This window comes from Centruroides sculpturatus, unplaced genomic scaffold, assembly GCF_000671375.1.
Source record: "Centruroides sculpturatus isolate CEXI.00-Female unplaced genomic scaffold, Cexi_2.0 scaffold396, whole genome shotgun sequence".
NCBI lineage: Eukaryota > Metazoa > Arthropoda > Arachnida > Scorpiones > Buthidae > Centruroides > Centruroides sculpturatus.
In genome coordinates, this window is record NW_019384590.1 from 424882 (window position 1) to 496970 (window position 72089).

The 72089-nt window shown below is 29.0% G+C and overlaps 2 protein-coding genes across 2 annotated transcripts; both read left to right on the forward strand.

Moving 5' to 3' along the window:
* The first annotated feature begins 592 nt into the window (after positions 1 to 592).
* LOC111624735 (otoferlin-like) lies at positions 593 to 4324 on the forward strand. Its single transcript, XM_023367658.1, has 12 exons — positions 593 to 748; positions 835 to 1003; positions 1084 to 1193; positions 1270 to 1413; positions 1494 to 1590; positions 1822 to 2015; positions 2078 to 2212; positions 2296 to 2561; positions 2647 to 2817; positions 2886 to 3040; positions 3619 to 3758; positions 3903 to 4324. Exons 1-12 carry the CDS (start codon positions 629 to 631, stop codon positions 3993 to 3995), a joined length of 1794 nt encoding a protein of 597 aa, XP_023223426.1. The 5' UTR covers positions 593 to 628; the 3' UTR covers positions 3996 to 4324.
* Positions 4325 to 29050: 24726 nt separating this feature from the next.
* LOC111624736 (transient receptor potential cation channel subfamily A member 1-like) lies at positions 29051 to 60580 on the forward strand. Its single transcript, XM_023367659.1, has 24 exons — positions 29051 to 29365; positions 43206 to 43362; positions 43964 to 44139; positions 44520 to 44630; positions 44708 to 44819; positions 44972 to 45069; positions 45676 to 45912; positions 46335 to 46774; positions 46849 to 47013; positions 47092 to 47206; positions 47399 to 47568; positions 50890 to 50974; positions 51068 to 51127; positions 52739 to 52831; positions 52926 to 52996; positions 53083 to 53233; positions 55343 to 55429; positions 55540 to 55715; positions 57748 to 57880; positions 57962 to 58165; positions 58934 to 59002; positions 59417 to 59527; positions 60072 to 60199; positions 60269 to 60580. The coding sequence occupies exons 1-24, from the start codon at positions 29126 to 29128 to the stop codon at positions 60477 to 60479; spliced, it is 3600 nt and encodes a 1199-aa protein (XP_023223427.1). The 5' UTR covers positions 29051 to 29125; the 3' UTR covers positions 60480 to 60580.
* Positions 60581 to 72089: the final 11509 nt, after the last annotated feature.

Below are 72089 nucleotides of genomic sequence, written 5' to 3' on the forward strand. Positions count from 1 at the left end.
ATAATAGTATATAACTAAAAACAATTGATCTTTTTTTATTTTAATTCTAGTCGGCCAGACTCGTCATTTATTTGGTTCTTGAATCCATTGAAGTCAATCCGTTACATCATATGGCACAATTATAAATGGATGATTATCAAAATACTTATAGGTGCCATGCTCGTGCTCATTTTAGCTCTGTTTGTGTATTCTATGCCCGGATACACAGTAAAAAAGATGTTGGGGGCCTAACTTATATCAACATTTAGATCCACATATTTTATGTTCGTTTGTACAGTTTTATGTATGTAAGCAATACATTTGAAAAGTGTTGTATATTTTGAAATTATTTTAGAAGATTTTTTGATTAAATTAACCAAAATATACTACATATATATATAAAATATATACACACATATATATTGATATATATTAAATTTAGCCNGGGTTTATACACGCGTATAAATATATTATAAAGCAATTAAATCCATGTTTCTATTAAACAATTGCCAGATTTTAGCTATTTTAATTGAATAAAATGGGTTATAAACGAGATTTGTGTAAGTGGAAAAAGTAAATAGAAGAGTAAAATGAAAGGTTGTTTCAGGTGCTGTTTTGGGGTCTTCGAGAGTTAAAAAGGGTTCACTTGATGACAGTGGATCGTCCTAGAGTAGATATTGAATGTGCAGGACACGTTTTGCAATCATCAGTTATCTTAAATTGCAAGAAAAATCCAAATTTCTCTGTTATGGTCAAGCATTTTGATGTGGTAAGATGTGTAACATTAAAGAATTTACATATTATGTTATTAAGAAAAAATTATATTTTGAATTGTTGCTATTTTTATTTTTATAGGAATTACCTGATCAGGAAATGTATTGCCCTCCTCTAACCATTCGGGTTATGGACTGTCGCAGTTTTGGTAGATTCACACTTGTAGGAACTCATGTTATTAGTGCTTTGCAGAAATTCATGTATAGACCTATTGTTAAAAAGGAACAAGACTCTTCGAGGCAAACATACAGTAAACATAGCAATTTTCTTGTATTTTACAATTATTTTCTTGATTTAAATAATTATAATCATATTAAATTTGTTATTTAGACTTTAACAACCGCAATATTCTATCAGTTCCTGTTGAAGAAACGGTCATACAGATTGATGCAGATACTCACGCAATTAACATGAAAGAAATTAATTTAACAATTGAAGGAGTGAGTATTTTTTACAGAAAACAAACGTAGAAATTAATGAAAAGTAAATAAAAATATGTGTTAAATTATATTTAAGCAAATGAAAAAGAGTAAAAAGGAACTAAAAAGTGAAGCAAACAGACAAAAGAAGAAGCAACAAGCAGAAGAAGCTTTGTCAGATGATGAAAGTAACAAAGATTGGTGGAGTGGATATTTCGCATCCTACGAAACTATGATAAAGGTCAAAGAATATATTTATATATACAGTGTATATAAGAATAATTAAAAATAGTGGTTTAATTGAAGCATAATGTTATTTAGGACAGCAAAGACGGTACAGAAAATCAAAATAATACAAACTGCGTAAGCCCACAACCTTCAGTAACCATGAATGGGGAAGTGCAATGCAATGGAGAGGGTAAGTTTGAAGCTATTTTCCTTTTATAATTTATGAGTAAATCACATTTTAAACTTTCATTTATCCATCTAAACAGTTAATATTTGTATACAGAAAATAAATTTCATTTAAATATTAAGATGGTAGATTTAATTTATTGTTTTAGTTTTTTATTTTATAAACTTTGAGATGAATTCGTGAAAATAGAGCATTAAAGTGCAAATACTTTCTTGTTTATTTCTTTTAATTCAGTTGATCCTGATCAACTAAGTGCAAAGGATACAAAAAAGATGGAGAAGGAGCTCCAGAGGTTAGAATATCAGCATCTTCCTGAAGCTGAGAGGAAGAGGAGAACCTTTAAAGGAACTTCTACCGCCGTCCGATTAGCTGCTAGATTATCACCAAAATCACAGAGAAAAGAAGCAATGAATGAATCACAAATAAAGGTAAATATTTTTTGAATTGATCAATCTGGGTTATGTGTAGATATTTTAATATTTTCCTATAGATTTATCCTTGCGAGTTAGAGAGCGTTACGGATTTTAATGGCTTTAAAGAATGGCTCCACTCCTTTGAGTTATTCCGTGGCAAACGAACGGGAGATGAACTTGAAGACCAAAACAGAATCGTTGGAATATTTAAGGTAAATGAATCTGTAAATTTAGTTAATTTTTCGTTTTATTGTGAGTAAAAACAGTAAAACTTATACATTTTAATTGATTTAAGGGCTCTTTGCAAGTATACAAATACCCTCTACCGAAATCTTTACAAGAAGTTCCTGGTGCTGAACTTCAAAATGGAATGTTCCATGGCATTCCCAGTAATGATCCTATCCACGTCTTAATCCGAATTTATATAGTTAAGGCAACAGACTTGCATCCAGCCGATCTGAATGGTAAAGCTGATCCATATATAGTTATCAATTTAGGCAATAAACGCACAAGTGACAAAGAAAATTACATTTCCAAGCAGTTAAATCCAGTTTTTGGAAAGTTAGTTTTGATGTTCTTATTGAAAAGACGTTGAAATTTCAGTAAAAACTGAAATTAACTCAGGGAATATATTTTTTTAATGTAGATGTTTCGAATTTGAAGCAACTTTTCCACAAGATTCCTTGCTCACAGTTCAGATATTTGATTGGGATCTTCTTGGAAGTGATGATCTCATCGGAGAAACTAAACTGGATTTAGAGAATAGATTCTATAGTAAACATAGGGCAACGTGTGGTATTGCTCAAAAATATGAAACGTAATTTATTTAATTTTATTTAAATCATTTCAACCTGAATCTGTATAATCAAACATGATTATTTATAGTTCTGGGCCGAGTCAATGGAGAGATCCAATGAAACCTGTACAGATTCTTGCCAAATTATGTAAAGATAATAAACTTGAAGGGCCAGTTTTTATGTACAATCGAGTCCGAATTGGTACCAAAGTATTTAATTTTCAATCTGAATATGAAGAAGAAGGTCAGTTTAGTATTCTAAATTCAATATTTTAACAATTTACTAAGAATTTATTATAAATTAAGTATTTTTCTTAAATTTATTTATTAATATTTATGTAATTATAAAAAATATTGAATTTTTTTATTTTGTTAGATATCTTTTATGTAAAATTTAAGTGCGAATTGCAGTTATTTTAAGTTAGAATTATATTTTTGAAATACAAGAAAATAAAAATTAAAAACATTATTTTAAAAATATATTTGAGCAAATCATTTTCTTAAATTAAGCATAAAATGTAAGTAGTCCTCTGCTTAATATAAAAGATAGCGCGCCAAATAAATTTCAATGACGTTAGATTAGGATATGAATTTAATAAAGATGATTGGTTGAAGAATAGATTATCGATTACGCCTATATTTTCCCTTAACCAATCATCACTTAATTTCGTTGAAATCTTTTTAGTGTTGTTTCAATTATATTTAACGACTTATATTAATTACCTTAAGAACTTTTAAATATATTTTTAGCCATAAAATTATTTATTTTTAACAAATAATTCTAATCGAAGAAAATATAAATAATTGTTACTCTTATTTTAGGTACAAAATTAAATGAAGAATATTTAGCATTGGCAATTTTACATCGTTGGCACGAAATACCTTATGTGGGTTGTAAATTAGTACCGGAACATGTAGAAACCAGACCTCTCTATCATCCAGATAAACCAGGAATTGAACAGGTTAACAGACATCTATATTAAATAATATCTATCTAAATAATCTAGAAATAATATTAAATAATGTATGTAGATATTATTTTCAACTAAATGTTGAAACCAATAAATTTACATATATTATTTATCTCTTCTACTTCATTCATTTAGGGAAAGTTAGAAATGTGGGTAGATATGTTTCCTATGGATATGCCATTACCGAAATTACCAACAGATATTTCTCCAAGAAAACCTAAAAGGTAAAAATTAATATTTTACATAATATATATATTTCATATTTTACAATTAATTCATACAGAATGGTTAATGAATTCTTATACATTGTAGTTCTCAGCAGTGGCTGAGTAGATAATACCACTAAACACTGGTAGTTTGGTCGTGGGTTTACACTTTACTAACGGGCTGGCTACGTGAAATTTCAAGGTTTTCTTCACGTATTTAACACTTCAGTAAGAGCCAGTTTCCGATTGAAAATTCTCTCAGCAGGAACATCTTGAAGATCGCTAATGTGTTGGATTGCCTTATCTTTAATGAAATTCTTTGTACAGAGCGATTCAGAAATCACTGTACTGTATATAAGCAAAGGCAGAAGCTACACTTTATTATATAGTCACATATAACCCACAACATACAATATGTATATATATATATAAACAATACTTAACTGAATGCATGTTTAAGTGCATGTTAACGTGTCTGATATGTGTACACACACACATGACAAAGGTTTCTTCAGACGGTCTGTGTTTTGTATAGAAACTTTTGAATTACCTTAGAGTTAGATATAGTAAGCTACAATCTTACGTTCTGTTATTGAAATGTATGATTTTCTTATTCTATCTATCCAGTGGCATCCTCTCTACAGAGGGTTGCATTTGATGAACTATTCCTCTCTATGTTTCTCTATTCCAGGCTTCTCTTAAATCCTTTCCAGTCCAGTCTTTGATGTTATCTCTCCAAGTCTTTCGAGGTCTTCCTCTANATCTGGTTTAAACTTGTTGAGGCTCTAGGGAGAAGCCCTAGAGCCTCCCCTACGAAATTTATATGAGAAGCCCTTTTTTTCATAAAATTGATGGTATGAAAGGCCTTTTCCCATAAAATTTATAATACATTTATAAGCGTAAAGTCATAAACTCTGGCCTCATAGCGTGAAACACTAAGATGTAATTTTTTAACTTGGGAGTTCTTTGTAAACGTAAGGCCTTATCATTTGAATATCGTGATCCTTAAGATTAAAACTTTGTGTAAGTTTGGTCCTGAGCGTTGAATTAAATCAGAAGAGTTAAGTGTATTAAAAAGACTTGTATTAATTAATTGAAATGATTAACTTTAGATAATTTCGAGTAAAACATCTTCAAAATTAAACTGAAATTATTAAATTTTGCAGAGCCGTCTTAAAAAAATTGTACAAATCCAAAGAAATCATCATAATGTAAACGAACTAATTGAATGAAAACGTCCTAGCGATAAGGCTTTAGCTAATTTCTGTAGTGCATAAAGGTGCAGTTACGAAACATTGAGCATAGTTGAGAAACAATAACTTCGAGGAAGCACCCTTTCAGATATCCACACTTCTATCCATAACTTTCAGATATGGATGTGATTTTTGGGGGTTGATCGCTTTGGTGGGATACTGCAACGCAACACATGGGAGATTTATCAACAGAAGATGCCTCCAGGGAGGACTTTTATAGAAAACTGACCCATATTTAGGTGTTAGGTAGGTGAAAAACCCTGAAAACTCCACATAATATGCCCATTGGTGAGGCCTGATCCCGCGACAAACTACAAGTATTCAATGGTTTTATCCTCTCAGTCTTTGGTGGGCGCGACTCTGGAGGATGAATGTAAATCTAAGGTAATGTGAATAACTAAAAGTAAAAAAAATGGACAATATGTGTAATTAAACGTATTAGTGTTTCTTTTAGATTAGGCTGTTTTAAAATTTTGTACCTTTCTTCGATGTATAATTTCTTGCATAATATATAGGGGTGACCCAAAAGTCGATTAACCGTGTTATTTTCAAGGGTCAGTAATTTAAAGATTCTAACTTATATATGCTTATATACAGGCGTATGATTGTTCAAAAGTCAGTTAACTGAATAGTTTGGGAGTAGTGAAAGTATTAGAGCTTTGTAATTTGAGTATATATTTAAAAATATATTCTTGAATAAAATATAGGATGACCTAAAAGTTAGTTAACTGATTTTGAGACACTCTGTGTATAATATATGTATTTATATGTATAGAAAATTATTATACATAATAACATGTAAAGAAAAATAAATAACTTATTGCTTTATTTCAATTTTCTTCTATGGTTTAGAGTGGCTCAAAAGTCGGTTAACGATGCCATTTACAAAATATTTAGCAATTTCTGTAAAATTTGTAGATACTTTGCATCACTTAAAGTTTAGTTTAGTTTCCAAAGAGAATCTTTTTTTGGAAATTAAACTAAACTAAACTCAAAAGAAATCCCATTTTGTTATAAAAATGGTAGCACTAAAACAATATTCTCTATATTTAAAAACCTTTTTTATATAATGTTTCTCTATGCACCAGTCTTTCTCAAATTCAAAAACTCTCTTCAAATAAAGCAACTGATAACCATAACCAGAGCCGGATTTACACTTTGTTGTGGCCCAAAACTATATTATATAAGAGGTACTGTACTTTCTCCTCTATCAAATAATTACAAATTCAAAAAATTGTAAAAATCCTAAATTATATTCTTGGTAGTGTGAGAGGCTCTTAAGCTGCAGATGTTTAGCTTAATGTGTAAATCCTGCTCTGAATCTAATACATATCTTTTTACACCTAAATAATAAAAATGAATGTTTTTATTTTAATTTTAAATTAAAATTTGTAATTTTCCACTANTGTTGTTTCAGTTGTAAATTTTTATAATTCTTAAAACCTGAAAAGAATTAAACTTTATTTGTGCAGCAGTCTATGTATTAATGTGAATATTAATGGCATCATTAAAAACAAAGAATACAAATCAAAATACTAAGAATATTTAGAATTGATAATGAATTATTCAGTATCTTTAATTCTTTCCACCCAAAAGCACTAACATGAACTGCTTTTTAAATTACATCAATTATGGGTTTCGAAATTTTAATTATACCTATCATATGGATCAGGCTCACAAATACATAATGGAAGTTGCCAAGTAGTCAGAGACATGGTTGAATGTCCATGGGTTCAACACTGGATCTCTAAAGCGCCAGGCTGATTTCTTTACCGTCTTAGCCATCCGATTCCTTAAATCCTCCTTAATCTTTAGTACCAAATTTCAATTCTTCGATGCTAAGAAAACTTTTTTCATATGTATTATGAGTCTAGTCATGCTCACAATAGGATCAGATGTGTGGCATTGATGTGAAACAACATCCGACATATTCGGATCAATTCACATTAAAATTTTTGAGTTCACTGTCACGAACCCGAGCCTTCAAATGGCTGATGCCTTTACCAATATGCTCATCTAGTTATCACATAAAAGAGTTCAAAGCAATATAGATTACGAAGAATTTTCTCTTAATTTGTCAAGCATAACAAATTTACAAGTAATAACTGCAAATAAATGAAAACAGTCAATAATAGTAGAAAATGACCTAAAAAAAGAAGTTAGAAATGGTTGAGGACAAGGGTTTGATTGATGGAAGAAGAAATCCAACACATGGGAGATCTGTATACCTCCCAGGAGGACTTTTTTTTTTTAATGACAAACTGATCCCGATTTATACGTTAGAAACGTGAAGAAAACCCGGAAAACCCTACGCGGCCAACCTGTTGGTTAGGCGAGTTCAGTGTTCAGTGGTTTCATCTACTTGGCCCCTGGTTGGCCAAGTAGATGAAATCACTGTTTAATCTGTTTAATCAAAGGAGAGAGCATTTTTACTTATCGTCTATGTTTCACATTAGGTTATCGGCTAGACAAAATACCATGGCATATTTCTCTGGTATTATTTGAAGAATAGAAAGTGGACGGAGGCCAATTGGTGATGTGTGGTTCCTCTGTAATGCGGTGTAAAGGGTCCACGGATCGAATAACTTTCTAAATTACTATTCTAGAAAATTTTAAACATTTATGCACATTCATAATTAAATAGTAATAATGGTTTGGAAATAAATAATTGTTGGAGAGATATTTTGTGAAACACACGTCTTTGCAAGTACAGTAGAGCATCGATTATCCGACTCAATTGGGGACTGGGGTTGATCGGATAATTGAAAAGTCGGATAACAGAAAAGTATGAAAAAAATCCATTATTAGTGTAGTATATTATTATATCCCATGTAATTAGTATATCGCTATTAACCTACTTCGCGTTGAATTTTCATCTATGTTAAACCTAACAAATTTTTTAAAAATAATAATCGTCGCTATTGTATCCTTAAAAATTATTTTATTGATCACAAAACAAACAACCACTCATAATTAGAAAATTAAGCCTCGTTTAAATACTGGCCTCCCTTTCATGGTCGAGCCAGTGTTGCCAGCTAACACACGCAAAAATTTAACAAAAATAATATTAAAGTAGCCAAGACATAACCAAATATTGTAGCGCCACATCACTAGCGGACATTTGAATTTGCCGACTAGAACGCGGTCGGTTAACCGAGGCGACGGTTAATCGGGCGGTCGGATAATCGATGCTCTACTGTAGAATATTATGAAATTCAAAAGGATTTTAATGGAAATTGTGTAAAAATGAGGTGCCATCGATTGGAAAAAATTGAAGATAAATAATGAATTTCTTGCTTCCAAATCGGGTATTAAATGTTTAATCAGTTTTTTAAANGAATCTCTAGATTATAAGAATTAGATACATTTAGATTTCCATCACGTCTTTTAAAATAAAAATTCTGACAATAAAATTAATGTAAATTTTATTTAAATTGAATTAAGTATAAATTACTATTAAACTAAATTTTTTGCAATGTTTTATTAATAAATATTGAGAGTATAAGTCAATACCATCATCATAATTTTATTTTTAAATACAATATGGTCATATTAAAACAATTACATGCTTAATTATTTTATCACCAGATAGAAAAATGAAAAAATTACATTTGTTTTATATCTGGATTGCCAATATCTTTTATAAATTTCCATGTATAGTTCGTTCATAAACACGAAGAGTATCTACTCGTTTAGACCACTTGTTACAAACTTTAAACATATAAACTCTTTGAACTGCATCATGAACCATCAGTTGATGCCTACGCTACATTTTGCTTTCCTCCGCTTATCTGCAGGAAATCTGAACAATCGAACGTCGGTAGACTTACTTTTACAATTAGGTGCAACACAATAACCCATTGCTTAACGTTTTAAGTACTTATATAAGTAATAATAGTCGACTCATGCAAGAACCACGTGTGGTGAGCTCTATCGATGAGTCCCAAAATGGCCGCTGCCGCATAGAATCACGGGAGTGTGTCCTGACCTTCTTATACAGATCTTGGGAATGCCCTAATTCAAGTGGCGCCCTCTAATGAGACGAGAGTAAAACTAATTTGAAATTATGTTTTTCGTTTTAATAATAAATAAAATCCTATTTTTTTTAATTAATTAATTAATTAATTAAAAACTTAATTAATAATTTTTTTTGTAAATGAAATAAACTGGTTTTTTGGTTGTTTTTAAATTGTGTTAAAGATATTTAAAAATTAATTAAAGAAATTTATTATATCAACTGATAATTTACTTTTGAGTCATTTTTAATTTGTGATAAAAATTAACTGTTTGAAATTATCATTAACTGCATTGATTTGATTTTTTTATAGAGTTTAATTTGAATTTCATTTTCATTAATTAATTATTTTATGTAAATTATTGTTTTTATATAGAAGAAATACTAATTTTATCAATAATTCCATCAATATTTTTTTAATAAAAATATCTTACTTTTACAATTTCGAATTTTTCCTAATTAAATTTAATTTAAGATAAATATTTATTTTATATAACATACAAATCTAGAAAGAAGGTAAACCCATTCAGATTAATTTTTTTAATCTAAAATTTAAAAATTAATACAAATTAAAATTTTACTAAAGATTTTCATTTGTTTCATTGATTTCTTCATATACTTTTATGGCATTTTCCTGACTTTTGTGTCACCTGTACAGAACTCTACATATTATTTTCAAACTCCTAATTATATAAGATAACCCAAAAGTCATTTTACCATAATTATTAAGACCATATGACAGTTAACTGACTTTTGGATTACCCTATATATTAATTATATCTTTAATTTTACTGATAAGTAATATTTCATCCACTTCTAATGAAGATAAAAGGATGAAACTTTGAAGACATATCTAAATTTTAATAATGTTTTAGGGAGTGGCCCACCCTTACCCATCTCCCCACCCAGAAACCCAGTAAACATAGCTAAATATAGAATTTAATCATTATGTGTGAGTATGTAAATGCATATACCTCACTTTAATGAGGTATATAGTGGTGATGAGGTCACACTACCCCCTCTCTACTCCATTACCAATTTCTAAAACGTAACTAATAAGAAATATTAAAAATTAGAAATTTTTAAATATAAAACTGGGGTGTGACTGGGTTTTAATCAATTTTATCAAATTGAATATACGTGCCAATAAAATGGATTATTAATATGAGAAAGTTTTTATGATTGCTTATTATAAAGACGTCTCCTCTAAACTAATCTGGACAATGCAAAATTCCACACTGAAAAGGGGATAAATAATACTGAAACACTATTTCATCTTTATATATTTCAGTTAACTAATATTTAGGCTATCTCGTATGTCAAAAATAAAACAATTATTTATTTAAATATTTTCAAAGTTCAATTCAGCATATAACAAGTAACACATATAATTCGGAATTTTTTTATAGTTACTAATTGGACAATAGATGCTGACTAAATCATTTTTTAAATTTCTGATCGGATAACATTTTATTGGCGCAAAAATACAAACTTTACTACATTATATTAACAATTTTCATGCTAGAGGGCGCTACCTGGAATGCCCAAGGTCTATATAAGAAGGTCAGGACACGTGTGACCTANTTATAAAAATTTATTTAAAATTCATAATATCTCTGCCAATAATACCTAACCTAACACTTATAGCAGTCAGCCCACTAATGGAATGTAACGTCACTGATCAATTATAGTTTGTCGCGGGTTCGCACCTCATCAACAGTTGATCACGTGTTTTCCATGCGCTTTTCACGTAATTAACACCTAAATAGAGACATGTTCTCCCGAGAGATACCCCTTTGGAGGATCATCAAAGTGTTTCCTTGCCTTATTCCATCAGTTTAATCCTTTAGTGAGAAATTTGAAATAAAAATAATAATTATCATTACTGTATTTTAAAACAAAATCATATATAAAAAATTTATTAGAATTAATACCAGTACTGTATTTGTTAGTATTAAGTACCAGTACAATACTGGTATTTAATACTTTACGTTGATGTACGGTACGTATTGTAATACAGCGTAAATTTATTGTAGCTACAGTCTAAGCATGCTACTTGTATGCCTTCCCTTTCATTCTTTGCTCAAATTTTAATTTTTCCTCGGATTCTTCTTCTAAGTTATTCAGTATTTGTAGTTGGAAGCCATTATAGTAGTCCACGAAAGCAATTTGGAAAATTTCAGTGTTGTAATGCAGATTTTAAGAATTTTCTCTTTGACAATGCTCCAAAGAAAGTTCTCTTTTGGGACATCGTGAAAGATAAAGTTGTCAATCACGTATTGAGTCGTGGCCTTATTGAAGCCACACCATTTCAGATCCACTTTCAATTTATTGTTCATTGAGTCTGTGGTCCAGACTTTCTATAACTGTAAGAATGGAGATACAATCTTATGCTTAGTGATTTTGTATCTAACTTTTGTACAATAAAAAATACATTTTCAATATTTCCATTTTGTAAGTTTCCTAATCCTTTCAAAACTGATGCATAATTCTTTGTCCCCGTCAGTGGCTGAGCTGATAATACCACCGAATACTAGTTGTTGGTCGTGGGTTTGCGCCTGACCAACGGGTTGGCCACGTAGAATTTACTGGCTTTTCTTTACATGGCTTACAGAAAAATGGGACCAGTTTATTATAGAAAATCCACCGTAGAGGAATCCTCCTTGACAGATCGCCCAACCCACCAGTGGCTGAATGAATAAAACCACTGAACACTGGTAGTTGGTCGTGGATTCGCCCTTCGCCAACGGCTGGCCACGTGTAGTTTTCCAGGTATAAATAAACCAAGCCAAAATTTCTTCGAGCCAAATTTCGAATTTCATAAATATAAATTTTATTGCCAATAACTTTTCAAGAAGGTAAAATGGCATTAAATTGGGGGATGTTCTGGAGAACCCTAGATTAAATGTATGCAACCCTAGGAATTTTTCACGATGGCAAGCATCATCCCTCAGCATCCAGATGCCCTCTTTGTGAGCCTGGCCCACAACGGGTAAGATTTAAAAAGCCCTCTTACTGCCCACAAAGCGATAAAAGTAAAAGAAGAAAATATAATGTAATTTCTAAATTTCAATATTTTGCTTTTGCTATTTTCAATCTAGAAATATTAAATCCGTAAAGATGTTGTATTTCCTGATGAGACGATTGCGAATAAAAGAATTCAATTGTCATCTACATAATTTTAACTAGGTAATTCAATTTATATGAAAGAAAAGATAATAAAATTATTGTGAGCAAACACGAAACTAAATCATTTTGCAGTTTTTTTTTCCTCCTCTTTTTCTTTTATTATTTAAATTATCATTCCAGATGTTACTGATTGCTGAATAAAATGCAAATCAGGTAAAATTGATTAAAGACTGATGATACACGTTCACTCGAGAATATGATTAATTTACATTCAGTCGTAAATTTTTTAGTGTTCTATGAGATTAACTTGCAAAACAGCATCGAGATAAAGTGATATCTGCAGCGTGGATATCAATAAATAACTCCAAACTTTGCAATTATTACTGTAATTTCTTCAAGGTTTATGCCTCTAGTGACGAGTCATAAACGTATTTTAAAACTTGAACAAGTTGCCATTTTGTAGCCATAAATTCATGTTACAATAAATAATTTAATATCATTTTCATAACCTCGAAAACTTCTACGCACGCATATTTTATTAAATATTAACGTTTAAGAAATTCAAATTTAAATTAGCCAATTACTTTCGTCCTAGTTGCACGTGCGTGTTTTAAATGGCGCGATTCATTCTAGTTTTGTAAGGGGTGAAACGAAAACGAATGAGGTTACAAATTGAGTGTAAATCAAATAGTGTTTCATTGGGCAAGGTAACACGTCCAAAATTTTAAGATTTATTTATTATTTAAATTTATATTTCTACTATTTTCACATATTTATTTTTAAAAATATCGTTGTTATTTTATGTGTAATAAAGTATAATTTTGATTTTTTCTGCAGTTCAAGTGAAAACAGCGCATAATTTTCTTATATAAAAGTTTAATTTATGAATTATTGGATAATACTTTATTGTTATTTACAATATATGTACAGCCCTCCAGTAGCCAAGTGGATAAAATTACTGGAGTTAGTCATGGATTCGTGCCTAGCCGCGTGGAGTTTCCTGGATTTTTTTGTGTCTAACACTTAAATAAGGGCCAGTTCAGCATAAAATTCATCCCAGGAGGTATCCTCCTTTGACAGATCGCCCATGTTGCTTTCCCGTAATAAAAAATAACCAAACTTATTTAATTAAAGTCATGAAACATACGTTATAATATTTATTTTTATTTTAAAGTAACAAAACTAATTGGTATTTTGTATCAAAAGGGTGTTGCAGTACCATAAGCACCTCCCATGGATACATTCCTGTGTTGCATTGTCTTATCCCACAAAGCCAACCAATCAATATGTGGTATACAAAACTATATTTACATATAAATCTGCTGTATAATTGCCCTAAATTTTTAAGTAGGGTATATAAAATTTAACAAAATAACAAGCAAGAATAGCAGGTATGTCAATGTGCTCCGAATAAAATATTCATTTATATTGGAAGTAGCGTGTTAAAATATTCATATCATGTTCATTAATTTACATTAATTAATATGTTTTCTCTTTAACTTTCGATTTTTAATGGTTAGTTAGTAAAGATAACAGAATTTAAATTGTCTTGGCATCTTAACATTTACAGTTTTTGTTCTTTCACTAGAATGTCTTGAATCTAATTAAAGTTCCCCTGTACAATGCTGTTTAGAGAGATTTAGTATGTGTAACCAAATTTTGATAATGTGACATCTCGAGACATGCAAAACACATTTCCGTAAAACAAAAAATAGCACCAATACTTGCCATCGTAGTATTTTCGGCACTTTGAATTTTAATCTGTGTGATTTTTGGTTATGAGCACACACTTAAAAAGTGTGGTTTATCGAAGACACGTTGCGAATTTGGTAGCCTTGAAAAACACTGCATACGAAAAGCAAAACACAGGATTAATTACGATCGGTCGTTGTAACAAACACCTTTAAGTTTCACACCCTCAGAATGGACACCACGTTCAGTAGCCTCTCCTGCATCGCTAAAATTTCTATATAGCTTAAGTACTGTATACAGAAATACACTCATGCTATACAGTATAGTATTCTTGTACAAATGTTTGTTGATTGCAGCGCCAAAAATGCCATAGTGACGAGTTTCAGTTCTAATCCTTTTATGAAAATATCTTCAGCATGCCCTGAAATGACACCAAACCGGATTTGGTTGCTTTTGGACTGCTAAATATCTCTAAACAGCGTTGAACAGTAGTATTCTGGTTACTTTTATTTATGTTCAGAAACCGGTACTTTGATGTAGTTATATTAATATTTGTTACTGATGGAAAAACCATTGAACGCTGTTGTTCGTGAGTTCGGGCCTGGTCAACGAGCTGGACATGTGAAATTTTCGGATTTTCTTGACATTAGTAACACCTAAATAGGAACCAGTTTCCCTTAAAAGACCTTCTCGGAGGCATCTCCTCTTAACAGATCGCCTACTTGTTGTATTGCCTAAACCAAACCAGAAGAAGACGTGTTTATTTTAAAATTTTCTTTGTTGGTAGGTTTGAAAGTTAGAGTCGATAGGAAAGTTTCTCTATTAACCACAGGAGGAATTTAACTTTAACGTATAATTATGGCAACTCGCATTATCCCTACAGTGCTAGATAATATGACATTTGATGAGCTAGAAACGGCTATTGGTTTTAACTAACTCTTCCTTAAGGCATAATATCCCAACTTTCTGGTACATAAATGTTTAACGAAACGATGTTTATTTCACTGATTCTGGGTCGTTGAATTCAGTCGTAACATTCACTTCAATGTCATGTTACGTCTCTAGAACTGATCATCCAACTAACTCTTCACTTTCCCTCCGTTTAATTATTTCTATCGTGCATGCGAGTGAACATTCAATAGAACCAACTGAACAACACTTTTCCCCTCTCAGAACCCAATAAATTAACAGGTTTTGTTTATTTGGTTTCGATAACGCGACACGTGGGCCGAGGAGAATGCCACCGAAGAGGGCACTCCTCGGACTTTTATAGGAAGTTGGCCCCTATTTAGCTGTTACTAACGTGAAGAAAACCCAGAAGACGCCACATGACCAGCCCTTTGGCCGGCTGCGAACCCAAGACCAAGACTGTTCAGTGGTTTTATCCACTCGGCCACTGGTGGGTAACATCTAAATATTGATACAGTAGTATGAAAATTAAACATTTCATCATCTTCTTCAAGAGCAATTTGATGTCTTCGATTTCTCTTCTTGTTTAAACACAAAACAATTAACTAATCGTTTCAATTTACGGTAAAGTTAATTATAAAGTAATTGATAGATAAACATATTATACATACTAACTTACTTATATAACGTAATCTGGTTCATCGCTAAGAATCAGCATGGCCATTGGACTAGGGCCCAGTAACGTAATTAATTTAAGGAGATACTTGGAGATGGCGGCAGGCTTCCTTAGTTTATTTTCCCACCAGTGTCTGAGTGGAAATCACTAAACAGTGGTAGTTGGTTCCGGATTTGCACCCGATCAACGAGCTAACCACGTGATGTTTCTGAGTTTTCTTTCGTGTCTAACACCTAAATAGGAGCCATTTTTCCATAGAAAGTCCCTCCGGAAGACAGGCCTCAGTAAATCGCTTTCGTTTTTTCTTATCTTATCCCAAAAAACACCAAACAATAAAAGTTTACTCTACATGCCACGGCGCTAGTGGCTACATCTTACAGTGTCGGTTTGTTTGATGTGATGAGGCAACACAACGAAGATGATCCGCCAAAGGGAGGGTGTTTTATGAGAAACTGGCTAGGCACGTGAAGAAAACCCGTAAAACTCCACGTGGACAGCTCGTTGGTCAGATTTTCTGGACTTCTGAGTAGCCCTGACCCGAGTTAGTATATATAATGCCATAGATATAAATCATTATATGTAATGATAGAAAATTGTTGAAGTAACTTCCAATGTAATATAAACAACATTCCATCAAAGAATAAAGTTTGAATTGTTTACATTTCAAACTTTCCTGAAGTACTTTGCTGAATAAATTGCATAAATAAAGATACAATTTCAAGCCAGCGACTACCTCATCTCAATAAACATATTTAAATTGGATACTTAAAGTACGCTTCGTTGGAATTCTTTCAGTAAAATAAATATATAAATTGTAAAAGGAAATGCTTTTATATTTTATAAAAATGTTAAAATGTCTTTTATAGCCGGCCGACGACGAATTTATATAAATGACATTCTAAATACTTTCCAATATACATTTTCATCACGTTTTTGTAATTTACACTTTTTAAAATAAAATAGAAATTTGTAGGGGGTTTAAATGTTAGATAGGTTGATGGAATAAAGCATTGTAAACATGGGCGATCTGTCAAGGGGTGCCATCAAGAAAGACTTTGTATGGGAAAACTGGCCCCTGTTTATATGTTAGACACGCGAAGAAAATAAGGAAAACTCCACGTGACCAGGTCCCGTTGGTCACGAACGAACTCACGACTAATAGATAGCACGTTGGTCAGGTACGAATATACGACTAGTGGACAGTCCATTGGCCATGCACCCATGACTGTGTTTAGTGTTTTTATCCATTCGGAAGGCATTTAAAATTAGAAAACAAAACCTTTTTGAAATTTTTTAAATTTTACGTCCTATTTATTTATAAGACAATCTAAAATAGAAGGAAAGAAATATCATTGTAATTTAATTCCATTATTTTCAGTTGAGGTACATGTAGATTATTTTATTCTTTTTTATTTTTAAATTGCAAAAAAAAAACAAATGTTTTTAGAATTTGAGTCGATGATTATATCTTTAAACTTATTATTTTTAAACTGTTTTCATATTTTTCTTTTCTTTTCAATTTTTTTCTATTTGATTGATATTACTACTTTAGATACTAATTTCGATTTTCTAATTCATTACCAATTTCTTCTAGTTTATCGTCTTCAACTTTCATTTATTATTCATTGCGTTACTTAATTTATCTATAAATATACTGTATATAAAATTTTATAATATTTTCTATTTTTAATTAATTTTTGAATGTGTCTAGTGGATAAAACACTAAAAACTAGTAGTTGGTTGCGGATTCGTATTTCAAGGTTGGTTTAATTTGGTTTATTTGTATACGATAACGCGACACATGGGCGATCTGCCGAGGAGGATGCCTCTCGAAAGGTCTTTTATGGGAAACTACCTCTATTTAGGTGTTACTGACGTGAAGAAAACCCGAAAAACTCTACATGGCCAGCTCATCGGCGAAGTCCGAACCCACAACCAGTGTTCGGCGGTTTTATCCACTCGGTTACTGATGAGCGTTTGCATCCCAGAAAACTTCACGTGATCAGCAACGGGCTGACTACTTGAAGTTTTCTATGATTTCTTCATGTGTATTTTATACCTAAATAGTGGCCAGTTTTCCATAGAAAGTCTTCCAGGAGACAGATAGCTCTCCCATATGTAGCGTTGACTTAACCCATTAAAACTAAAGCCACTGGATACCGAAATTAATTAGGGCTAGGATCCAGAATTTTGGTGGCTTGATAGTCATGGCGGATAAGACTTCATACTATATAACTCTGGGGATCCAAAATCAAAAATGGGCAAGTAACTCCCTAGTATTTTTTTATGTCCGTCCTGATTGTAGGTCTGGCCAAAGCCATCATGGTTTTGAAGAAAAGTTCTCTTAGTCCCCCAAAGTGGAAAAAGCAAAGAGCATCTTCAGCCTAATAGAGCGATTTTATTGGGCACGTTGCCTGGCACGGTTTTATTACAGCTGAATAGCCAATAATATAGCTTGTTTTATTTGAAAAGCTTCCGTTTTATACAGAGTTATGTTTACATTAATTAATTATTCTAGAGTTGAAGAGAATGATATTATACTTTCACAGCAATTTTCAAGATCGCAGATCCCACTGTCGTCCGAATGTCCGTCCGTCTGTCCATCCTGAATCTCGAGAATGGTGTTAGATACATGAAAATCGAGATCAGATATAGAAATACCTTAGGGACCGGAGACCTCGATTAATACATATATGAACTTTCGGTCTGGACTGGAAGTTACATGATTTTTAAATTAAAATATGTTTAAAAATTGTAGCCGGAAATGGGAGGTTAGAATAATAAACATTCAATTTTTATACTCGTATTTAGATTTTAGCTATTATTAATCAGGATTATGATAAGCAATTGGCATCTTCAAAACAATTTTACATTGCCGCATTAGACAAGTTTTTAGCAGTACTTTGCATAGAAAATACTTTCGTTTTGAGTTTTGCTTTCCAATTTTGTCCGTTTTAGACAGATTTTTATTAGCTAGTTATTACTAATAAAAACATATTGTAGAAAATTTTCATCGAAAATAATGGTTTACATCCATTTAGGAATTTTTTCTATAATTCTAAATTATTTTATTTACTTTTATTTTAAAATCAAACGTTTAAAATTGAATTTCTACAAACAAATTAGTTTGAAATTGGTGACGTTTCAGTAAACAACCAGTCATTGTTAGTACTTTTCATAACGATTTTTAATTTAACCAATCTCTTGTTAATATTATAGGAACGTGCAACTTTTTAAATTTCAAATTTATTAAAGAAGTAATCAATTATAACGATGTTATAAATACTGTTATGAATAATGAATAAAATGAAGTTTTTCGGATACTTAAAAATATTTTTTAATTTTCTAAATGGAATTTACTATTTTTCTTCATCAATAATAAATAAAGTTTTTGTACAGTTTCATGTTAATAATGAGATTATATACTGTACTGTACATAGANATATTGATCTGAAGAAAGACAAAAATATACAAGTACATATAAATAATCTGCTATAAAAGGCTCATAATTTAATTTTAATTGTACTCCAACACTTATATATCTTATAACTATTTATATAATCACTATATAGATAATAGTGCCAAGGTAAATTAGCTTAGTCATATTAGTAATGCTTATATCTTATCAGATAATTCATTGTTAATGGATATAAACAATATAATTTTCAGCGATCTGACAAATACTTTCATTCATAATTACATAAATTTAATTAAACTTAATACAAGAAATAGTGTTTTTTTATTATAAACAAGAAATTTTCAGTATAATATAATTTTTTTATTTAAAAAAATTAATACTAAATTATCATTTTATATGGGAAAACCATTTAGTTAATACCATAAAATTTGTAGATAAAAGATTCTTTGAATATAGATCTGGTTTAAACTTGTTGAGGCTCTAGGGAGAAGCCCTAGAGCCTCCCCTACGAAATTTATATGAGAAGCCCTTTTTTTCATAAAATTGATGGTATGAAAGGCCTTTTCCCATAAAATTTATAATACATTTATAAGCGTAAAGTCATAAACTCTGGCCTCATAGCGTGAAACACTAAGATGTAATTTTTTAACTTGGGAGTTCTTTGTAAACGTAAGGCCTTATCATTTGAATATCGTGATCCTTAAGATTAAAACTTTGTGTAAGTTTGGTCCTGAGCGTTGAATTAAATCAGAAGAGTTAAGTGTATTAAAAAGACTTGTATTAATTAATTGAAATGATTAACTTTAGATAATTTCGAGTAAAACATCTTCAAAATTAAACTGAAATTATTAAATTTTGCAGAGCCGTCTTAAAAAAATTGTACAAATCCAAAGAAATCATCATAATGTAAACGAACTAATTGAATGAAAACGTCCTAGCGATAAGGCTTTAGCTAATTTCTGTAGTGCATAAAGGTGCAGTTACGAAACATTGAGCATAGTTGAGAAACAATAACTTCGAGGAAGCACCCTTTCAGATATCCACACTTCTATCCATAACTTTCAGATATGGATGTGATTTTTGGGGGTTGATTGCTTTGGTGGGATACTGCAACGCAACACATGGGAGATTTATCAACAGAAGATGCCTCCAGGGAGGACTTTTATAGAAAACTGACCCATATTTAGGTGTTAGGTAGGTGAAAAACCCTGAAAACTCCACATAATATGCCCATTGGTGAGGCCTGATCCCGCGACAAACTACAAGTATTCAATGGTTTTATCCTCTCAGTCTTTGGTGGGCGCGACTCTGGAGGATGAATGTAAATCTAAGGTAATGTGAATAACTAAAAGTAAAAAAAATGGACAATATGTGAATCAAGCAATTAAATTAATAAATAAAAATGTATTGAACAATCAGATTGTTGTGCCTAAAGAGTATAGTATTCCAAAAACCGTTCGAACGAGCACTTCAAGGAATTTTCCTGAGGTTGCTCGCTCGAACGGTTTTAGGGATAGTTGCCCCGCATTTGTGGCACCCATTCCTTTCCCTTGTATTCCTGCCAAACCTATTTTAGATATGGAAAAGACCCTCTGAGTATCTGTCATTTTGGTATCTGCCAGGACGCAAAGTGCAATAAAAGTGTTAGTATTTTCTTAATATATTATTAAATGCAACTGATTATTTTTGTTATTATTATCTGCAATAAATATTAATACTTTAATGCAATCTGTCGATCTAATGGCACATTACTTAAAGTATGAAATAGGTGTGAATCTAAATTACTTGAATACATGAGAGTTTAAAAAGTAGGAGGATGTTAATAAATATAAATCATAGTGTTAAGTTTAGATTAATCCCACATATCTACTTCCTCAATTATTCAAGAAGCAAAAGAATTATCACAATTTATTGATATTTGAACATTAATATTTATTTATTTTAAAATTGATTTTTCTTCGTGTTTCTGTGCGAAATTTACACCAGAAAGGTAACTTATGTATATATTTTTTTCCTTCTTTAATTCTCCTCGAAAGGGTGATAAGAATTTGGGGGCATTTTCACGCCTGAACACCACCTAATGATTTCTGTCAGTCGGACGATTAACCCAAACACAACCCACTACTTCACATTACAAAAGCCTAGCATAAGAGATAAACCGGTAGTGGACACTAATTACCTCTCATTACAGCTGACCACTCTTGGGATAGGAAAGTATCATCTATCAGCTGCTTCTAGTAATTAGATTGCTAGTTCTGAAGTCATTAAAAGATGCCCTCTTAAGTGTTTCGCTGATGGAAGAGATCCTGTTCCCGTCTTCAAGACATCATTCTCATGTCAAATTCATAGTTTTCGGGGTCTAAGAATCATTCTCCTCTTCCGAACTTTAAACATGCTTTTCTCTTTTGCAATTTTAATGAATTTGTAAATTTACATGTCTAGAATTATTTTCTATGCGTACGACTCGTAACACAATAAACCAAAAGCATTTTATCAAGTTTACAAGGGCACAAGTAGAGAAGTAATTTGACAGAAACGTGAATTATAAACCAATTTATCTCACCTTTAAAGATCCTCTATTTTAAAATACTCCAAGATTATCTTATAACGGTCCTAACCATACATAAATCTGCAGCTATATGCTTATAACTTTATAGGTAAGTGTCGAAGACGTAAGCGCATTATAAGTTCCTGTATCTAAAATAGAAACCACATCAGGGTTATAATTTTGAGTAATTGTAATGTACGGAAATTACTTAAATTAAGTAAGTAAGTAAATTTGAAATGCATAGTTTGTAAAATTCTAAAAAGTGGTATTTTGTAAGTAGAGTTCTTGAGTCACGCCGCAGACATCTCTGTTTTTTTTCTTACCATATATGTCGCTGTTGCCCAATTGACTTAATGTCCCCCTAAGGTATTGAATGCATTTGTGCCAAAGAGAAGAATTGGCTCAGAGAGTCTCAAGTGCATTGAATTCTCAGCGACTTCCAGATTAACTCTCTTATCATTCAAACTTGGAGATAGATTTTCAATCTCTCGAGGATACTTAGAAAAGTATTACCCGTTCGAAAATATAATCTTACTATTTTTTTTCTCTTTTATTTCTCAATACACTTGATACTAATCAAGTATCTATATATTGATTTTAAATTGGCCATTCGATTTAGCGTTGTATAATTTATTCCTCTATTGATCTTAATTGATTTTTCTCTTCTCCTCCTGCATTTCAATCGTGTTACCTTTACCTTGATGTCCGGAATACCTGGAATTCTATCTTCTAATATATAAAATATAGATTATAAATCATTAACCTGTTTAATCCAATTGTAATAATTAGGTGCAGCTGCCCACACTTGCGGTGAATACATGGAAAGATCGTAAGGTGTATTAGAATTGTTTGGAGGTGGAGTAGAAAGGACGGATTGCAATTGAGAAATATATTTTATAGCTAATCTGTAATAATTAATATTTCAAAATGAAGTTTAATTATGTATGAAGATAATTTAAAATCTATCTATTCTAATTGTAAATTTAAGAAAATATATTGTAGTTANGAAAAACCATTGAACGCTGTTGTTCGTGAGTTCGGGCCTGGTCAACGAGCTGGACATGTGAAATTTTCGGATTTTCTTGACATTAGTAACACCTAAATAGGAACCAGTTTCCCTTAAAAGACCTTCTCGGAGGCATCTCCTCTTAACAGATCGCCTACTTGTTGTATTGCCTAAACCAAACCAGAAGAAGACGTGTTTATTTTAAAATTTTCTTTGTTGGTAGGTTTGAAAGTTAGAGTCGATAGGAAAGTTTCTCTATTAACCACAGGAGGAATTTAACTTTAACGTATAATTATGGCAACTCGCATTATCCCTACAGTGCTAGATAATATGACATTTGATGAGCTAGAAACGGCTATTGGTTTTAACTAACTCTTCCTTAAGGCATAATATCCCAACTTTCTGGTACATAAATGTTTAACGAAACGATGTTTATTTCACTGATTCTGGGTCGTTGAATTCAGTCGTAACATTCACTTCAATGTCATGTTACGTCTCTAGAACTGATCATCCAACTAACTCTTCACTTTCCCTCCGTTTAATTATTTCTATCGTGCATGCGAGTGAACATTCAATAGAACCAACTGAACAACACTTTTCCCCTCTCAGAACCCAATAAATTAACAGGTTTTGTTTATTTGGTTTCGATAACGCGACACGTGGGCCGAGGAGAATGCCACCGAAGAGGGCACTCCTCGGACTTTTATAGGAAGTTGGCCCCTATTTAGCTGTTACTAACGTGAAGAAAACCCAGAAGACGCCACATGACCAGCCCTTTGGCCGGCTGCGAACCCAAGACCAAGACTGTTCAGTGGTTTTATCCACTCGGCCACTGGTGGGTAACATCTAAATATTGATACAGTAGTATGAAAATTAAACATTTCATCATCTTCTTCAAGAGCAATTTGATGTCTTCGATTTCTCTTCTTGTTTAAACACAAAACAATTAACTAATCGTTTCAATTTACGGTAAAGTTAATTATAAAGTAATTGATAGATAAACATATTATACATACTAACTTACTTATATAACGTAATCTGGTTCATCGCTAAGAATCAGCATGGCCATTTGACTAGGGCCCAGTAACGTAATTAATTTAAGGAGATACTTGGAGATGGCGGCAGGCTTCCTTAGTTTATTTTCCCACCAGTGTCTGAGTGGAAATCACTAAACAGTGGTAGTTGGTTCCGGATTTGCACCCGATCAACGAGCTAACCACGTGATGTTTCTGAGTTTTCTTTCGTGTCTAACACCTAAATAGGAGCCATTTTTCCATAGAAAGTCCCTCCGGAAGACAGGCCTCAGNTATTATATAAGTAAATAATTTACTTTAAGGAAAAGAAATATGAATTAATTTTTGTATAATAAGAGGACGTTGATCTAGTAATCAGAACTAATTATCATTAGATCAGTGATGCTAAATTAACATAAAATTTTAAATATCGCCACGTTATATAAGTCAAATTAATGATAAACATATAGATTTATGGTTAATTTTTCTGATTTAACTTAAGATCGCACGTTATGAAAGACTTGCTAAAGAACATAATGAAATTGCTCATAAATATCGATAAAATTGCACTTATTTTAATTAATGAAAAATTCATAAAAATTTTTGCATTTTATTAATTCTTTTAGAAGAGTTTTCTACAGAATGGATAGAAAGTAACTAGGCATTGAGAAATCTCTGCAATTTCTATACTTCTTAAGCAAAGATGATGAAAATTATTTGATCTATACTTTATTAAATGGAAATATCGATGCATATCTTAAAATTCAAAGTAGACACCGGTGGCATCCATCAATTTCCTCAAACAACTGGAAATGGTAATGTGGATAAATGGCCATTTCTCTATGCGTGTGCGACCAAACCTGTGGAAATTTTAGCTTCGAATAATAATTTTTGATTGTTTCCAGATTGATTGTAGTATGACATCTCTTCACCGTACACTACCCTCTCTGCACAGCAATTACTGATTTCAACACCTCATAGAGTGCTGAACAGACAAGCTGTAGCCATCGATTATTCACTGCAGGTGTTGTATCTCTCCTTCATTGTCTACACTACTAATGCAGGAATTATAAATTTCCATTGAGTATTGTATATTCATATATAAACTCTGTTATTATTACTTTAAGATTACAAAAGTTATAGTAATTTTTCAATACCTAGTTATTTTTTAACTCATCCTGTATATTGATAATTCATCAGGATCCTCATTAATTTCATAATTTAAATCAGTGACTTTTAATCTGGGGTTGCACACACCCACAGAGATGCGACACATTTTTACAACGGCAGTATGTAAACGTTAATGTTGAAAACTGTACATACAATATAGTAAAACCTCGATATAGCGCTATCCTAAACAGTACTATCTTCGTAAAGTAACAATGAATACCTGTGAATTAAAAAACCCTCCATTATGAAGTGATTTTCTTTCTTTATCGTCATATTTATTAACACTTAAGATAAATGAATTTTTCAGCAATTTTTTTTAATGTTAATATATATTTTTATACAAGAAAAAAAGAAAATAATGCATAAATCTCTGGAAATTTTAGAAAATTTCACGAAATTTTACTTAATTTCTCCCAATTAAATAGTTTTGGTTCGGTATTTATCGTTAAACTAGGACGATTTATAAAATAACAAAATTACGAAACGTGATTGGTTGAAGACGAAAAGAAAGGTTCATAGACATGATACAAATCGTGCGATGATTGGTTGGATCTCGTTAAACGTAATTATTATCAATGTCAATCATTTTTTTGAATATTTTATAACGAACACCAGTTTAATTAAAGTATTTTATAAGCAGAATTTTAAATTTAAAAATTTTATGTTATCGAAAATTTAATCTATAGAATTCTTTATCTAAATGTAAAATCTTTGATAATTATTTAACTTTTTTTTTTTAATTTAGAAACTAGATAAGACATAATTGTTAGCTATAGCTCTAACACATTAGCTAGCATTATAATTGATAAGAATCAGTGATAAGTTATCAGTTTTGTATTGAAGTTCATTAATAAATGCAAATCTTTTTTCTATACTTTCGTTATAAATAGTACAAGTTGAGAAAAGGCTGCACACGTCGCATCGTTCGCATCCAACGTGATACAAATCATCAAAATAAAAGGATATTAAAGAATTAAAGTAATACATTTATAAAATGGAACCTTTATGATAGATTTAAGGACATTTTAGGAAATTAAAACTTTAACTTAAGCATTAGGGGGCTTTTAATTTGGAATGATGTAGCACGATAACGCGAATCGCGCTGCGTAGCGCCAATGAGCGCTTCCTTTGCTCGAAAGAATTATAGAGTTATAAAGACTCCAATTGACAGGTTTAAAAGATTTAAGGCATTTTAGAGAATTACAATACTCATAAAAACCTAAATAGGGCTATAATATTGAGAATTATTAAATATTTAGCATGAAGTCGCTACTTTGTTGTACGAAGCGCTTGGTCGCATAAGACTTATAAATCTGTTCAATGAAAATTTAATGAGAAATTTATAAGACTTTCTTTGATTATAGTATTTGTATTAATAATACCTTAATCAGGAGATATCAGTATATATATTTTATTGGAAGAATAGAATTTAATAGGCTTAATTAAAATTATTTATCATTTTTAGTACTAAACTGACAATTCTCTAATTCGTGTTCAGAAATAAGACGATTCATTAATAAGTCACAAAAGTAAACATTTTAGTAAATTAATACCTTTAAATTGTTTAAATTATTTTCAGTTTTATCGACATTTTTCGACAATGAAAACCCACAACTTGACGATTGCAGTAGAACCGTTTTATTTCGAAAGAACCTTTTTTAATCCTGATTTTGTCAGATATTTCTTTGGAAATTATTGGCATTATTCCATCTACATCTCCATCGTCTACTTGATGACCATCAAAATCCTTCAGCATCACATGAATGATCGACCTCCTTATAACTTNATGCACCAAATCGAGAAAATGGTGACGATTACGGCAAGTTACGTGACATTAAATTAAGTGTCAAGTTACTGGATGTAGATATAGACAAGAATCGAGAAATTTCCAAAATTCAAAGGTCAAAACAGGTTCAAACTCATAGGAACGTTCATGGAGACGTTTGCGAAATGAGACACAGTCCTTTGAGGATTATAAAGGTAATTTATTTTAATTATTTTGATAAATTAATTATAAATAAAAAATGTAGGAAACTGTATAGAAAATTGCAAAAATGTATATAAAAATATATAGTAAAGGTATAGATGAATGTATAGAAAAATATATAAAAGGAAAGTATTTTAATAATTAACTCTTGTAATATAACTATGTAAACTTTAATTTAAAGATACCATTCATTTGTGAATTTTTACGCGAAAAATTAATTTAGAAATTAATTAAAATTAAAAAATATAATAGGCCCTATATATATAAATTTCTAAGCACGTTCTTTTCTTACAATGGATATAAACAGGTTTCTAGACGACCTTGTAATGGAGAAAAATGAAATTATGTAATATATAATGGATATAAAATTTTAAAAAAATTGACAGAATATCAGCAAAATTTTCAAAAAATTAGATACGTTTTTCATAACATGTATCAACATTTAATTATTTTCTTTCTAGAATCTATAAAATTGTTTACAAAACACTAAAAAAGAAAAAAGAAATATCCAGCAACGAGTTGCGTAACTTTCCCGGAAAACACTTAAAATTGCGTTTGGCGCCATCTGTTATAACGTTATTGAAAGATTTTTATATTATTAATTATTACAAAATAGCAAAAAGCCTAATTTTGAGGGTAGAGACGAGTTTAAAAAATTTTTTAAATGCTAATAACGAGTAAAATCGTCATTAAGCTCGACTCTACTCGAGATATGACACACGACCTCCTCTATCTCCCTATCCCCTTGACCTTTAACCACCAAAATTTAACAGCATTAATCCATCTAATACACAAACATTCCTGCAAAATTTCAGATAATTTTGGTAAAAGACACTGGAGTTATTAAGCTTCAAATTGAGTGAACAAAATTGTGCCCCTCATACAATCACTAACTTTCATATGCACAGAAACCCCCAACTTTATTTGTATTTCTGGATGTTTCACGCTCCTCTGAGTCCAAAAATGTAAAAATTTTTTGATCACTCGCCATACTTTCCTTCTGTTAAGTACTGTATAATATAACAATCGGAAAGTAAAAGACATTTTTAAAGATAATTTTAAAGCAATTTATATAAATTCGAGTGAAATTTTTTTGATAAAATATATAAATTAAAAGCTTTATTAGCTTTTTTTGGTACTTCTTGTAATTAATTGATGGTTTTTCTAGTGTCAACGACACTAGAAAATGCATCAATTAATGAGTAAGTAAATTAAATATGTCATTTTCATGGTATTTAGCTTTAATTTAATTCCTTTTTTGAAAAAAGTCATAAATTATGTGATTAAACATCCCTCTTGAATCGATTTCAGACAATTTATTGTATAAATTATATGCATTTCTTTGAAAACTTCATCAATATTTTACTTATGTTAAAGTAGAGAAAGTCATTCAGAATTTATTAGAAGTCCTTTTTTTAGATTTAATTATAAAATATTTTTAAAATATTTATGATTTTCTAGCTTCTATAATATTTTTTAAATTAATATTTTAAATTTTAGAATAAATTAAAGCATAAATTCCATTGTAAATACGAAAATTTGCATTGACAACTCCACAATTTCTATATAAAATTAAAGCATAATGGCGCATTAAAAAATGCAAAATTGTAAAAAAATTCAATATATAATAAAACAAAATTTGAGAAAATGCAAAATTTTGTATGTTCTAAATTATAATTTTGCTGAAATTTTGACGTTATGAGAAACTTAAGAAAATAGTCGGTTAGACACACAGTCTGACGAATGGAAGATGTGATGATAATATATAGAACAAAAAAAAATCTGTAATAATACGTGATTTCGAAAGTCAGACGGGGTGTCTGTCTGTCTAATTTTCCACAATATTTCATACCTTCTAAGTCTATATTCAGGATAAATATATCGATTGGACGAGATTTTGGATTGAAAATAATAAAATTTAAACTTTATAACGGATTCAATATTAGTTTTAATTAAATTTTATAAATATTATTAATAAAATTAAATAATATTTTAACGAAAAATCATTATATTTTTATTGAAATATGATATAGTTTTATGTACTGTCTTCGATAGAACGTGTAGAGTAAAGAGAAAAAAATCTTANATAAAGTATTCAAAACTTTAAATTTTGAAGCAAACCAATTAGAGATTATTATCATTAGTAACATACAATTGGTAGGTGTTTTAATTACGATCACGTGACGGAAGTATCGTACATATTCAATAAGATAGCGTGCTTCAAAGAGGGTGGTTACAAAATAAGCTTTTGTGTAGTGTTGACATTACGATCGTAACACTCGACTTTTATAGATTGACAAAGTTAAGTCGACAAGCGTTATTTATTCGTAACGATAATGGAGAAATTGGTGAATGTAACGAGGATATTGAGAAGAGGGTTTAATGCACCAAATCGAGAAAATGGTGACGATTACGGCAAGTTACGTGACATTAAATTAAGTGTCAAGTTACTGGATGTAGATATAGACAAGAATCGAGAAATTTCCAAAATTCAAAGGTCAAAACAGGTTCAAACTCATAGGAACGTTCAAGGAGACGTTTGCGAAATGAGACACAGTCCTTTGAGGATTATAAAGGTAATTTATTTTAATTATTTTGATAAATTAATTATAAATAAAAAATGTAGGAAACTGTATAGAAAATTGCAAAAATGTATATAAAAATATATAGTAAAGGTATAGATGAATGTATAGAAAAATATATAAAAGGAAAGTATTTTAATAATTAACTCTTGTAATATAACTATGTAAACTTTAATTTAAAGATACCATTCATTTGTGAAATAATAATAATAAATTTCATAATGTAAAACGAACTAATTGAATAATATTCCTAATTATCATTAACATTATTATATAAGTAAATAATTTACTTTAAGGAAAAGAAATATGAATTAATTTTTGTATAATAAGAGGACGTTGATCTAGTAATCAGAACTAATTATCATTAGATCAGTGATGCTAAATTAACATAAAATTTTAAATATCGCCACGTTATATAAGTCAAATTAATGATAAACATATAGATTTATGGTTAATTTTTCTGATTTAACTTAAGATCGCACGTTATGAAAGACTTGCTAAAGAACATAATGAAATTGCTCATAAATATCGATAAAATTGCACTTATTTTAATTAATGAAAAATTCATAAAAATTTTTGCATTTTATTAATTCTTTTAGAAGAGTTTTCTACAGAATGGATAGAAAGTAACTAGGCATTGAGAAATCTCTGCAATTTCTATACTTCTTAAGCAAAGATGATGAAAATTATTTGATCTATACTTTATTAAATGGAAATATCGATGCATATCTTAAAATTCAAAGTAGACACCGGTGGCATCCATCAATTTCCTCAAACAACTGGAAATGGTAATGTGGATAAATGGCCATTTCTCTATGCGTGTGCGACCAAACCTGTGGAAATTTTAGCTTCGAATAATAATTTTTGATTGTTTCCAGATTGATTGTAGTATGACATCTCTTCACCGTACACTACCCTCTCTGCACAGCAATTACTGATTTCAACACCTCATAGAGTGCTGAACAGACAAGCTGTAGCCATCGATTATTCACTGCAGGTGTTGTATCTCTCCTTCATTGTCTACACTACTAATGCAGGAATTATAAATTTCCATTGAGTATTGTATATTCATATATAAACTCTGTTATTATTACTTTAAGATTACAAAAGTTATAGTAATTTTTCAATACCTAGTTATTTTTTAACTCATCCTGTATATTGATAATTCATCAGGATCCTCATTAATTTCATAATTTAAATCAGTGACTTTTAATCTGGGGTTGCACACACCCACAGAGATGCGACACATTTTTACAACGGCAGTATGTAAACGTTAATGTTGAAAACTGTACATACAATATAGTAAAACCTCGATATAGCGCTATCCTAAACAGTACTATCTTCGTAAAGTAACAATGAATACCTGTGAATTAAAAAACCCTCCATTATGAAGTGATTTTCTTTCTTTATCGTCATATTTATTAACACTTAAGATAAATGAATTTTTCAGCAATTTTTTTTAATGTTAATATATATTTTTATACAAGAAAAAAAGAAAATAATGCATAAATCTCTGGAAATTTTAGAAAATTTCACGAAATTTTACTTAATTTCTCCCAATTAAATAGTTTTGGTTCGGTATTTATCGTTAAACTAGGACGATTTATAAAATAACAAAATTACGAAACGTGATTGGTTGAAGACGAAAAGAAAGGTTCATAGACATGATACAAATCGTGCGATGATTGGTTGGATCTCGTTAAACGTAATTATTATCAATGTCAATCATTTTTTTGAATATTTTATAACGAACACCAGTTTAATTAAAGTATTTTATAAGCAGAATTTTAAATTTAAAAATTTTATGTTATCGAAAATTTAATCTATAGAATTCTTTATCTAAATGTAAAATCTTTGATAATTATTTAACTTTTTTTTTTTTAATTTAGAAACTAGATAAGACATAATTGTTAGCTATAGCTCTAACACATTAGCTAGCATTATAATTGATAAGAATCAGTGATAAGTTATCAGTTTTGTATTGAAGTTCATTAATAAATGCAAATCTTTTTTCTATACTTTCGTTATAAATAGNATAATATTTTAACGAAAAATCATTATATTTTTATTGAAATATGATATAGTTTTATGTACTGTCTTCGATAGAACGTGTAGAGTAAAGAGAAAAAAATCTTAGTAAAAAGTAAAAATAAAAATATAATTTTTTTGATTTTTAATAAATCTTTGACTTTTTAAAAGATTTTTCATGTTATTAAATCAAAAAATTCTGCAATTTTTAGATATAAAAAGCATTTTTTTGAGGCTTCTAAAATGATGCAAGTTTGTTGAAATACTGCTCATAAATAAAGAAAATTTTTTTTGCTCTAAAATGGTTAAATTTTTGACTCATATTAAGACTTTCTAAAATGATTTTGATGTATATTTTCTGAAATGATTCATAAAATTAATCAGTTTAGATAAATTGGGAAATTCTCTGAAGTCCTTCAAAGTGGGAAGATTACGATGGAACTAAGAGATAAAAGTGAAGCATTCGTGTTTAAACCACAGAAAAAAAATTAAAATTAAAAATTTTGTATAAATTTTGACTAATTTTAATTCAAATGTTATAAAATAATTTATAAAATCGATCAGTGTAAAGAAATTAAAAAATGCTGTGAAGTCCTTCAACATGGGAGGATTACGTTAATCTAAAGGCTAGAAATGAAGCATTTCTGCTGAATTTATTTAAAAGTAAGTTAAAAGTAACTTTTAACTTACTTTTTGAAAGTCTAGGACTTTATTTTGAGTATTTTTGATGACTTTTTAAAGAAAGTATGTATAATATGTAAATACATAACGCTTAAGCAAACATGTCAGGTCATCTTAAATCAGAGAACGTTATACACTTTATATCATAAAAAAATTAAATTTTATTATTCCTTTTGATAAAATCACAAAGATAACGGCATTTTAATGTAATTTTTCTAATTAAAAATGTCATAATTAATAGTAAAATTGAAAATTTTATTTCTAAACGGAAGCGTTAATAAAGAGCACTAGTAACAATCTTCAAAATTAAGATAATAATAAATTGGTAAATATTTACAGTTCTTTTATTTAAAAAAATATAAAATCAGAGTGATTTCATTATTAAAATGTTAAAAATTCATTAAAATTTACAAAATTTTCACTCGAAATTCTTTAATTCTTCAACACCTGAAACATGTCAGAGGAATTGGTGGAAGGGAGTTAAAGATAGAACTTTTTTTTATAGAAAATTCATTATTTTTGAAATTTACCATTTGTTTTAAAAACTTAGCATTCTGAATTACTTATTTTTATATGAATTTTCTTATACATACATCAAATAAAAGCGTGGATGACTGGAATGAGTACTTCAACATGAAGCTCTTCGACGAAGAAACTCATCATCGAACACATAAAAAGTACTACATAATTTATCTAATTTTAAGTATTTATTGCAATTTTAAGTCAAAGAGAGTGAAATAAATTTAATTCTGTACACAAATCTAAAAAAATACATCAATTAAAATGAGATTTTTTTTATTCATAAAACTGGATAAAAATTGTATAGTGCTCATTATTTTTCTACTTTTTCTTGTAACTAAATTTGTCATCATTACTTCTTGAAGTAATGCACGTCGTTAATTCTCTACTCCTTTCTAACTGAAAAAAAACTAAGTTTTTAAGTACTTGGTATCCAAAAAATTCAGCAAAAAATAATTCTAAATTTAAAATATTTATTTAATGCTGCTTAAAAATGGCTCCAAGTGAATCAATAAAACTCATTTTTAAACAAATATAATCAGTTAATTTCCTATGAAATTTGAGAATTACATGCTCCTGTACATTAAAAACACAGGGCAATTTCTAAAAAAGATACCATAAAGTGTTTTCAATTAAAAAAAATTAATTTTTGGTTGAAAATTTTGCCATAATATAGCATTAAATCCATCATAATCACTTACAGAATCATATAGAAATTAAGTATATGAAAATGAATTTTACTTTCGGTCGGTCAAAAAAATGACTCAACTTTCCAATATTTATACATTTTTGGACTCAGAGAAGCTTTAAACGTTCAGAAATACAAATAAAGTTGGGGGTTTCTGTATGTATGGAAGTTAGTGTGTGTACGAGGAGCACAATTTTGTTTACCCAATTTAAAGCTTAATAACTCCAATGCCTTTTGTCAAAATTTTCTGAAATTTTACAGGAAGGTTTGTGTATTAGATAGATTAATGCTGTTAAATTTTGGTGGTTAAAGGTCAAGGGGATAGGAAGATAGAGGAGGTCGTGTGTCATATCTCGATTAGAGTCGAGCTTAATGACGATTTTACTCGTTATTAGCATTTATGATTTTTTTTTAAACTCGTCTCTACCTTCAAAATTAGGCTTTTTGCTATTTTGTAATGATTAATAATATATAAAAAAAGCTTTTAATAACGTCATAACACATGGCGCCATACGCAATTATAAAGGTTTTTGCCGGAAATGTTACGCAACTCGTTGCTGGATTTTTTTTCCAATATAGAAACGAAATTTTTCATATTGGAAAATACAATTACAGTTATATTTATCTAATAATATTGTTAAATAGTACGATAATCTATAAAAATGTCAGCCGAGTATTATATTGTCATACTAAAACACGTCTTTTATTGCTTTCTTCAAAAGTGATAAATCTATTGACATTCAGGATCGATACAGCACCATTTTTACTTATTTATTTATTTATTTTCTGATATAACAACGTGTTTTTCTAATATTTAGAGGTCAAAAAGTTCATTTTCCTTCTAAGAAGTAAACAATTATATTGTTTCTTCCATTATCTTGAACTTCACTTACCTACTCTAAACCTATTTATACGCCTAACTATCTTGAACTTATTTAAATGTTTCATCTGCTTTAAAGCCTTCTTTTTAATAAATAATAATTAAAATATTAATGAAATTTAATGCTTAAATTGATTTTTAAGGGTATTTTGAAGATTTTTAGAATATTTTTCTTATTTTCTGCTAATTAAAATCTTCTTATTTCCGCCAATTAAGTTATGAAAATGAGACATTACGTTACTGCTTTTATCGGTTTCTTAGAGATTTTTATGTATTTTTACTGTAAGTTTATATAATTTTTAGAAGAATATATGTTTAATTTTAATTAAAAAATATAATTTTCTTTCTAAAATATACAAAAATTTGTGTTTTATTTGAATTTTTTGACTAGTTTAAGTTGATGACGAATGATCGACATTGCAGCAGTTTAGAGGTTTTCTGTGCTTTCTTTTAATTACAGACGTTCGGACCCTTATTATATCTAAATATATTAATAATTAGCCAATAGATGAAGGTTTTGAAAAGCAAGTTTTAAAATTAATTTTGAAAATTAATGAAAACTATTGAGACTCTCCATTATTTGCAGTGTATATTGAAATGGAAGAATGTCTATGAAGGGTGCCCGTTCAATGATCAAATATATCATGTCTATGGATGATATTTTTCTAATAATCAAATGATTAAATGAAAGGCTTTTTAATAAAGATATTCATTTATTGATCGAATAAATGCGTGGAAGCATATATCCAATAATAAAATGGAAACAAACCAATAGAGGCTTCCATTGGTGCCTCCATTTTATTATTGGATTTTCTATTCCACAGCATATCTATGGGGGGTATTTACGCAATAATTAAAGTTTCCAGTAATAACAGAAGATGAATGTGTCCAATTTGAATTCGAACCCATTAAATGGTTCCTAGTTTTTGACATTTCGCGACAAAAGCTTTCAAGTGACGACTTTATGATAAACTTTTCAAGTCTTTGTCAACAATTGTTTCTTCTTACAAATGAAATATTATTCTTCATTTGTCAAACTCTTAATTATTGTCTGTCACTCTACCAATCGTAAATTCTAAAATGAAGTAAATAAACTTTAATCTCAACATAAACTTATTAGATTGTAATTTATAAAAAGATGTGATTTATACTGTAATGCTTATTATCTATTGCTATTACAGGCATTACAAATAGTACAGGTATTAGATGTGCATAAAGGTAATGAAAACAACGAGCGATAAAAGCATTATAGGTATTACAAACAATACAGGAATTACAAATAATTTACAGGCAATACAATTATTACAGAGAATACACTCATTATAAGTACTGTACTTCAGACAATATATGCAATACAGTAATTACAGATATTGTAGGTAATGCAAGCAGGTAATTTTCAGGCAATTTATATAATGCAGGCAATACATGCAATACAGGCATTACAAGCAATGAAGGCAATACATTCATTATAGTCACTTCAGGCAATATAGTTATTTCAGGTACAGTAAGTCATGCAATACGGGCAATACAGGCATTGCAGGCATTAAAATTATAATTACTAAAGCTGTATTCCTGTTCAATTTAATGATTAAAAAAAAGTTTCGATACCACGCGATGCCACATCGCCACACGTCACGTCGAAATTGCATGTTTTACGCGTGCTTTATTTTAAAATTTTAACCGTTAAAATCTATATAACTTAATTAACATTACGTAAAACGGTAAATATATATTATGTAACTGTCATTTTTTGTATTTTTCCCCATTTAAAATAAAATTTTGAATAAAAACAAGGCGAATGTTTGAATTAGTTAAAGTAAATTTGAATGATTTGAGCAAGTTCTAAAGGTATCAATTATCAGAAAATCGATAGAATTGGTCAATTTCCGGTTGATAAATGTTGACTCAAGTCATTTTGACCGTTTATTGACTCATCGAAGTCAATTGTCTCATCCGATAGATCATAAAATTATTTTAAACCTTACTTCCTTTACAAATTCATTATTTATCTCTTTGTTTTTGATATTTTTTAAATGATTTTTTGAAAATTTTAATTGTTAATTATTAATTAAATTCTTAAATTGTTTAAACCTTAAATTCTGTTTGTTTTACCTTTTTCTTCTGTGTTTTTTTTGTCATATTTTTGCTTTAAATATTGTTTCTAGTCTTGTTTACGGTTATTTTGTATCTTTTAAACCTCTACTTCATTTTCTCATTAGTTTATTTTTAAAAATAATTGTTCGTTTGTTTTGATTCAAATTGTTTTGTTCATTTATTTCTTGTATTGTTTTTTTTCTTTTGTTCATTACTATTTTGCTTATTCTCTTGTTTTTTTTTTCATTTTTTATATGTTACTCTCTTATTTTGTTTACATATTTTATTCGCTGGATTTACATCATTTTCTGCTCTGTTCACACGTAAAGCTCATTTAGCTTGAGTTGCTCATTTGATTTGTCTCATGCTCACTTATGTTGTTTCTCACTTTGTTTGCTGTTCCTCGTTTGTTTTCGTGTTCCTCGTTTGTTTTCATGTTGCTCACTTGGCTTTTATGTTGCTCACTTGATTTGTATGCTGCTCCTTGGTTTGTATGTCGCTCACTTGGTTTGTTGTATGTTGCTCCTTGGTTTGTATGTTGCTCTCTTGGTTTGTATATTGCTCCTTGGTTTGTATGTTGCTCCTTGGTTTGTATGTCGCCCACTTTGATTTGTATGTTGCTCACTTGGTTTGTATGTCGCTCACACTTGGTTTGTATGTTGCTCTCTTGGTTTGTATGTTGCTACTTGGTTTGTATGTTGCTCACATAGTTTGTGTTGCTCACTTAGTTTATGTATTGTTTCTTTCTCTGTTTATGTATTATGTTTACTTTTTAATGTTTTATTTTTTGTTCTCTTTGTTAATTCTGTTCTTTGGCTTTCTAACGTTTTTCTGTTCACGTATTTTGTTGTCTTGTTTATTGTTTAGTCAATCTATTTTGTTTATTTGTTTTAATATGTTATTTTCTTGTTCTGTTTACTCCATTCATGTGTTGTTCAGTGGCGTGCGGTGATATTTAATGATAGGGAAGCTGTGTTTCTATAAAAATAAACAAATACTGAAAATGACAAAAATAAACAGTTTATTTATTTTAATTCTAAAATAGACACGTTGACATAAAAGAAAGTTAGGCTATAAGAACTTGTTTATGAAAATAATGGCACAATATCTATTTATATTTTAGAAAATACAAAGGAAACGGCACTTCCACAGCTTCCATGGACTGCACGCCACTGGTTCAACTGTTCCTTATTGTTTAATTGCTATTCAACTTTGTTTTCTTTTTCAATTAGTTTAACTTTCTTCATAATTTTAGCTAAAATTCATCTAAATATCAACTTTTTTTCTCTCTCTCTCTTAATTCAAATCAAAAGCTTTTCCTTGTATTCTTTTCTTGTATTCATGAATAAAATTGAGCAAAATCATAAATAAAAATAAATTAATTTAAATAAATAATAATTAAATAATTCCTTTAAAATATATTTAATTATTCTAAAAAACAAGTAAAAATTGTATCTAACTTTTTGGATCATAGTGATAAATTATCTGATCCAGATTTAATAATTCAATATTGTGATGATGATCACGAACATCACTTCATATATACAACTATAACAATATATCTAAGTCATTTAGAGTCAAGAAACGTTTATGATCACCTCTATTAAAGATAAAACCATCTTCTATGAATTGTGCCACTTTCGGAAAGTCATGACCTTTAATTTAAATTCTACATTTTTAAGATATATATATATATAAATCCTAGATTACACGCAGATTTCTTTTAAATGTAAAACAAATAAAAACCCTAAAATTTCGCAAAAAAATTGTAAAAATCTCTAAACTTTTTGCATTTTAATACACGAAAAAACTATTATTAACACACATTAACCCCTGTAGATAACGAAATTTAATTAATAATCTTGCAATTTTGAAGAGAAATATATGGAAAACCGTATATTACACGCAGGTATTTTTATTTAAATTTCTTTAAAATCTACAAAAATCTCTACATATTTGTATTTTTATATACAAGATAACATTCTCAACATAAAAATTTCGATAATTTTCAATAAAAAGTACTCGAAATAGACAAAAAAAAGTAACTTTCTTCGAACGTTATATCGATTGTTATCACGCGTGTAGTAGCAATCAATGTATAGAGAAAGTTAATTCATTTTTTTTAAAGTAAATAATTATAAAAATCGATAAAAAAAATATACAATTAACACTTTCCAAAGAGTTAAATGAAGTGAAAATTTTCGATATTTTATAAATAAAAGTGAATAATTTTTAGTCAGACCGCATCAAAAGTATACATAATACGTTCACCAATAGGGCGAGTTGGTGATAATGTTAAGAGTGTGCGCACATAAAAGGTAAGTGAAGTTGCCTGATCAACAGGCTGATTCGTGTTTGAAGTAAGAGAAGTGTCCTGCATTTATTGAAGTATGTTGAATGAAGTAAGCAATAAGTTGAAGCAGAATAGGAATTTAGGATCTCGCGTATCACCAGTATTCTCCATTTCTCCTATCATCAAACAAGAGAAAAAGATTGATTTTGCTTTGATGGTCAATGAAGATGATGAAGAAAAGTTGATTTATGTAAGAATTTCTTTTTTTTTTTTTCATATTTTGAATGAATTTCTATCCAAAATTCGGTCAAATATTCATATATATTTATCACTTTTATTTGTTTTTTTGCTTATTTAAGAATGTGGAGAAGTGCAGTAATTGTATTTTGGGCGAATATTTTGAGGTTTATTCGCTCAAAAAAAGTAAATAAATGCTGTTAAATTAATGTTATTTTAGGGATGATCTTTAAATATACGAAAGTTACACAAAAAATACATTAAAATATTAAGTTTTAATAGAAATTTTATTTAAAGTATGGGTTTTATTAAGCTTAAAATGCTAAATTATTTAATATTTAAAATTAAAAATGATAAAATTGAGTTATGGATGTAAAGAAATGGTTTTAATATAATTTTCTGTACGTTGAATTTTAGATTATCATATCAATAAGCATAATTTTAATTAAAACAATCAAATACATATAAAATTTTGTACATGTCTATAAAAGATTATAATTTCAAATTATTATTTAAAACTTTTACTTTAGTTTTCATATAACTATTATATTAATATAAAGAATTGTCATTTTTTATATCAACCTGTAGATCGCGAGCTATTAATATCAGTTATATAGTATTATTTTGCATTATATTATAAAACATTTTATAATTATTTTAATAAAATAAAAGTTATCACTTTATTTAATAAATGATTTAACAGAAACGTAAGCTTTTTGACGTTTAATTAAAGAAATTTCCTTGAATTCCTTCTTACTAATCACTAGCATCCCATTAAAATTAAGACAATCGTTTAATTAACTATTAAATATAATTAGGCCTATATATTAGGAAATTTAAATGATTTTATATATTTTATGTTAAATATTTTACATAATTTTATAATTATTTAAATTAATTTTCTACAGTTTTTTTCTATATAATAAAGTTATTCCTATATTTAAAGTATATAATGTTGCAGCATCCTAAGCAAGAAATTCTGATACTTTACATGCAAATTGTAACAAATTTTAAAGTTTATTTATATACTTTTACATTAAATTAGTTAAATATATGTTAAAAATCTTTAAGTGTTTAAAATTTACATGTTTATAAGCGTTTTAATTTGAACAAAATCAACCTTTCTAAGATGATACTTGCAGAAGAATGTGGATTTATCCTGGATTTTAGCTTAATTTTCTTATTTATGATCTCATTTATATGCCTATATTATTATAATATTTCTTTCTATGCTTGTTTTCTAAGAGAATTTTATCTATATCATTTAATCAAAAGAATTACATTCTTTGTTATTAGTTTAATAGTAAATACAATTATAGAATAAGATTAATATATAGATTCAATGATTAAAATATTCAAAGTAATCAAGTAAGTAAGTAAATAAATTTTTATAATTCTTCTAAAAGTTATTTTATGATTTAATAGATTTAATTTAGTAAACAAAGCTCTATTTTGATAAGTATAGCAATTTCTATAATCAGATTATCACTACTTCTATCTTCATCTGTTAATCCTATAAGCCTTGATAGATGCATATATTTATTTGTAAAAATATATGTAAATTTACATTTGTAAAATCAATTTTTAGACATTAAAACAAAGATAATTATTTATTTTAAAAGATTTAAATATGCTGAGAAGTTCTAGAAATTAATTTGGGTTTAATGTTACATTATGAAAACTATCTGAAAAATTGTCACTTTATATTAACTTTTCATCCTCTTCATTGATCTTATAAGTGTTGATAGTTAAATAAAATTAAGGAAAATAAATTTTAAAGGATTAAAACAAAGATAATTATGCATTTTTGAAGACTTTTCAACATAAAACATCTAAGAATTTCTTTAAATAAATCATAGTTTTTGTATAGAGTAGTATCAAATCATATGAGAAATTGTGACATTATATGGTATTTTCATTAGAAATTTTTATCTTCTTAGAACTATTATAAAAATCAATGGATAAAAAATCATAAATCAACGCCAGTACTTAAAAGCAAACATCATTTTTCATCAAGTTTTCTCGATAATTGCATATCATACAAAAGCTTGGTCAAATTTCTTTGTTAATTGACTTCTTTTCAATCATTAAAACGAAATTTTTATATTAAAAGTACCTTTACCATATTTAGTAATACATAATTAGAGATAAATATTGTTTATCTTTAACATATTTGGTTAAAATATAACTTTTTTATTTATAAATTTAAATTATTCATCGTTAATATGTATGGAAAGAATAAGAAGACGATGAAATTTGAATATGAATATCATGTTTGCTCTTATCTTATATAAAATAATTTTAAAGGTGAATACACAGTTCGTAAGACGTATAATTTACTAGAAATAATAAATTTAGTGTAATCTCTATTTAAAGGAAGAAATGTAATGTAAAATTTATTTTCAGTGAGATTATTCTGGCATTAGTTTAATGTTTATAACTTTATTACCATAACAATTCTTTAAATATATGTTTAATACTGTTATCAATGATACACATAAAAACGTGAAAATGTTTAAAAACTGTATTAATATGTAATTATTTATTTATTTTCCTATTATTTAATTAAGATATCAATTAAATGTTCTGAAAATCTAAATGCTTTATAAATAAAGATTTTTGAGCGTAAATATTAACTATATACTGCTGAAAATAAACTTATTTAAATCTTATTTTAGTCATAAATTATTTTAAAATTTATTTTTGTTAATATTTTTTACCTTATTTATGAAAATTCTTAATGAAATGCAACTCTCCATAATATTAATCGGTATATTATTATGCAGTTTATTATTATATAAATAAAATTTACTTAGTTTAATGGATATTTTATTTTACTGTTATAAATTTAAACAATTATTAATATAATTACTAATTTAAGTTTAATATTAAACGAAATGTTGAGTCAAAATTGATATATTATATTCGTATGCTTTGCAGGCAAAGCACGCTTTAAAGGGGCAAAAACACAATGTATCAGTTAAAATAAACAGAATAATTTACAGTTTTAAAAATAAATTATTTATTTCACTACAAAAATGTTTTGTTTTTTTCACATAAAAATATGTAAATATTTCATTAAATAAATAATAAATTATGTATAAAATAACTGAAATGTACAGCGCTTGAGTTTATTTCTGTAAGTATAAAGGATAAAAACTAAATTTTACATTGATAAACTGTATATTACTAAGAGAAATTTATAAGATGTATGCTGCTGATTGGCTTAAATAAACTTTAAACCAGTTTATTAGCGAATTATAAAGATGTTTAATAAACACGAAGATGAACAATTCGACACGATTTAGATCATAAATTTCTTATTTATTTTTAGCTGCACATTTTTATTAAATAATTAAAATTCTACAGAATATATTTAAATTTAAGAATTAAAAAATACGAAAAAATTAATAAATTTTAAATGATAAATTGTATAAAAAATCTCTAGTAAATTTTTCGAAATTACATAATTTATGTTTGAATTTTTAATAATATTAAAATAATAACAACAACAACAGNAACAAACATTTTATATTTATATATATATATTTATAAATTACATTAGTAGAAACGAAGAAAAATTTAACTTATCAACAAAGATAATATATACATTACAGTTAATAGCATCAAAATAACGTATAAGAACACATTAAAGATATCAAAAATAGTACTTTTATCTTACATCAGAAGGATTAAGGTTAGTAATACAGTTACATAAATATACCGCCAAGAGTTAGAATTTTATATTCTCTTCCAGAATGTGGAGTAGATTTATAGTCAATTTTTAATTTACTAATTACATTTTGGTTCACCATCTTTCAACGTAACATTACATGCATTGTCTTCTTATCTTTAAAAGGTTAAATAAGAATATTTCATAACATTTTTTTTATTTATATTTTTATATTTTTCATATATAAGAATATCAAGTTTGATGTGTACATCAGCATCCTATCCATTTTCATCTATCACTATGGTATTATTCATAGCCTGTTTCTTTTTTTTTTTTCAATTATCATTTTCGTTTTATTATGCTCTTCGTATTGTGATTATTTAATTCGTATGAAGGAAGAATTAACGCTCTCGGTAATAGAATTGAATTTCTTTCGTACATTTCTTTTATACAGCTTCTTTATATTCTGTTACTCCTTCAGTTCCTATCTCTCTTTCTTCATATTATGGTCCTGTACTTCTTTAGCTTCTCTCCTATTTTCTCTGTTCTTCGGATCCTTTTCTTGCTCTTTTCCACACAATTTTTTCTGTTTTTTTCCTCCTATCCCATTTTTACTCCTTTTTCATGTGTCCTTTCTTCGGTTTTTCACTTCATTTCGAATTTAAAATATTACTGTTTAATTAAGAAATTTTTTTCTTATAAAATAACGTATCAAAATTATATTGTGAATTTTTATTGTAGTTAGCAGAAAGTGGGTCGATACGAGAATTCCAAAAATTTTATTTTGAAGACGTAAGCAGAATAGAATTTAAGGACAAACACGGCCAAACGGCTTTACATCATGCTGCCGCTAAAAATCATGTTGGCATCGTGGAATTCATCGTAGAACGTCATGGAGGTGAGTGATCTGAGTTACTTCTTCACATTTGATTATGTTTATTAGTTGCATGTATTTTAGCATCTCACCATTTAAATTTACGGTTTATTCCATCTTATCTTTTTTTTTTCAGTCCCTTTCCTTTTCTTTGCATTCTGTCCTTCTTCAATCCTTTCCCTCATCTTTATTCGTATCCTATTTTTCCTTTTTTCACTTTCTTTTCTCCATATTTCGTATTTTATTATTTCTTCTTTAATAATCCTTCTCGTTACATTCAAATCCTGTCCTTTTCTTCTTCAGTATAGAATAGACAGAATTTCGATAAGTTAAAGCCAAAAATTTTATCTAACATATTACAACACCCCTTTCAACGGTGCTTCTTTTCGCCAATTTCTTAATTCTTCTCTTGTTCTTTAATATTTTAACTATCAATATTTTAGAAAATACTAAGAATTCTGATGCTCTCTTGGATAAAATAGAAGGATTCTTAGATGCAACTTTCCTCTTCGATCATTTGCATCGTTAAACTCTCCGGCATCCAATCATTGATCTTCTTTATTATAAATTTCAATATATACGAATTTATATGATTCAATTTACGTATATTTTGTGTTATTTGCAGGTATTGACATGAAAGACAGTCAAGGAAATACTGCACTACACGTAGCAGTTTTGAATGATTCTTACGAGACCTTGAAATGTCTTCTTAAATACGATGCAGATTCAACTCTCCTCAACAATGATTTGAAAGCACCAATTCATCTCGCTACAGAGTATAATAAAGTGAGGATACTTGAGGTAAGTGTTTTCACTAGTTAATAATAAGAAGTTTCAAAAATCTTAAATTATCATAGATATATCTTCAATATCTATATGGATATGCTAAGTATAACAAATAGACTCGATTATGTATTGAAAATTTACATTAAAAAACTAATATTCTGCATAAATATAAATATACAAATCTATATTTATACATCTGAAACCTAATGTAATGGGACTTTTCAGTTAGATCTGAAGGATTTATAAGATATAAAGAAAAATAATAGAATTTAAGACCTACTATTTTTACTTTATATCTTCCACAGTTACTTTTATTAATTAAAAACAGAAATTATTTTTTAAATATTTAGAATTTATTTTGCGTTTTTTTTTTTAAATAAAATTTTATATTTTAGGAGTTAGTTAAGCATAAAGAAGGGATAGGAACCACAGTTCGTGGTAGACATGGACGAACAGCGCTTCATATAGCCGCAATTTTTGATAGAGCCGAATGTATACGAATATTGGTAAATATATTATTTAAAATTTTATATTTTAAACTTAAATTATTTTTAATTTTTTTTTAAATTCATTTATTTAAAAGCTGAGCCAAACAGCTTGTTGCCCCAGAATTGCATGTGATAATGGTTATTATCCAATACACGAAGCTGCTAAGAATGCATCTGCTAATGCACTAAAAGCCCTTTTGGATTGGGGTAAGACAATTATTAAATTATAAGTTATTCTTAGTAACACTTATCTATCTGTAATGGTTTTTAATTAGTAACATTCTTGTAATGGCTCAATTATATTGATAATTGTTATCTGTATCACGTTTAATTATATAATTTAATACACACTTTTTAAGGTCAGTCAAGAGGTTATGCTAAGGAAGACATGATGAAGTGTTATGATGCTGATGGAAACGTACCTTTACATTCTGCTGTACATGCTGGAGACATTAAAGTACATTTTTCTAGTTTTCATATGCATATACGAGCAGTATATATTGTATATAGTTAGTGCTAAATGGATATTCAAATACTGGTTTCACAAAGAAGCATCTTTCCCAATCAATTAAATTTTTGGTTGTTATTCTGCTGGCAGGACGAGTCTTTGTGAAACCATTATTTGTGCATTCTCGTGTGAATATTTGTGTTTGGGAAAGAAACTTCTTTTGTGAAATCAAGAGTGTAGTTGTAGAACTCGATTAACAATACATATATAAATTTTTCTACACTCAAAAGCATATTTTATCTCTGTAAATTATTAATATTTATATATTTGTTTTATGTTATAATACTTATAATTTAAAATTTGCTTTTTATATTTATTAAAAGTATCCAATTTTACTAGTTATACACACACACAGACACACAGTACATATATGCTTTTCTCTTAACTAAGGTGATTACTGAGTTGTCTCTTATAACACAATAAAAATAGTGGTTATATTTTACTATATAATCTTATATAGTTCGTGCTATATCGTAAATAAAGTTAATAAAATGAATTTTTATAAATTTATTCTGACATAAATTGTATTCGTTAGTTGAAAATTGTACATTCTAGGCAGTAAAACTTTGTTTGGAAAGTGGAGCTGTTATAAGTACTCAACAGCATGACCTTTCGACTCCTGTGCATTTAGCATGTGCACAAGGTGCTATGGAGATCGTTAAATTAATGTTTGAATCACAAAACGAGCAAAAATCATCTTGTTTATCGATCTCTGATGCACAGAAGATGACACCTTTACACTGTGCTGCTATGTTTGATCATCAAGATTTAGTGGAATATTTAATTACTGAGGTATAACGCTGTTTTGTTTTAATAATAAATATGCAAAGTGAACCGCAGAGAGTTGGAAAAATTATATAAAAAACAAACGTATGTGAAAAATTCTTTAATAAATATATGTCGTCCTTTATGAAATTTATAATATACGAAGTATGAAAGACTTGTTGAGGAAATTGATATCACAACGCTAATTGGTCCGGAAAGTGTCAGTTAACTTGAGTAGGCGTGTTTATGCTTAATTTTTGGACAAATAGGCATATTTTTCCAAATTTTTTTTGTTCTAACCATATAATACGGTTCTAAAATTTCGTACACTCTAACTCGTAAGTTCATATTCGTATGATATGAATTTTTCAAGCGTCATTATATCAAACTGCGGTTCACCTTGTACGTTATTAAGAATTTTCAACGATTTATGTAACTGAATTTTACAGGGAGCCGATATTACTGCACCAGATAAAGAAGGCAGATCTGTATTACTGTTAGCTGCTGCTAGAGGAGCTTGGAATACAGTTAAAATATTACTAAAAATGGGTGCTAATATCAGCGATCACGATAATGGAAACAGAAATTTGTTACACCATGTTGTACTCAGTGGAGGATGTTTGAGTGACATTTGTAATGACATAATAAAGGTATACAGTCTAATATTTAATATTTTTAAATTTATGAATATGAAAACATTTCACTTGATCTTTCAGAATACTTCTGAGTTGCTGGATTTACTGAACGAAAAGGACTTTTCGGGGTGTACTCCTATGCATTATGCATCTTTAAATGGTCATTTGAAGACTATACAGAGTCTTCTCTATCTGGGAGCTATTATAAATTTAAAAAACAATGAAAATCAATCACCTTTACACTTTGCTGCAAGGTATAAATTAACTTTTTGCATCAAGTACATGTAATTTATTTGTTAATTTTTTTTTGTTTTGTAAATATTGGTAGATACGGTCGTTACAATACTGTTCGTCACCTACTCGAAACGAAGAAAGGTCACATGATTATTAACGAGATGGACGGCGAAGGTATGACACCACTTCATATTGCATCTCAGAATGGTCATATAAGAGTTGTACAATTGCTCTTGGTTAAGGGCGCTTTATTGCATAGGTATGCAACCGTAAATACACCATCTTTATGACAAAAATTGAATATTTTTAAGATAATTTCTTATATTTTTTTTTTTAGAGATCATAAAGGTAGAACCCCTCTACATTATGCTGCTTACAATGGATACACGCAAACGATGGAGCAACTCTTAGCTGTGCACTCACATCTCTTAGATCAAACAGACAGAGATGGTGTAAATTTTAATTTATTTTTCTTATAATAATTTTAAATGCAAGATAACAAAGTTATAGTTTATAAAAGACATAAATAGTAATTTCTTATATTTAATTTTTTTTTTATTAAAAATACTTTTTCCTTTCCGTATAAGAACCAAGTTACTTTGATATCATATAGAGCACTATATAATTTTAAATATTTATTCTAGAATACCGCACTTCACATGGCGTCTTCTAACAATAAAAGCAATGCTGTTAGTTTGTTACTGAGCTTAAATTGCAAGATCATAACTAATAGTCAAGATATGACTGCGATAGATTGTGCTCTCAACTATAAACACAACGAAGTGACTATGGCTATGGTGACTCATGTGACTAGGTGAGTATTTTTATAATTTAATTATTGCTTAATTAATTAATTACATAAATTACAATAGATTTTTAAGAAAAATATATCTAGAATTCGTTCCATTCAGCCAATGTAATCGATGTATTAATACAAAGTAATGGATTTTTGTCTTGTCATAATTTACATGCAAGAATTCTTAATATACTTTTTATCAATTTTTTTATATGACGTATTACTGAGCAATTATTGAGAAACTGAATAATTCATCAATTGTTGAACAATTTGGAATAAAATATATCGATTGCTCTGCAATTGTTATATAGTAATATTCATCATCAAGAATTACTCTTGAACAATTGCAGAACGAATAGGTTTCAAGAGCAATTTGTAGAGAAACTGAAAAAGTTTAAATCATTCTACGAAATCATGAAAACCGTGAAAAGTTTAAAAAAAACCTGTGTAAGAAATGTGAGATTAATAAAAGTTTTTCAAAAATTGCTTGAAGTTATTCACAGTTTTTGCAAAGCGATAAGTTTTCAAATCTTTTAGAAACGTATTTCAAGAAATACAACATTGAATTTTGACTATAATTTCAAAAGATAATGGTAATCAATTTCTTAATATCGTAACAATTAACCGTTTCCTAAAAAATATTCAATTTCGTTAATGAAATAGCAATTTTCTTATAAATTTTGCAGAGAACCACCTATATGTACAGTGCATGTAATTTTTAAAAAGTTACACTTCAGTATTTTAAAAAATTGATTGTGGTTTTACACAAACGTGTATTTTCTGTATTTCTTACTTTATACAGTCATGACATGTCTCAAATCGGAAATGCAAGTGTTATGCACGTATCTGTACTCTTTAGTGAATACCCTGTAGTACCTTCACTAGAATTTTGATTAAATAAAATAATATACAGGATGGCTCCAATGCCAGTTAACACCGAGATATATGTTTAAGATTACTTTACGAATGGTTAAAAGTGGTTTGAAACAGCCTTAAAAGATATTTCAGTTAACTAACTTTCGGGTCACCCTATATATTATATTAAAGTTTGCTTAATTATTAACATTTCTTTTAAAATCTACGCTTATTTTATATTTTCTAATCTTCTGATCTTATTATACGAGGTGATCATAATTAAAAAGTAAGTGTTAAAAGCTCTTCGTAGAAAGAACTATCGTGCAAATCACAACCAAATGATTTAAACACTTTCCTGAGTATGTTGCTTCGATTTTCGAGAAATAATTTAACTCAAAATTCAGCCATTTGGGAGGAAAAAATTATTTATTTATTTGGTAATAAATGTTAATATCACTTAGTTAAATTTTTATATCATTTATGAAGCTTTAAAACGAAGATATTGTCGCTGTAATTCTCTATCGATATATTCAAGTTATAGACTACTTTATACAGAGATGATTTTGGGAAAAGTAGATCAATAAATTCGACTTTTCTTTTTTTTTCTATAATTACAGAAGTTAAGGTTATATTGATAGCCTTCGTTTTCTTCCGAAATTGTTAACTCAGCTTCTAAAAATGCCTCCAAAATCCAATTCAGAATTGATTTTTTCACTTAAGTACCTACCAAACTATACTAAATTCACTATCGTAAATGGTGATAAAATTTTTTATAAATCCCTAGTCACCGAGAGATGTAAACAAGTGTAGAATGTCAGATAATTGTAAACATTTAAGTGAAAACATGAAGATTTTTTATTAGCATTTTTAGGAGGTCTGAGTAATTTTAAAAGGAGATCAAGGTCATCAATGTGTTTATAAAGTTTCTTGTAAATATTATAAATTAATTTTAGTTTTATTACGTACAAATATACTTGAAAAAGAAATTTTTCAAAGTATTTTATACAATTTTTTTTTTTATTTACAGAATGTCTTAATTTAATGAACTTTATTGTATTATATTCAGCAGGACGTATGAAAGATCTATGTAAATTTAATAATCTTTTAAAAATTAAAAAAATTATATTAGATTTTAAAATATAAAATTGTAAAACAATTTTAAACTTTTCCAGAAACATTGATAACTTATATTAAGAATAATATCTCATAGTGAATATCGAATCTATTCTTATAATCAACGTTAGTTTTAATGCTGAAACATTCTAGGATAAGTTTATTCTTTATATTGAGAGACAATTTTTAGTGACACTTTTATTGAAACTAATGGATAATTAAGAACGGGTTTAGAACAGAGTTTTTGTCTTTGAAAATTCATTTTCTTAAATACAATAATTCAAAACAATCTTTACCTGTTTATATTTACTTTAACGTAATTATATTATTTTTAATATTTATAATTCACATGGAAGCTACGGACACTCCTCTTGTTCTCCGAATATCATTAACCGAAGTTATTCGAGTAAAAGAGCTGGCTCTTGTTAAATAATAATAATGATAATAATAATGTTTCATGAGCTTCCGTGCTCACCCTGCAAAGTTACAAAACAGCACAAAGACACCAGTACCACACTGAACTATTGCTTCTAACATCAACCACAAACTACAACACATTCTTTTAGACTTCAGTTACCGTTTCCATGCTGTCGATTATCATGTTTTTCCTGTTCTCGAATCATTCCTCTGTCTTCACACTCCTTTCTTGCTTATATCCTCTGTTGTTTTTTCTTGCTTTTGCACTTCCTTTCCTGTAGGCTTCCTCAGTTCAGCCAAGGTGATCGACATTCCACTCTCCTGTCAGTGGCAGGAGGTTTTCAACGAAAACTTCGTCCCCTATCTTTCAGGAAATAGTTCACCCAAAAACCCTAGTTTCAGTCTCTGAACTAGGGTTGATCGACTTTTCCCTATTCAAAATATTCCCTGTCTGGACAGTTTAGTAATAAATGTCCTGATTTGAAACATGCTAGGTAACTCTGATATACTGTAGTCCACCTTTACAATCGTATCCGCTATCTTCACAAGTTCGAAGTATTTTGTACATGTACTGTACATACCAAGAGTTTGGAATGTATTAATACTTATCTCCTCAGATATCTCCATCTCACGTCCTTCATTAATCTATATTCTTTCGGTTCCTCTGGCACCACCCGTTCTGTCACTTCTGGGACATAATACATATAGACCCGTTTTAATTTTGGATTTAGTATAACCACCGGCACAGCATACTTCCAATACTTCAAACCCTTTTAAAAACTTTGTTTTTGCCGCTACAAACTAAAATTCTCGTTATAACAGTATTCGTTAAATTGAAACGGTTTTTTGCATTGAGTTTAATAGGAAATTGGCGGGTATTCGTTATACTGAAAATTTCATTAAACTGGCTTTCGTTATACCGACATTTAACTGTATATGATTTTATTTTAACAGAAGCGAAGAAATAATGTGCTGCAAGACAAAGAAATATTCTTGTTTATTAGAAGGTTTGACAGCTGTTATGCCCGATATTATGATGGTAAGACATGTAACAGTATATAGCCTACGTAAATTGTAATATATATAAAATAATATCTTTAACAATTATTTACATTAATAATACTTTTGGCAGGCAGTTCTTGATAGAGGAATTGTTAAATCAAAGTTCAGTGAAGATTCTAAATCATATTATGTAAGTACAGCGATTAATAGTAATATTTTCTTGTGAATAAAATTCCTTTATTCTGGATAAAAGCAAATGAATAACAGAAAAAAAAACTAAAATAAAATAACTTTTCAGATAGCTGAAATAATATAAAAACTCTTATGAACATAAGTTGTTTGAATGCCACCAGTAACCGCTTGGAGGAAACCACTGAACACTGGTTACAGATTTCCGCCTCACCATTGGCTAGCCACGTAGAGTTTTCTTCGGTATTTAACACTTAAATAGGCCCATTTCCTATATAAAGTTTTACTGGAAGCCATTCTTTCCTTAGCAGATCGCCTCCATATATGTCCTTACGTGACATTAATTAATGAACCTACTAAATGTGGCCTTATCTCATAAATGCTATTGCAAGTGGGCAATTTCAATTACTTTGATTCCAACATAGGGTACTACAGAAAAATATATAAAAATGCCTATATTGTTTCTCTACTTTTTAATATTATTTATATATTTTTATATAAAAATACTACAGGTTTTCAACGTCACTTTTGACCATCTCTGGTAAGTGACTGACTCCTCAGTGTGCATACATAGGACAAGTCTACTATCACTGTACAGCATAAGACTTAATTCTTCATCTTATGCTGTACACTTTGTTTAAGAGTCAAGCTTGCTGGTAATGAGTAAAACTGTGATTGGCAATGCTGATGTTTCACGTTAAGAAGTCAAGAAATGTTTTGTTGTATTGATAATTTCTTTATTGAAGAAATATAAGGAATTGTGTAATGTGAACATCATTGATAAATGAAAAGTTTTGGAACCATGTGTTCCAGTTATTTATCTGAAAATGGCGAATTTGTATAATTTCCTTACCTTATTTTTTAACATTTCGAATATAAATATGCCATACAGATACGTTATGTTTTCCTCCAAGCGTCATCCAGAAATATTTTAAGTATCTATTCTAAATACTGTACTTTAAATAATAATGTAAGCCACTTTTACATTTTACTCAGACATTGTAAATTCATTTGCAATGAGTGTGTTACATGATAAATCCGGATACGGTGGGACCTCTTCCCCCACCACACATGACCGTCTTCTGGCTGAATCCATAGGGTTAAAAAAGGCCCTCTTATATTTCAAGTTTAAAAAATTTGTTGAGTTAGGTTAATGTATGGCTCTTATTACAATTTAATCTTGCAATTTTATTAATCGATAACGAATAATTTTTATATATTCTGATGCTCCTGTATCTCAGGATTATATTACAGGATCAGGATGAATTTATATTACAAAAATTTCAAGTTATATACATATTAAGACCGATGCACACAAGTAGTAAAATTCAAAAATAAGTTGAACCAATCATCTCTTTTGATTTCAAGGTCGAAATAGACAATTGGTCAAACTTGTGTGACGTTCATTGTCGTCTTAATTTCATCGCTCGTGTGAATCGACCTTTACTCTTTACGATAGCAACATTGTTTTTACGATGATTAGCTGACTTTTGGGCCATTCATATTTTAAATATTTATATTTATTAAATAATTAAATGTTAATTAACCATATTTAATTAGTAATATAATCATAAACAATATAATTATGTAATTTTTTCGTTTTTTTTCTTAGATAAAGTATAATTTTCAATATCTTCAAGATACTGGCAAGATATCAACTATTGTTCCAACTAGAACAATACCGATGCCTTTACCAGTGATGAATGTAATATAATTATACAAAATACTTTAAAATTTGTATTTAAATTTTTAATAAAAATAATAGGAATAATTTTTACAGAAGTACAATTTTCTTTCAGATTATGGTAAGATATGGCAGAGAGGAATTAATGTCTCATCCTCTATGTGTTAAATACCTTGAAACTAAATGGTATCTTGGCTTAAAGTTCTTAAGTAAATAAAGAAAATAATTGTTTAGATATAAATTTAAAGACATTTTCTATATTATTTTTATAGGAATTCGTATGGCATGTACTTCCATTTAATTAATTTGGCTGTTTATACTGTGTTTCTCATATTCATTACTGTAAATGCTATTCAGTTAATGAATGATGCCGATTCTATTAAAGAAAATAATTATATTGATAGAGGAAGTAATTCCATTCAGGTAAATAATAAAATCTATTATATTGTATTTTTAATGAATTTTTTTTTTTATATAGANGTATTTTTAGCTTGGTTTAACTATCTTTTGTACCTACAAAGGTAAAAAATTTTATTCTCTATTCATGCATTCTTTTAAATTTTACGCCTATTCCAATTTATACTTTCCACACGCCTAACGTCATTCACGTTGAATTGAGATGGAAAATCCTTTGAAGATAGCTTTCTACTTCTTCATTTCTGATGATTTTCATTCCGTGAGTACTTTTCGTGCCCACATGGGCTCGGCCATTTTTTCTTGATCATCATGGGTTCTGCCAGGCCCACAATAAAGGCAATGAGGAATGGGATTCGACTATATTCAGGACAAACTATCCATGAAAAACTCCCGGATCGCCCCAAAATAGCAGCTAACGCCTTAATTAACCATAAAATAAGAAGAAAATAATAATAATTTTGGATGATATACAATAAGTTACAGATTATAGTTTTTAAAAGAAATAATTGTTTGTTATAAAATGATTTAAATAAAGTTTCCAGAAATATAATTAATTGTTTGTTTGTTTTCTTGAATTGTTTTCATAGCAAATTCGTTAATTGTTATATTAATTGTCTTCTTCTCTGATTCATTAATTGCCAATAATTGTCTTCTTTATCAATTCATTAATTTCAGTTAATTCTTTTTGATTAATTAACTCGTTAATTGATATTAATTTTTAGAAATGAAAAATAGTGAAGAAAGTAATTAATTAATTATTAATTGTTTTCTTCACTATTTTCAGTTTCTTTATTATTCATACATACTCGTTCTTTTTGTTTATGTCCATCTTTTCATGCCATCTTCTCGTAAGCAAATGAAGTTGTAAATTAATTATTTAAACATAAAAATGAGAATGGAAGTTTATATATTATGAAATAAGATCATCTGTGATTTGATGAATATGACAGAAGATAGTAGTTTGCAATATAGTAAATATTGCAGAACTATGTCTGATTCAGGGACATATTCAGGGATGTTTAAAGTGTTAAAGTATCCATTGGCGAGATACCAAGTAATCAATTGGTAACTAAAGTAAGCAATTAAAGTAATTCTAATGTAATTGAATAATATTTTTTTAAAAAATAAACAATAGGGGCACATGCCAAAAGTGTCACAGTCATGTATGAATGGCCTCTGGTGGAAACTGTGGCCTAATGCAGTTTCCACCAGATATAGTTTCACAAGATTGCGATATAGCCGATAATGTATGTGGAATGGCCAAAATGCTAGAAACTCTTGGACTCTCCAAGAGTTTCTAGCATTTTGCTAGCTTTACAATGATTTAGAAGAGCTGGCAGCACAGCTTACTAAAGAAAATATTGAAGAGGACAAAAAGTTTAGGAAATGGTACCACTCAGGATTCCCATAACAAAGATGTTTAAAGAACTTTTAACATAGATACAAACTGCCTGTGAATTCCCTGACTGGGATAATGACTGGGCACAGTTCTTCCCTCCAAGTTGTAACAAATTCTCTCGAACGATATTACATGTTGGAGGAGAGAAGGGAAAAGGTCCACAAGAAGATCTTTCTTTAGTTCTTAGCCAGAGAAACCATGGAGCTTATCGATCCAAATGACCCCAGTTATGCTCATTACATTAAGATTTCTTCATTATGCCACTGCTAATACTTCAATTTTAATAAATAATTATTAATTTTTTGTAGTGAGTTTTATACTTTAGGAATTAGGACCAATTTCATTTCAATATATTAGTTTTTTTTTCTCAATTTATGAACGATTTACTTTATGAAACTAACCACGTCGTAAAACGAGGTCTTACAAATGCCTATATCTGTGTACTTGTGATGGAAGTACGAGTACGTACAGTACATCTGTCTGTTTATAATTTATCTGTATATGTATATATAGCTATAGATGGATATTGATGTATATAAAGACATATTTATATGAGTAGATACGAGTTCATGTGTGTAATTGGGATGTGTTGGTGTGTCTCTAAGCACATGAAGTTTAAAAATATTAAAATAAAAATGTCACATAAGAATTACAAATGCAATATTTAATAATTGATAATTTAAAATATATAAATTTCAATTTATTTTGAATTTCAGAAACCGTTTTGTACTGTAACATCTATAGTAGTATTAATTTTTGTCGCTTTAAATATCATCAAGGAATTTTATCAGATGATCCAACAGGTAAGAAGAAAACTTTTTGAAGAAAGAATAGTTCTTATTTAAAATAATTTTTATTTAAATATTTATTTTAAATAACTGTTATTATTATTATTATTATTTTATTTTAACAGAAAAAGAAGTACTTTCACGATGTAATTAATTTGCTTGAATGGTTACTTTACATATCTGCTGGAATAATGGCCACTGGGCATATTTTTCCTGAAATTATTTATTTAAGTACAGAATACATCCTTGCAGCTATCGCCGTATTTTTAGCTTGGTTTAACTATCTTTTGTACCTACAAAGGTAAAAAATTTTATTCTCTATTCATGCATTCTTTTAAATTTTACGCCTATTCCAATTTATACTTTCCACACGCCTAACGTCATTCACGTTGAATTGAGATGGAAAATCCTTTGAAGATAGCTTTCTACTTCTTCATTTCTGATGATTTTCATTCCGTGAGTACTTTTCGTGCCCACATGGGCTCGGCCATTTTTTCTTGATCATCATGGGTTCTGCCAGGCCCACAATAAAGGCAATGAGGAATGGGATTCGACTATATTCAGGACAAACTATCCATGAAAAACTCCCGGATCGCCCCAAAATAGCAGCTAACGCCTTAATTAACCACTTCAACCACCACTTTCTTAATCAGTCCTGGCCAATTGATATTGTCAAAAGTGCCGATGATCTACTACTATATTTTTCATTTCTTTGTGAAAGTTTATTAGGTTGACACGCTTATAAAATAGAATTATACTGAAAACATTGTCATATTACAGTGCAATAAATTAATATAATCTTTAGGCTATTTTTTATTACTTTATTTTCGATTTCAAATATTACTTCAATGGAAATTAATGCAAATAAAATCATGGATATAGAGGCTAAATGACATCAAATCTCTATGGCATTGTAGTATAGTATTGTACTATTTTTTTTAACATTGACATTCCTAATATTAGTATATTGTTCTATCAGGGAGATATTTAGATAGGAACAATAGGAATGATGTCCACACCATATTCACTTGACATTTTAATTATTATAAAAATTATATATCGAGATTTGGTCCTATATGCTCTTATGTTCTAATGGGATGAAAGAGTGTTAAATATATTACTATTTAATGTTGAAAAATACTACATATAAAGAATTATACTGCAATTATGTGAGTAGTTCTCATAGCAAGCATTACGTCCCCTCCATCTATAATTTGGCTGTGAGTGAAAGATAGTTTTAGTCTTGAACCTTGCCTTTTCTCTATAACTATCCTAAGTCGCCTTTCCAAAATACGGGGTAATGTTATCCAGACAATATTATGGTTGCGTATGTCATGTGAATAATGAATTCATAATTAATACAAACAATGTTTTTTTAGGCCATGTACTTATGCATATTACAGAACGTTCAATTACTACTACTAATAACAATAATATAATAATAGCACTTCTGTCAGTAGAAGAATATTAAATTTTAAGTCCCCTAGGTTTTATTTTATTCATAATTCCATCTCATAATCTTACAGTATTATTTTTTTAATGGAAAAATTCATTTGTAAGCAATCTGTATCCATAAATTTAATTTATTTTCATTTATAACTAATATAAATTACAAATAAAGTAGAGCAATCAGTTTCCGTCATTGGCGCTGTTCACCGTAGCGGCATAATTTAAAACTAATTTGGGAGCTAGACTCTTGTATATACTGTACAAGAGTCTAGTACAATACCAGGAAGGTAACCATCAAATTAAAATATTATTTGTTATAGTCGAAACGTAAATAACGTAGAAGTTCGTTAGTCCGGCATACTGTAATCTATTCCATCATCTTGCATCCCTGAAAAGTAACCGATAATCCAGAATTTTCCGATAATAATTCGGCATTCTAATATTCCGCGAATCTGAATTTATTTAAACATGAGGTAAGCAAAATGCCCTGGGTAGGAGTGCACTGTTGCACGGTAATGTGCACAGCGCACTCCTCATCTTTGCTTCAATTTTCGCCGAATAGTACACACGCTGTACAAAATACGTCAATGCAGACTGGCACATAATGTACAGAAATATCTGCAACGTTTGGAACGTTTTAAGAATACACACACACATACAAAAAAAAATGTTTGATAATCTGAAATTTTTGATAATTCGGCACCACTGTGATCCGTAAGTACAGATTAACGAGCTTCTACTGTTAACGGTTTTAAACGCATGTAAATATTTAAAATTAACAGAAAAACGTTAAAGTTTCTAGACTATTTAGAGTTGGATACAGATTTATAAAACAAGAGAACCCTGTTATTGTGAATTAATGTAAAAATTAATTATTGTTTTAGATTCAATCAAATAGGGATTTACGTAGTGATGTTCCTAGAAATATTATCTACTTTACTCAAAGTGATGTTCGTCTTTTCTGTTCTCATAATTGCTTTTGGGTTGAGTTTCTACATCCTGATGGCCACTGTTCAAGTAAGCAAAACAATTTTCTTAAACGTTAATAAAATGATAATTTTGATATTAGTAATTTTAATTTATTATTTTTAAATCAAGGGATCGAAAGAGAAAGGCTTTTATAATCCAGCAATATCTCTATTAAGAGTGAGCACCATGATGTTGGGAGAAATAGATTTTCTTGGAACTTTTCTGAAACCTTTACACCAGGATACTTTGCCAACCTGGCACCAGATGGCGGCAGCATCGTGGTTCCTGGTAGCATTTGCTATATTGATGCCAATCCTTCTTATGAATCTTCTTGTAAGTAGAAAAATAAAATTTTAACAAGACTAGTAATTAAATTAACTAAAAACGAAAGTAATAATATTAGTTTGTGAAAATTATATTTTGTCTATAATTATAAATTGAGTAATAGAAAATTTAAGTTATTTAAGTTAGTCAAATTATTACTCAAAATCAGAAGGCCAGATGACCAAGACGATGGACTTGGCCATCTCTGTGGAAAATCTGAGATCGACTGTTGATCAGTTCAAAAACTTCTATGGTAATTGAGCCGAATCTGTTGGACTGTCTTTTATTACCAGGCCTACCTTATTGTGAATCTGGTAGTGAGGCCTTCTTTTTTTTCATGTCCATCATGCAATCATGATGGGCATGAAAAAAAATCCTCAGATTTTAAAATTTGACCTAATTTAGGATCTCTTCAGCAAACACTAACAATACACGCACTAGACATTAATACAACACTTATGCACACATGTACAGTACTGTACAGTATATACTTAGTAATTTGTTGGAATTTGTAGAAAATAATAAGCCTAAGTAAATAGGTTATTTAAAATAGAATAGATTGATGGAATAGATATGTCACAGGAGAGATGTGAAGGAGAGATAGGCTTATCTCCCTGAAGGAATCACTATGGGAAATTATTCCCTATTTTAGTAAACTCAAAAAACTCTATAATGCGTTAGTGTGGTGCAAACCCACGACCTTTGTTTTTTACCTAGTGTTTTCTAGTGTTATTACAATAGTCAACATAAAATTAATTATTTACTGTATTTTTATAGATTGGTTTAGCTGTTGGAGATATCGAAACTGTAAGAAGAAATGCTCAAATGAAAAGATTAACAATGCAGGTAGGTAATAATAAACTTCTAAAAAGTACTAAAAATAATTTATTTAAAAATTTTTTGTTACTCTGATCATCGTAGATAAATTGCCCATTGATTTCTTAGTTATAAGAATGTAAAATAATACTTTAGTATGCAATTTTATTCGATTTAAAAATTTATTTAAAATATATTTTAAGATCTTTTAAGATAAATATTTTTATTTTAAAAAAATATATAATTTTTAAATATGTATTTTACGAAATTTCCATATGTCCTCTTGTAAGTGGCGCCATCTAATGTTATATAAGTTTATTAAAATTAATATAAGTAAGAATTTTCATTGATAATTTTTAACTCGAAGCATAAAATTCTGAATTATATATTATAGAATTCTTTTATACTTTTAATTTTATGATAATATAACCAATTTAATTACAGGTAGAATTACATACAGATTTGGAAAGAAAATTACCAAATAAATTATTGAAATTAGTAGATAAAATGGAAATATTTGAATATCCAAATAAAAAATGTACTTCATCATATATGGTAAATGATTTAATACTTACCTTTTAATAAAATAAATATATTACTTACAGCTTTTTTTCTATGCTTATATAACTATTATTTATTTCTTCACGAAAATTATTTTATATTCATTAATAATTTCTGAATATAAATCATTATAAATTCAAAAAATGCAAACAAAAGAAATTAAATTAAATAAAGAAGTTTCGAATGAAGTGGGTCTTTGTACTTTTTGCAAGATTTGTTGATAGATATGAAATGATTGGTTATTAATGTGGTTTTCTTAACGACGATTAGTTGGGAATGTGAATGCTTTAACAGCGATTGGTTGAAGATATGGATTTCTTAACGCTGATTGGTTTAAAGAGAAATTCGAAAATATAGACACATTTCAGACGATTTCTAACTCTTTTTATTGAATTATTTAATTTTCTTAAATTCTCTTTGATGATATATAACTTTTACTGCGGAAGATCATCTATAGCATCTCATTTGCATAACTCTATCTTAAAGTTATCTAATATTAATATATTAATTAACAGTTCGTTCTATACAATTTCTTTAGTGGAACACTTTACATAAGTGGTTCGCATGTTCCAGAGAAGAAGGAGTAGAAACTCAAGAACGATATTTTACATCCATTGAGAATGTTCCTGATGATATATCCGGAGAACTCAATCGCCAAAAGAAAAAGTAATTTTCAAATAAACACAGAATTTTTACAACTTTATCGATGAAACATTCAAAATATTATTTAATAAGAAAATTATTTTCTTTCAGATTGAAAGAAATGACAAAACTTATGGACCAACAGTTACAACTTCTTCGACTTATAGTACAGAAAATGGAAATTCGTACAGAAAATGGCGACATAGATGAAGGGGTGTATGATTACCAAGATAGGCCCATTAGTGCTACTTCCTATAAATTATCATCTGTCAATTCTTCAAAAAGTAATCAAAATATTGTGTAGAATTTTTAGAAGCGTGATCTATATATATACATATATGTCATTTTGAAAAATCATATATTATTTTATAGCATTATTGTGCCTACATTATTAAAAAATTAATAATAAAGACGTTTAGGCAATAAAGCTGATATATTTTTAGATTTTAATGTAGATATTGCAAATTATTTTAAAAATATTTATACAAACTTAAAATAAAAAATTATACATTTTAAACTTATCTTCTACAAAATCTGTAATATTAAACTTATAAAATATTTTTAAAATGGGAATGTAAAATAGAAAATAAAATTCATTTGTGAACATGTAGAATTAGTATGTTTTAATAGGAATACCGCTGACCCTCGATATAACGAATAAGGAAAGCAATGGTCTGATAAATTCAAATGTCATGTTGTATCGGGGACTTTCATGGCTGACTACGAAACAAACTTTATATGATATACGATAAGAAACAAGCCTACATAAAATGTCATATTTTCCATAATGTTATAAAAAAAATTAGCTACCGGCACGTTGTCTAGCGGGCATTTCCCTTACTAACAATCGCAGGCTCTTATTTTCAAATAATACATTTCTACTCCAGCGGATGCCTTTGAACTAGGACTGTGTACCAGGTTAGATACCCCTAATTCAAAGGCATCTGTACCAGGCCTTGTGTACCAGATTACACATAGGTAATATCATAAAGTACTCAGCAAATCACTATACATATAACTAACACCTTATCCTTGCCGAGAAATATAATTTATTTCAAACAAACGTTTTCAGCCTGATTCACAGGCCATCTTCAGGTTGAGAACCAAATTTGAATTAAAGGATTCCAGTAATGGAATACAAAATTAAAAATTAAATATTAAATAACCAACGGAGTAACATAAAATAAAAATATAAAAATGTAAAAAACGTACATAGAAGTATTAAGAAATACAATTACTAACACATCCAATAAAATTACTATTTTGACTGGTTATCTTGATTATTTTGACTGGTACTCTTATTAAATTTCTTAACTATAAACTTCCATGCAGAAGGAAGACTTTCTGCATCCCTCGCATTTAAACAGCCTTCCTGTATTTTACTCCTATAAATCCGCAACTTTTCAGCTGTCAACGCCAAAGATGGGGAAGATAAAGGTTCTATAATGGCTGCCTCATTCCATTTGACTATAGATCCTGGTGCTTGCGCCATTTGGGACAAAATTATTGCATTAGACTCCTTTCTGATATTATAACTATGTTCCTTGATTCTAAGTCTCAAACTCCTGGTGGTTACTCCAAAATAGTATTTTTAACGCCCAATTGCATATTCTAATAAGGAATTCTACAAACCCCTGCTTTCTCCTCTGACATTATAGCATCCTTATCATTTCTGAGGATTTTGTATAAATTAGGGGCCGTTTTTATAAGCATTCTCGAACCTTTCCTGCGAACAATCTTTTTCATAACGCTATTCATACTTTCATTATATGTAAATTTTACAATTCCAGTGAGAGCATTTTTAAAAGACCCTTTCTTGTTGTTCGCTTCATACTTTCTAAACATTCCCAGAATTGCGCTTTTTCGTAACCTAGGGTTTTGGCCACGCTCATTATTCTATTTATTTCTTTACTTCTGTCTTGTACTGTTTCACAATACAAAAATGCCCTTCTTATTAAAGATCTGAAAGCTGCAATTTTACATTTATACGGATCCTTGGATTGGTAGGGAATATACAATGGGCTGCGGGATGGTTTAATAAAAACGCTAGTGGACAGATGACCTTTTTTGAATTTAATACCGATGTCTAGAAAACGTAGATCCAACGAACTCTTCTGCTCCAATCTTAAAGTAAAGCCATCATTGTTATCATTGGTCTTATCCAAAAAGTCCTTAATCCTGCTGTTATTTCTCCACAATATAAGTAGGATTAAGGATTTTTTGGATAAGATAACAATGATGGCCAAGATTGGGGTAGAAGAGTTCCTTGGATCTACGTTTTCTAGACATCGGTATTAAATTCAAAAAAGGCCATCTGTCCACTATCGTTTTTATTAAACCATCCCGCAGCCCATTGTATATTCCCTCCCAATCCAAGGATCCGTATAAATGTAAAATTGCAGCTTTCAGAGCTTTAATAAGAAGGGCATTTTTGTATTGTGAAACAGTACAAGACAGAAGTAAAGAAATAAATAGAATAATGAGCGTGGCCAAAACCCTAGGTTACCGAAAAAGCGCAATTCTGGGAATGGTTAGGAAGTATGAAGCGAACAACAAGAAAGGGTCTTTTAAAAATGCTCTCACTGGAATCGTAAAATATACATATAATGAAAGTATGAATAGCGTTATGAAAAAGATTGTTCGCAGGAAAGGTTCGAGAACGCTTATAAAAACGGCCCCTAATTTATACAAAATCCTCAGAAATGATAAGGATGCTATAATGTCAGAGGAGAAAGCAGGGGTTTATAGAATTCCTTATTAGAATATGCAATTGGGCGTAAAAAAGACTATTTTGGACTAACCACCAGGAGTTTGAGACTTAGAATCAAGGAACAAAGTTATAATATCAGAAAGGAGTCTAATGCAATAATTTTGTCCCAAATGGCGCAAGCACCAGGATCTGTAGTCAAATGGAATGAGGCAGCCATCATAGAACCTTTATCTTCCCCATCTTTGGCGTTGACAGCTGAAAAGTTGCAGATTTATAGGAGTAAAATACAGGAAGGCTGTTTAAATGCGAGGGATGCAGAAAGTCTTCCTTCTGCATGGAAGTTTATAGTTAAGAAATTTAATAAGAGCTCTAACCAGTCAAAATAGTAATTTTATTGGATGTGTTAGTAATCGTATTTCTTAATACTTCTATGTACATTTTTTACATTTTTATGTTATATGTACACATAGGTATTCTGAAAGCTTTTTTTTAATCATTTGAACTATTTCAAAATTAACACAAGAGAATCTCTTTAAACTTGCTAGTAACCTTGCTTGGAACAAGGATTTATTTATACTTTATTGTTTCCGAAATTCTTTATATTGAGATTCGTTAAATCGATGGCCAACAATATTTAAGAATTGTTTATGTTTTATAGATGTAAGTATTTAAAGTGTATAATAACTGACATTAGAGACTCGAATTGTTATAGATTTATAAATTTATCAACGTTCAGTTAATATATAATACATTGTAAATTTATTGAAGAAAATGTTATTAAACTGAATGAATTAAAAATTCATTCGTGTTAACATAAAAAGTTTCGTACTTGTTTTGTTTTTTAATTGTACGTTAAAGTATTGATATTTTTAAAGACAATTATATATATATATAAACTTCAGAGTGAATAATTAAAAATACAATAATTCTATAGTAATAAAACTAAATGTCTCTGTTTATAATAATTTTTCAGTTACAGAGAAAAACAATTTAAACTGATTTTTTTAAAAAATATGTCTGTCTAAACGACGATTGGTTGAAAAACTTATATTAAATTACCGTTGGTTTTTTCATCCAATTAGCGTTTGTCTGTCAACGTATGAACCAGTTTATTGTGAAATATTAAGAAATTTAATACTATAATAAAATTTATTTAATATACTTTTGATTAAGAGTAAAATATATTAATAATTCTATAAGATAAAACATGTTTTAGGTTATACAAATGTCTCAAAAGTTAATTGATCGTAGTAAAGACTAGCTATATTGTCGTCATATTTAAATACATTATTGTTTACAAACTTTACAAATTGTTCAAGATTCTTATAATTTTTGTTTAATCTCTTCTATTATATTCTTAACTTTGTTGTAAGCTTGTAATCATGTATAAATTTTACATAAATTGAATGTCCTGAAGTAAGTTTTTGAAGAAAAAAACACTAAAATATTTACAGCTCGGCATTTCAGTTCATTATATAATATCTCGTAAGAATTAAATTGTATCGAACAAGAACTTCAATTTTTGTGTCATTATTAAATTCTTTCTAAATGTTTACATTCAAATAGTTTATATTTATATGATTCTGTTTAACAAAAGGAAAAAATAATTTAATTACTACATGTTTTGAATAAAAAATAAATAAATGTATCAAAATTCAAAACTGATTAGGTAGAAATGCAAATTAACTACTATATATACTCGCATTTATGTGTTGTATACTGTATATATAAGTATCCCTCGTATAACACGGTATTTACGTTCCGAAAAAGTGCCGTGTTACGCGAATTCGCGCTATACGAAACAAAGGACTAATGCAAAAGCATGGAGTTAGTTCGAAAAGAAGAGAAATAAGTTTACGAAAGCAATCAATAATTCATTTACAATCAATAATTAACTAACAATCACGATTAAAAGTACCGTATTATTCGTTAATATTAATTTTAGTTAAAGCAGGGCGTTTTTTTTTACAAAGTATTTTCATTTTCTGCGCTTTTTTATTGATCTTGATCATAAATATTAGTAACGTCTTCATTTTTACTTTGCGGACTGTTTTGAACAACAGGGCCCCACCAGTGGCCGAGCGGTTCCGTCCCTGAACACTGGGAATTCGGTTGTGGGTTCGCGCCTCGCCAGGACGGGCTGGCCATGTGGAGTTTTCCGGGTTTTCTGTAAAGCCTGCGGCCATTTATCCTTAAAGATTGTGAAATTTTGTAAGAAGGATTTCCAAAATAGTGTTAGAGCAAACCCGTGTTGTAGAAGTGGCGTATTATACGAGGGATACCTGTATATACATTCCTACAAGATGATAAAAATGTACCAGCACCATTATGTAAAACTGGTGTAAGATCCTTAATTTTGATCGTTCGTATGACGTGTATGATCCTCAGAGTTGTTCTCCAAAAGACATACCATCGAAGTGTTATGTATTGCTGTGCAATTGCTCAAGTTGAATATTAACAGGATCATAACGCATAGAAGACATTTAAATGATATTGTAGGACCATAGCAAAAAAATTTTCTCTTCATCTTGGTGTCAACTTTTCTTATTTTGTTGTTCCGTATGAGGCTTTTGCTGTCCAGAGTAGAAAAAGAATTATCAACTTTAACTATAGACACCTCTCAAGATATTTCTTCAGCAAATTTGGTATGTTGATAATTTAATTATTAACAAATAAAATTTGAAAAATCTTTAAAAAATTTTAAATTTTTAGATTTTAGAATTAAAATTAATTCTTAAAATGATGAGGTTTCGTGTTTTTCATAAGAGTAACGTAGATTGATTGTGCTAAGAATAAGTGATTTATATATACAGAATGTTTTGAGAATTTTAATACTAAGAAAACAGTACTTAAAACATTTCATTTTAAACTAGAAATTTAAATTTATTTAGAGAAAATCATCATAAATTTTATTAAGAGAGAAATTACAAGATAAAAAATTAGAATGAACATGAGATTCTCCACTAAATTAATGTTTTAAATATATTGTATGATCTTTACGATGATTGGTCCAAGTTATGATTGTCTTAATGCTGATTGGTCGAAAAAGCTTTAATAATTATTATATTTTACAATTGTATTTAATAATTGTAGCAAATGGAAATTTATATTTTGAATTTAAAATTAAATAATGCAAATGAGTCTTTCATAGCAAGTTTAAATTATTTTGCTGATACGTAACTCAATAATTAAATTATTGATAATTATTGCAATTAAATATTAATAAATGATTATAGATATAAACGTAAACAATCGCCTGATCATAACTGTTAATTAATTAAATGGCGGAATTATTCTAAATTATGAAATTAATTTTTAATTATTAATCCTAGCACAAGATGGCAGATTAACGCTTATCTTTAAGCCAATTCCGTATTTTAAATCATTAATAATTCGCAGAATTCTAGCCAAAAATAATTTTCATGCTTTTGCATACCATTAATGATAGTGATGTAGTGGTAAATGCTAAGATATAAATATAAAATAAAATGACCGGATTTAAAGTGAAGATAAAGATGAAGAAATAATGATGGCGAGAAAAATTATTCTAAGATAATTATTAATTTGTATTCTTAATAAAAATCAGTATAAAGTTTCACTAGTATTTAATAATTTCGCTGATTTTAAGTCATTCTTTTCGACGTATTTTTGGAAAAATGAAACAGGAAAATGCAATTTTATTTTTAAAAAATAATATGAAAGAAAGGTTATATAATTGAAAACTTTGAAATTTGAAATATATATATATATATATATATATATAAATTATCTGTATATTCAATCTCACGTAATATTCTATTTCGTAACTGAAGGTCGTCATATCGATTTAAAAATCAATAAATAGTAAAAATCAATATAAAAATCAATAAATCTCGCTTCCTGATATAGAAATGTATTCTTTATCGATTTTAAAAATAAATTTTTGGTAGCTCATTCGAACGAAATAATGATAAAGTATAATTTAAATACTCGTACTTATATAATAAATTAACGTTACCATTAATCATCTATATAAAGTCATTAGAGTAAATTTATATTATTAAATGTCAAATATGAAATATGATCATTTATATAGAGAAAAACCTCCCCGAGTTGGACACTAATGGATTCCAAAAATCTGTCCCATTTATAGAGGTGGCCCAAATAGAATAGAGGGGGAAAAAACCTATATAAACGTTCGCCTGTTCTAGTTTAAATACTTAGATAGATGATTAAGATAGAAGAGTGTCTAACTATTAAAAGTTTTACTGTAGATGTTCGCCAGTTTTAGTTAAAAAGTTCGAATTGGTTGGGTCTAGTGAATAAAATTACTGAGCATTGGCAGTTGAGTTCGAGTGCCACACTGGAGGCTGGTTCTGTGGAGTTTTCTAGGTATTTTTCATCTAAAAAGGGACCAGTTTCACATAGAAAGTCTTCTTGGGGCATTCCTCTAGGCTACCCAATTTGAGCGGTTTGCTGGAATAATGTAAAACACAACACTTACGCCTCGAGGAATTTTCCAAGAGGACTTTCTATGGGAAACTTTTCTCTTTTTGGATGTTTACTCACGTGAGAAAAACCTAGAAATCTTTATAGGGACAGCCCCTCCAGTGAGTCATGAACTGACATTAAAAAATGATTTAATATTGAACTTCTTTAAGTGTATTATACTTTATATATTTTATTTTCTATAAAACTTCTGTAAAGAATTTAATTTTTTCGAGAATTGAAAAGGAATTTTTGAGATTGATAAATTAAAAATTTTCAGATACCCTTAAACGGTGTTTTTAATCGGTAACATAAGAAATTTATATTTAATTTTAGTTTTTAAACCTCGACTTTAACGAATGAATAAATTAACAAAAAATTTTTCAAAAACTATTTTTCATTTAATTAAGGAATTTTTCTCTTTGATGTGTATACAAATTAAAGAATAACTGTATAAAATATTAAATTGTTTTTTATTAAATTTTAATTTCATATTTAATTCTGTGCAGTATCCTGGAAAATTTAATATCAATAACAACATTCAACTTCTCTTTGAATCTCATTACACGAAGTGAATCATTTTCTTAAATTTATAATTATCTTCAATAATCGAAATTATAATTAAATTTAGTAAATTCTTTATACTTTAATTTTAAAATTAGAAAAAAAATTCCTTTTATATATTTTGAAATTAAATTAATACATTTTTTTGGATGTGTAATCTACTACAAGTTAAAGCCTTTTAAAAACAATGTACGTCCGTTTCGTTAATTGGTTGGTAATGGAAACGTAATAATGATTGACATATTTAGTGACAAATGTTGAAGTAGCGATAAAATTTTTTGAATTTTGCGTATTATTTAGCGAATTTTTAATCTTTCTTTGTTGTTTGTGGCAACGCGATAAGCTGAGGGGGAGTGCCTCCCGGGAGGACTTTCTATAGGAAACTGGCCCTATTTAATTGTTGGAAACGTCAAGAAAACCTGTAAAAGTTTGCATTGCCAGCCTGTTGTGAGGTACGAACCCACGACCAACTAACTACCAGAGTACAGTGGTTTTATCCACTCGCAACTGATGGACACTTTAAGCTTTCTTTGCCGAAATATAACCTTATTATAGATGTCAATAAAAGTTATTATTTTCTAATTAATAGATTTTTGTACTTGACAGTGTCTAATTATTAAATAAGACGCTACACCTAAAGGAATATCTTAGTTGAAGCATTAAAGAGTGGCATGGAGTATTTTCAAATGGATATATGCTGTAAGATATTTTTCTAATCGATATAATGCTTTGATTTTCCGGATCAAATTGTAAAATTAGTTACTAAGATCGAAATATATAAACATTAATTTAGTAACAAGTGCTCGTAAAATGAAATTTTGATCACATATGTAAGCAATATAGGATCTTCTAACAAAGATTTAAAAAAAAATTTTCTATTGTTTGAATGCACACTTGTTTCAAAATTGTCTGTTAGTGGCCAGTGGTGGGCCAGAAAAACTAAAAGTGGAGACTAACTCAAAAATTAAAAATATTTGAATAATTATATGTACAGTATAGTACTTTTTCTTAACATGTGCAAGACGATTCTATTGTGGATATCCAATAAACCGCGTTTGTCACCATAAGTGCTTTTTACAACGTTTTGGAATAAATGATTTTATCTTTGTGTGTGTCAATGCGGAAGACCTTGGCGACTATTAGCAGAGGCGGATCCACGGGAGCTACAAGGCCCCCGTGGATCCGCCTCTGCTAATAGTGGAGTAGATAAAAATACTAAACACTAGTAGCTAGTCAAAAAATTCACGAGCCGCGGATTAGTGAATTTTTTTCGGATTTTCCTTTTGTATAAATATGGGGTCAATTTCCTTTAGAAAGTCTCACTAGAAGGCATCTCCCTTGACAGATTGCCTAAGTATTGCGTTGCCTTATTTCTTCAATTTTATCACGTTTCAAAATCTTAAAATTTGAAAAAACTCTAATAGGTTTCATATCAGACAATTTTATATTTTGTGTTTCAGCCTGAACACTATGTCAACAATGAATTAAAGAATTTAATACAGATATAATTTATTACACAAACGCAGAATATTATTACAATAAAAGGGTTATCACAGACATGAAACTATTAATGCCTTATGTATCCCTGAAATACATTTCGGCCCGTGATGTTAATTGCCCTTTTCAGTAGGCAAACAACATTTATAAAGTATAAGGCAAAAATTATCCAAAAGAATAGGATATCCAATTTTTTTAGGATGATTTTTCTGATTGCCGAAAGTTTGAACCGGATACTTCCTGTTCAATACCAAATTACACGACTTCACAAATTGCTAACATTTGCAAAAATTGCTGAATTTCTTACAACTAATACAGTCAACAGACTTTTGGGTCACCTAAATATATATTTTGGTGCAGTTCGATGATGACTTTAGTTAAAATCTCTATTGCATACAATATCTGTTGCAATGCCATACTCATCCATTATATGTACGGTATCTATTTTTTGAATTATAGGCGCTTTGTTCCATCTAGGAACATTTTATAAGTGAAATTTAGATGGTATTGTTCTGAATTTTGTATTTAAATTTTTTATAAGCAGTAAAGTTTCTTAGGTTAAATTAGGCTCATTACAATAAAGGATGGGTTAGTTTCTACTGATTGCCTAATTGAAATTACATAATGAATACTTCTAGAATTTAATACATTGGTAAAAGTATAACAATTTGGTTCAATTTCTTGAAAAAAAAAGTATATGTTCTGCTTTAGGATTAAGTGAAACAAATGGTTTCTAATACTTTCAAGGAGTATAATCTCAAAATACATCTGTCTAGCTTATATAGCTTATTGTTAAATATACGGGGGATTTATCAAACTGATTGGGAACTAATTTTAGACTGTACAACAGAATAAAATTGGTATTTACACTCTGTAAACTGTAAACATCTTCCATAACCTTGAGGATAAAAATTAAAATTTGGTAGCAAAAATTTTTAATTATATACAGTCAAACTTCTGAACAACGACCACTGACGAGAGAATAAAAATACCACCGTTGTTCGGAGGTAATCATTGTTTTAAAATTATTTTGTATTCATTTTTTGTTCAAAAGTAACAAAGTTTCTGGAAAAAATGTCGCTGTTTAGAGGTGGCATTGTCGAGAGGTGGCCATTACTGGAGGCTCGACTGTATTTGAAATAAAAGTTTAAGAATTATTAATGAAATCGATATGTAATTTATCAATTTTGAGGTGAAGATTTTGAGAATCTACATGTGGGCATCATTATCATCTTTAGGAAATCATAACAGGATCTACTTCGTCTTCGGATTGATATCCTCTTAAGAAAAATAGATGATGATCTGCTTTCTCTTTTGAACATCATATTGATCTGCTCACTGCCGGCCCGAGCAAACTCAGTGCCCTAGGCAAATGACTTAGACGTCGCCCATTAAAAAAATTTCGCAACAATATAAAATACCAATGTAAAATAGAGTATCTAATTTTTATTCGATGTGCAGCACGCAATATCGCGAACGTGAGACTACGGCGCTACTTTCAAAATGGCGACTCGCGGGTCAACACGTGAGAAAGGATTGTGATCAAAACACATTTATTTTTTCATTATTTATTGTAATTTATGCATGTACTGTAATTTCGCCACGCCGCCCCCTGAATTCGAGCGCCCTAGGCCATTGCCTAGTTCGCCTATATGAACCTGGATCTCCTCAAGATTAGAAGAGGATCATCATCATCATCATCATCAACAATAAAGTATCTTCTTTCTCTCCTATAGTGCAAGGTGGCATAAAAGTCAGTTAACCAAGATTGGATTTAGTCGTTTTATTTTAAGTGCTTTTTAAGTGTATCCTAGTTAACTTACTTTTGTCCACCTTATATTTAAAAATATGTTTTAACAATCAATTTATTAACATTAATAATATCAAAAACATTTTATTTATAAAATTCAAGGGGAAAAGTTAAATAAATATTAATAAATGCTTGAAAAGTTTCTTACTTTCTATAAAAATTCTCCTTCTAACAATTATTAAAATATTTTATAAATTCAATAATTTGATAAAATATCATGTAAAATGTCAAGTTATTTAATTAAAGTTATCAATATCAGTAACATAATTAATTTAAACTGTCAAAATTCTGTTATGTGACAATTTTTTTTTTACGGATAATTTCATTTTCTAATTTTCTTTTCTTTTTTTTAGGATTTCTCCTTTTGAATCACAAATATATTTCGATTTGTGTTTGATGCCCTCTATTAAATTTTCAAAATGTAGTATTTCTACTACTTAACAGATGGCGCTATTATGTCTTGTGTGTTAGCCACGTGTGTTTGAAACTTCAGGTAACTGAAGTAATTTTAGTTCTTGACACTAATTATATAATTAGTTTTTTAGTTTAATTTAAAAAATATATATATATATATTATTTTATTTACAGCTTCAGCTTTGAAAATTTTAAATTGTTCTCCTAGTATAGAATTTTTTTTCTAGAATATCAATATATAGTAGAATAGATCTATGATCTAGTATAGTATATCTAATAGAAAGAATCAAAATCTAGTATAGTAAATTTAGAGAGAATCGAGATTCAGTAGAACAGAAAAAATCAAGATCTAGTACAGTAGATCTACTATTAAGAAAATCAATATCTAGTAGAATAGATCCAGAAAAAATTATGATCTAGTATAGTAGATCTAATAGAGAAAATCAAGACCT

Excerpts from the sequence above, each read along its gene's own strand:
- LOC111624736 (XM_023367659.1), top strand. The coding sequence starts at position 29,126 with ATGGAGAAATTGGTGAATGTAACGAGGATATTGAGAAGAGGGTTTAAT. Across the intron at positions 44,140-44,519 it reads ATAAAGTGAGGATACTTGAG|GAGTTAGTTAAGCATAAAGA; the intron begins GTAAGTGTTTTC and ends TTTATATTTTAG. Across the intron at positions 52,997-53,082 it reads AAATACCTTGAAACTAAATG|GAATTCGTATGGCATGTACT; the intron begins GTATCTTGGCTT and ends TTATTTTTATAG.
- LOC111624735 (XM_023367658.1), top strand. The coding sequence starts at position 629 with ATGACAGTGGATCGTCCTAGAGTAGATATTGAATGTGCAGGACACGTT. Across the intron at positions 749-834 it reads TGGTCAAGCATTTTGATGTG|GAATTACCTGATCAGGAAAT; the intron begins GTAAGATGTGTA and ends TTATTTTTATAG. Across the intron at positions 3,041-3,618 it reads ATCTGAATATGAAGAAGAAG|GTACAAAATTAAATGAAGAA; the intron begins GTCAGTTTAGTA and ends CTCTTATTTTAG.